Source organism: Nothobranchius furzeri, chromosome 18, assembly GCF_043380555.1.
Source record: "Nothobranchius furzeri strain GRZ-AD chromosome 18, NfurGRZ-RIMD1, whole genome shotgun sequence".
NCBI classification, from domain to species: Eukaryota; Metazoa; Chordata; class Actinopteri; order Cyprinodontiformes; family Nothobranchiidae; genus Nothobranchius; species Nothobranchius furzeri.
The window spans coordinates 24340509-24406083 of NC_091758.1; the positions used below are offsets into that span (position 1 = coordinate 24340509).

At 42.0% G+C, this 65575-nt stretch overlaps 2 protein-coding genes and 1 long non-coding RNA gene across 7 annotated transcripts in view; 2 read left to right on the plus strand and 1 right to left on the minus strand.

The window, feature by feature from the left end:
- Positions 1-9922: 9922 nt before the first annotated feature.
- On the minus strand, positions 9923-29071 carry keap1a (kelch-like ECH-associated protein 1a). 3 transcript variants are annotated; one of them, XM_070547196.1, is made up of 12 exons: positions 28879-29071; positions 24584-25269; positions 17991-18190; positions 17727-17883; positions 17298-17390; positions 17075-17221; positions 16890-16996; positions 14462-14591; positions 14157-14353; positions 12041-12246; positions 10822-10998; positions 9923-10720 (listed from the first exon to the last, which is right to left on the minus strand). In XM_070547196.1, the coding sequence occupies exons 2-12, from the start codon at positions 24794-24796 to the stop codon at positions 10539-10541; spliced, it is 1809 nt and encodes a 602-aa protein (XP_070403297.1). In that variant the 5' UTR covers positions 24797-25269; positions 28879-29071; the 3' UTR covers positions 9923-10538. The 3 variants fall into 3 exon arrangements, with proteins under 3 accessions (XP_070403297.1, XP_070403298.1, XP_070403299.1); XM_070547197.1 differs by lacking the exon at positions 28879-29071 and adding an exon at positions 25351-28847; XM_070547198.1 differs by lacking the exon at positions 28879-29071 and having other exon boundaries at positions 17727-17876; positions 24584-24720.
- A 166-nt stretch (positions 29072-29237) lies between these two features.
- Positions 29238-36823, plus strand: LOC139063945 (uncharacterized). The gene is made up of 3 exons (XR_011517270.1): positions 29238-29544; positions 30171-30237; positions 35287-36823. It is a non-coding gene; the product is annotated as an uncharacterized lncRNA (long non-coding RNA).
- A 4321-nt stretch (positions 36824-41144) lies between these two features.
- Positions 41145-65575, plus strand: part of crlf1a (cytokine receptor-like factor 1a) — a 28410-nt gene continuing 3979 nt past the window's right edge. For 2 of the 3 annotated variants that reach the window (XM_015969714.3, XM_015969713.3), the window contains exons 1-4: positions 42657-43417; positions 46289-46567; positions 51358-51487; positions 51559-51728. In XM_015969714.3, coding sequence (XP_015825200.1) covers positions 43177-43417; positions 46289-46567; positions 51358-51487; positions 51559-51728 — 820 coding nt within the window. In that variant the 5' untranslated portion in view covers positions 42657-43176. Of the gene's footprint in view, positions 41422-42656; positions 43418-46288; positions 46568-51357; positions 51488-51558; positions 51729-65575 lie in introns of those variants that run through there. The other variant, XM_015969715.3, reaches the window with a different exon arrangement.

Consider the following 65575-nt stretch of genomic DNA (forward strand, 5'->3'; position numbering starts at 1 on the left):
GACGTCCGTGATGAGGCATTGGAAAACGGTGGGGCTGTTGCACAAGCCAAAAGGCATCACAAGGTACTCCCAGTGGCCTGTCGGGGTGATAAAGGCGGTCTTCCACTCGTCACCTTGCTTTATCCTGACCAGATTGTACGCACGGCGTAGGTCCAACTTGGTGAAAATGGTGGACTGGGGCACTACATCCAGGGCGGTTGTCATTAGAGGCAAGGGGTGGCGATCGCGGACCGTGATCTTGTTTAAACCCCGGAAGTCGATGCATGGGCGAAGACCCCCCTCCTTCTTCTTTACAAAGAAGAAACCCGTGGCTCCTGGTGAGGTGGAAGGGCGGATGAACCCATGTTGAATGGCGTCAGTGATATAGGCATCCATGGCCTGAGTCTCTGCTGGGGACAGGGAGTACAAGCGGCCCCGAGGTGGAACAGAACCGGGCATTAGTTTTATCTCCAGGTCGTAAGGGCGGTGAGGAGGCAAGACTGTGGTGGGGTTCTTTGAGAAAACCTGAGCCAGGTCATGATAACAGGAGGGGAACTGTGACTTGTTGACATCCTCAGGGACTGGGTGGCCAGGCTCTGAATTGGGTTGAGGAGGCTGATGAGACTGGCAGGCAGCACCCCATGTAAGCACTTGGCCAGACGACCAGGAGATCTGGGGATTATGGCGCAGGAACCAGGAGTGACCCAGAATCAGGGGGGACAAAGGAGCCGTCACGATCAGGAACCGGAGGGTCTCGGAGTGGGAGTTAATGTCCATGCGGAGACCAACCGTCTCCTGACGGATTGGATAGGGTCTGATAGGGGTTCCATCCACGGAGGTAACAGGAATGGTCTGGCGGAGGGATGACAGGGGAACCCGAAGTCGAGAGGCGAGGTCTTTATCCATGAAGCAGTCTGCTGCTCCGGAATCCAGGAGCGCCTTCAGCTCGACGGGTCCCTGGGAAAGATGAAAGGTGACTGGGAGCAGGGTGCGGGTTGAGGGGGCGTCGGTGACTCCAAGTAGGACCCCTCTGCTACAGCCTACTTGGGGTCTGCGTTTCCCGGCCGGAGAGGACAGGTGGCACGTCGATGGCCCGGAGCACCACAATAGGCGCACAACCCCTCTCTGTAGCGTCTCTCTCTCTCTCTCTCCTCTGGGTTCAGGTGTCCCAGCTGCATGGGTTCGTCAGTGGACACACTGGTTGGGCGAGGACGAGCTGGCGTTAAAGCCATTGTCACTGGCGGTTCAGCAGATCAACGGGTAAAGAGACGCAGGTCCATCTGCAGAGCGAGGTCGGCCGCCTCGTCTAGGGTCTCCGGGGTCTCTCTTCCAATCATGCCATCTCGGATCCGCGGAGAGAGCCCCTCCAGGTAGACTGCCTTCAGCGCATCCTCCCCCATCTGAGTTTGGCAGCCGTAGTACGGAACCGAGACGTGTACTGGGCCACAGTCTGATTTCCCTGTCGAAGCTGAAGGAGTTGGGCCTCCACTGACAACTCGCCGCTGGGGGGAACAAAAGCCTTCCTTAGCTCGGCCACAAAAACATCATAATCGTTGCAGGCCTCTGACTTCTTATTATACAGGGCTGTGGCCCACTCCTGAGCTCGGCCGGTGAGGAGGGAGGTGAGCATCGCCACGCGGGAGCGGGCTGTGGCATAGCGGTGGGGCTGACACTCGAAGGTCATGGCGAGTGTGGCTAACATGCCTTCAGGGGAGCCGTGCGATCCGTCCCACTTCTCCAGGAGGCTAAGTATCGGTTCCTCCCGTTCTCTGGAGGTTCGCTGCTACGCAGCGGAAAGCTGGAGAGCCACTGTGGCGATGGACTCCACTGTATCAGCTAGGTGACCCAGAAAAGCTCCCATGTGGGCCACCTGTGATCGCAGGGCCTCAAACTCCGCTGGGTCGATGTTGGACACAGTCATTCTGTTAGGCCTGACTTGAGCTGAGCGGGACCGGAGCGAGAGTTTGGATTGCAGCGTGTATTTATGACCCAAGCGCGGAGTGACTGACGCCGGGCAGATAGACACGCGTTTGCTCTAGGAGCCAAACCGTAACAGGCTAGTGAGCACGGCGGCTCCAAAAGGAAACAAGCTGACTTACTATGAGTCGGCAGGGTGAGTAGCTTGGGCTGGTCTGGTCAGAACTGGTTAGAGTAATCCGGTAGGATTCGGTGAGGACTCGGAACATAGTCTAGTTAGGATCGATGACTGAGTGATCTGGTGTTGTGCGGCACTTCCTTATGTAGACGTGGCGGGTGACATGAGCCGGAAGGCTGGCGCTGGGAATGCTGGGTAGTGGAGTTGGACCAGGCTGAATGAGTGTGGGTTCCTCCGGGGGAGGATGTCGAGGGCTGAGAGGAAGGCAGCGCGACAGTTACAGACTAGGGTCATAGTACAAAAATGATGCTTCGCTGTATGTTTTGGTTCTAACTTTTGGGGATGAGTAAAAGGCCAGAACTAGAGGGCCTCAGGGATCATGGAGACTCATAATTTCAAAGAAAGTCAACTAAATAGGACGGTCCAAGACCATGGAGATATTTATAAACCAATAAAAGAACCTTAAAATCTATCCTAAAATGTACAGGAAGCCAAGGCAGCAATTTTAGAACTGGTGTAATATGTTCTCGCCCTTTGGTCCTGGTCAGCAGACGTGCTGCTGAGTTCTGGAGCAGTTGTTGGCTACAAATACTCTTTTAGGGTAGACCAGAGAGCAGGGCATTGCAATAATCTAAACTCTGTACTGGCGAGAGAGAGAAATGGGTAGACTCTGTCTGTTTTTAAGGTGATAAAATACTGTTCTGGTTGTATTTTTTGTATGTGGAATAAAATTCTGTGCAGATTTCTCACAACGTGAGAAGGTTTCAAATTTTGTAGTTCTGCAAAACTGACCTCGCTCTTGTCTTCAAGACTGGTTGAGCTGTAAACAGTTTTCTGCCATCCATGGCTTTATACCTAAAATACAGTTTAAAAGTAAATTTACTGGTTTGACATCATCATGTCATGTCCGGCAATACAAAACTGTGTGTCATCAGCATAGCTGTGAAGATCAATGCCATGTCTCCTGATGACGTCCCCAAGTGGCAGCATGTACAGATTAAAATGTGTTGGGCCTAAAATCAATCCTTGGGGAACCCCACACTTAATTTACCAGGTTCCTGAAGGATAGATATCCATACTTATGAAAAAAACATCTGATATCGTGTTATAGGCTCTGTTAACCAGCTTAGCGGCCTAGTGGTAGAGTGTGCACCTTGGGACTGGGATATCGGGTTTCAAATCCTGGTTGAGTCATACCAAAGACTTTAAAAATGGGACCCAACGCCTCCCTGCTTGAAGCTCTGCTTTAAGGGGTTGGATTGGGGGGTTAAACCACCAAATAGGTCCTGAGTGCGGCCATGTCTGCAGCTCCCTCCTCCCCACGAGGATGGGTAAAACGTAGAGGACAATTTTCACCGCATACCAGTGTGGGTGTGACAACTATGGGACTTTAACTTTAAGAACAAGAAAACACATGTAGAGAAAATAAAAAAGTTTTTGCTAAAATATTTTTTTTCACATTTTCAAACACTGTATCAATCCTCCTTTGACTTTTACTCTCTGGGCTTTTCTCACACTCCATACATTTTATGATCAGAAAATTTAGCAAGGTTCGATTGTAATTTTTTTATTTATTGCAAAAAAACAAACAAAGTTATGAATAAAAAGTATTCTTACCAAAAAACATTCTTATCTTAACATCTTCACCTCTCAGCGATTGCTAATTTATTGATTTGGAATAATTGTACATTTAACAAACATATCTGAATTAGTCTTGTTTAACATTTTATTTTTAAGGCATGTTTATGCCATAAAATGCACGGTTTGTTTCAAAATGTTAAATAAAACACAACTAATGAATTCAATGACTGAAACTTGAGATTTTTTGACATTTTGGGAAAAAAAATATTGTTTTTCTCACTACATCTCTATATTGTAAAAACAACATTAAACAAAAATAAACACCCAAAATAAGGTTATTTGGGGCTGCATCATGGTGCAATTGGTAGAACTGTTGCTTTGCAGTAGGAAGTTTTCTGGTTCAAATCCCGACTGCTGCTTGGTTGCATGGAGTTATCATGTTCTCCATGAGTGAGAACATGATGGAGATGGATTTGTCAGTGAGTGAGTGAGTGAGTGAGTGAGTGAGAAGATGCTTGTGAAAGTGACAAAAACAAGCACTGAATTAAAGATGCCAGAGATAAAAATAACTTTTTTTAGTTCACAAATTACATTCAGCATATTGGAGAACAAGCTCTCCAGGCTCGTCCAATTTTGTCATAAACCATGATATCCAAACAACATGATGATAGATTTAAGATTTAAACCTGCTTTCATTTTTGTAAAGGGGACATATAACTTAGTTATTAGTTCTATGGTTGATACAGAACATGTTTATAAAGCTTAGCATAAAATCTCTCACGCATAAAGCAATTTCAGCTTTTTTATTCTTGACATTTTCAGCACCTTCCAGAATGAGCCATTTCACAGCTCTGTCACTTTAAAGCTAATTACAAATTTGAAAATAAAAAACAGCTTAAATTTTTTTTCAAGCCTCTTAATAACCTTCTAAAATGGTATAGCTATAAATTTAGTGTGGAGATAAAACAAAAAAACAAACAAACAAACAAACAAAAAAGAATAAATAGTTTCTCTCGCGTTTGTCTAAAAACATCTGCCAATAAAACGATTCGGACCAAAAGTAACTATTGGACCATCTGGTTGTTGGTCTCGCCAAACCGCCGCATTTCCACACTTCTCTGGATCCTCCATTCATTATACACCTGCGTATTTCGCAACAGAACACCACTGGTGTGAGAGGTTCTCTGCTCAATAATATCAGAGAAGGAGAAAGAGCCGGCTGCTACCACTTCAACTTTAGGACAAACTACCAGAGTCCTAAAAAGAAAAACACCCTTTGTAGTCACAAACAACAAAAGATGTTTGGACCTAGAAAACAATGACTGGTGTTTAGCATTTTCTTGTTTCCTCTGGCAACATGAGTTTCCCATTCCAAATAGTGTCTGTTGAATGTCTGAAAACTTTCCAGATTCTGGAAAATGTCAAATGCCTAAATGTCAAAAATATATTTCACCTGTTAGAAATTAACAAAAGTGCTCATCTAAACAACAAAAAAGTTAAATATGATCTAAATCAGATATAGGCTGCTACTGTTCAGTCAAATGCATCAGCGTCAAAAATTGCAGGAGAAACTGGAGCACAGAAATGTTTACTTGGATAATTGGTCCTGACACATAGGAAGAAGCACGGGAGTGCCATGCAGGATCCTGACAAAAGCACAACATACTGTATCATACATTCCTGCAAACAGCAGACATAACATAAACAACGTAAATTCAGAGGAATATTTGTGCAGTAATTGCAAAATACGGATTAGAAAAATACAAATTTACAAACTATCTGCTTCTGTGCAGCATATATGCAACAGTAGCAGCAAAAAACAAAGACAGCATGAGAGATAATCAGTCTTAAGTCCTCATCTAAACTACACCCAGTCTGTCCAATGCCTGCTGGCTCCGGGGATTGTGCTGGAGTTTTAATCCACTTAAAAGCAGAGGACCTCTGCTGCTGTTTCCAAGGGGCTTGACCCGCCGCTGAATGCGCACGCATGCACAAAAACAATGCGTGCGTGCGGCTTTGTGAACAAATTCAGTCCCTCCTAAACCCAATATCTTTTTTTGGTGTAAATAAATGTCAGAAAGCCATTTAAGGTGGAAATTTAAAATGAAAGTGAAGGATTCTGGGATATGTTGAATATGAAATTGACCAAAACCATATGGAGCTGCTAATTTTTGTCAGATCTTGTCTGATTCTACAAAAAGACCAGAATGAAAATAATTCAAGTCTTTATTGTATGCTGATGAGTTAAAGTGGATTTATTAACGAAGGGGTCAACATTTATTTATTTATTCAGCCACACGTTCTGATGTTATAGAGTCCTTATTTTTGATTATAGTAAATCAACCTTTGACTGTGTGCTCATCCACACCAATACAAGAGAAAATACACAACAAACACAGAAGATTGTTCATTTTAATGAGGGAAAAAAATCTGCTGCTGTTTTTTTAATCTCTTTGGGAATAAAGAAAGTTTTTTTCCCTCAAGTTTAAATGTATTATTCTGTGCAGCGGATATATTGTCATACTTTTTTTTTCTCTTGCTCCGCCGTTTGTCGTTATCTAATTTGAAATGTACTAATTCCTTATTCTTGCGGAGGGAGGACAGCCCACTGACTTGAACAGCTGCTTCATGACCCAAAAAACTGTCAGTCTTTCCCTGGAATAAATTGTGGAATATACCAAGTAAGGGTACAGAGGGGGAGAGACAAGGACGTGTATTTGTTCAAAAGCGTATGCTGTTGACAAAAGCTGACACATTTCAAGGAAAATCTATAATGTAAATGAAAAACTGCCCTAAAATGCAATTAAATGTCCTGTTTAAGTTGAGTTAAAGGAGAAAATGAGAGATTAGCTTGAGGTTGAGCTCCCCTGCGCTTGGGCGCCATGTTTCTAGAGGGCCCATAGTAGAATCAATTCAGCGAGAGGGGAGCTTGAAACTGTCCACTCATGCTTTCCTCTGAGTCTGAGAGAGAAACACAGTTGAAGGGAAGGCACAGAGCAGTCGGCTGCACTACATGCTCACAACAGGCAGGCTCCCATCACCAGCCACACAACAACCACATAAAACCAAGATATGGCTTCAACAAACAAAGTGTAACCATGTCAGGACTATTCAATGTCACCTCAGGGGTCGTTTAGGAAATGTGTGCTTATATTAGATGCTGTTTGAAAGTTTTGTGAAAACCATAAACGCGGTTTCCACTCATCTTTGGCACAATTTCTCACAAAAAATTATATTTCCCTCCCTCTAATTGTTTGTCAGCCTTCAGTGATCAGCAATACCTGCACAAGTGTGTACCCACTTCATAAAAGGTCAAAAATACCTACAGCTCAGAGTTTTCAATGAATGTCTGTGCTCTGTGTCAAACTCATACTTCGCTCATGCAGTCTTGTCAATCTTATCCACTCTGCATCTGATAGCTGCGGCTGGAGGTACCTTGCTCAAGGGCATCTGTTTGCAAAAGAGTGGGTGAGGACATTCATGCCTGCAGCGTGAGAGCAGTAGTAATGTCACTGTTGAAGTTTCTTCTGGGCATCAGCATGAATCACACAAAACTAAATGCAAAACACGCCAATTTAAACTTGCACAAAAGCATGCAAAAAGTGAAGCAACATTTAGGGGCAGATCCTCTCACCACTGTGAAGACATATTTGTTCGCTTACAGATTATTTCTGTTTTTGCTTTATTGTCAAGCTAGACCAACAATGACATTTCATGCAAAAATGACCAAATTGTTGTTGTAATGTTGTGAAATTTGAAACAATACAACAAATGTAACTGCTCAATGAATGTGCTAAATAAAATAAATAAATAAATAAATATGCAGCTTTCACTTTCAATTTTTTATTTAGAAATGGCAAAAAAACTATTCAATCCAACCTGGCTCTAAGAGAAAAAGTAATTACTCCCCCCTCAAGTTAAATCTGCTGTGAATCACATTCATTGGAAAGCTGAGTTCAGTTTCACTAACCACACCCAGGTCTGAAAACTCAGACCTGAAAAACTAAAATCACTTGAACAGAACCTGTTGGACAGCATGAAGAATGCTAAAAGATCTTAAAAAGCAACATATCAGGCTTTGTGTTAAAAGAAATTCAAGAACTAAAAAACATCTATAGCACTGTAAGCTCAGTTAAGGTAAAGTCAGAGGTCATGATTCAACAATCACAAAGATGGGAGACAGGTGAACATGGTGGTGGTAGTATGTTGGTCAGGGGCTGCTTTTCTCAAACCAGTGGAACCATGATTGTTACTCTCTACCAGGGATTCCTGACCTGTGACCTTAATTTGGATTATTGATGCCGGAAATATGACTGAATTAATACAACGGTGTAAACTTGGGCCAAAATCTCTCCACGGTGAATTGAGAGACTCAGTACCAGTAATAACAAAGGCCTCCACAGCCTTAATAACCAGTTATTAAGTTTGGATTTCAATTACTTTTTCACATGTAGTCAGATTGGTTTCGGTCTCCGCTTCCTCAATGAATAAAATCACAATTTAAAAACTGCATTTTGTACTTGGTCAGATTATCTTTGTCTGATAATAAAACGTGTCTGACAAAAATGCAGAAACACAGCTCTGCATCAGGGTGAAGCACCTGCTGCAGCAGTCTCCATCTGTTTATACATCTAAATGTTGTTCTGTGTCTTCATACAGGCGTGCTCACATGCATCTGGAGCACTTTTAATCCGCGTTGTTGCATGCCTCGTTGGGGCGTGTTTCCACCGCCGCCAATGTCACCTTCATGAGTGGCTCCATTGCAAGAGCATCCTTCAGAATGAAACAGATTAGCTTTGCAGGCAGGGATGTTGATGAGGTCATCACTTCCCAAGGTCACACCTACATGTGTGTAGGGCCCAGTGGCTTTAAAGCCCCCCCTTCAGGCCCTGTGGATCCTCGATTTGACCTCCTGCCTGCGTGCGGCTCTAAATAAGGCCGAATAAGCCCCATCCTTCTGAGTGAGCCCTACTGTGGTTCTTAGCGCTGGAACAAGCTGCCTCTTCACGTTTTGTCTTTGAAAAACATACTCTACTCAGAGCAAGTGGAAGTTCCGGCTTACTTTTTGATCTCATGATCTTAGCATGCATATTTATGTGCAAGTAGTTGATTTCACGCAGTCAAAACCTCAGCTCAATATCCAGTTGATAATCTAGACTGATACAGGTCTTATTTGATACCAACAAAGCAGCTTGTTTTTTTTTTGCATTTCTTGTAAAACGTCAGCCTCTTTCTGGTCATTGTGTTTCTCAGAATGAGATTCCGACTCCGTCAGCTCCTCTTGGGGATGTGCAAACTGTTCGATGTCAGTGCAGCGAGCATGCAGAAGATGTACAACAGCTACATCTGCATGTGTGCTAATTTCCCTCCACTGATTCTCCTCAGAAGACAACTCTGCCCGCCGTACAATGCTACCAATCTCGTTTCTTCCCTCCCCTCGTGAGACAATGAACACATTGAGGCAAATCTGTTTCCACAGCCTGTGAATAAGAGACGGCCAGCTTTGTTTTGCACAAGGGCGCACACGCGCATATGCAAGTGTGTCTGTGCACGACGGGCTAAAGATAAAGCATGTTTGTTCACGGGCACATGTGTATTTGTGTAACCAAGTGCAAATTTGTATGAAATGCCTGCGTCATGCGTTCGCCATGTGAGTCACTTGCTCTTGGTGAGTAAGAGCCCTCTACTTTCTGGTTCCGCTCACACTCTCTAGGGCCCGAACACACAACCAAAGGGATGCTGCTTCCTCCTCCTCCTCCTCAGCTCCAACTTGCTGTCCAACAGGTTGCTCTGTCAATATTTGAGACAGGCTAAAAAAAAATATACAGACCGCGTAATCACACACCCTGTCCATTATCTCAGAAAAAGAGGTGAAATTTTCATTTGCTTCAGAACATTTCTCATCAGGAACAGCTCAGTCCTGGACTTTTTGTTTCAGAGGCCTACTGGGATAATTACAGGTGAGACACGGAGGAGATAGAGGCCAGCAGCGCAGAGAGGAAGAGGTAAACACACAAATGACATCTGTGGTTGATGACTTGTGTTGGTTCTTGAGGACCACAAGAACAGAGGTTGATTAGCTCCAACTATTAGGAGTCAAAAACTAAGACAATCATGGACGACTAGCTTAAATGGAACAAAAAAAAGGTCACATTTAAGTCACATTTTAGGGAGCCTTCCATTGTGTCACAGTGTGAACCTTGCTTAGTTGCAGTTTTTAGAATTATTTCGCCATCTAGTGGTAAAACAAAGGCAACAAAGCCAAACTAATCTTAAATAAAAATATTTAAAACTCATACACATTCATGTGATTACATTAGTTTAAGACATACATGTGTGTGCATAGATAAAAGACTATATATACAGGAAACAGGTCCAATTATTACAATAGCAGCTTGAAATTACATCCACAATGTGAAGATATGAGGAAAATCACTCAGATGAAGTAGAAATTAGCACATTCAATGATGCTCAATATATTTTTACACAAATCTGAGCACCAAATAGACAGGAAACATATGAAAATTACAAATATTACAAAATATAAGCAGCATTTAAGTCTTCCACCAGGGATGTCTTAATATGCAAGTTTCCTTTTGCCTAAATGAACTGAATAATTTAATACAGTCATGTAGTTTGTGCGTGGTTGTGCTGAATGAATTTATATATATATATATATATATATATATATATATATATATATATATTAAACAGACATGGGAATTATACTGTGCTCTTATTCCAAGAAGCGATATCCATGAAACATTTAAGGAAAAGGGAGCGTCCTCCTGTTAGGAAATGTCCGATTTAATGCAGAAAAAAGAAATTCATTGAGTTGCAACGAACGTCTTTTTCACACAAGACTTCAATCAATCTCTTCCTCTTATTTGGACATGTCCTCATCCTCTTCTTCTTGTTCTGGCAGGCAGCTGGGACACGGCTCCATGGTGACAGTGACACCCATACCGCTGAATCCAATGGGCATGTCGGTGATGTAAGTCCATTCATTTCTTTCAGGACAGTAGCACTCGACACTGGACAGAAAACCGTGCTGATTGTAACCTCCTAGAATAAAAACAGAGTAGGAACCATTAGGGAGCTGAACGACATCTACACGAGACCCTCTCATCATCCGTCAGAACTTTATTAACAGTGTCAGAACTGACCGAAGACATAGATGCGCCCCGTGTGGACTGTGACTCCATGTGCGCTGCGGCAGTGCTGCATGGAGGCTCTGGGCTCCCAAATGTTCTTCACAGTATTGTAACGCTCCACTGTGCACAGCTGGCTCCGCCCATCATAGCCTCCGATTGCGTACAGGTAAGAGTGCACGCTCACAAGTCCTGCAAAAACAAACAGATGAGTGTTCTAGAGCAGTGGTTCCTAACCTGGGGGTCCCAACCCCCACAAGGGGGCGCCAAAGCCTCCCGGTGGGTCGCCAGGACCTCTCCACTTTAAGGGGTTAAAACTTCATTTATTACTTGTTTATAGCCTACATTTTGCTCACTTTTTTTTCATGAGTGAAAAGTTTACTGATATTAAGACAGGAAATAATTAGTACAGAAAATGTAACACACTTTTAAGAACATTTTGCTCAGCTCACTGTTTTATTTTGAAGTGTCAAAAGTTCATTAAAGATAGGACTGGTTGATTAATCACAGCCTTTACAGTAAATAATCTAGTATAAACAGTAATATACACATTTAAGTACATTTTGCTCAGTGTATTTTTTATGTGTCAAACGTTTATTAAAAGGAATGATTGATTTATCAGTGTTTACAAGAAACAATGTGTTCAGAAAAGTAATACAAACTGTCAAGCACATTATGCTCTGTTTGGTTTTGTTAATGACTTTGTTCTGTACTGGAGCCTACTATTACTGTTATCTGTTAAATCAAAGCATATTAAAATGTGCTTGAACCATTTTATCATTTCTTAATAATGTTTGTACTGGAAGAGAGAATGGGAGGGGGTCGTCAAAAATTTTACTGGTAAAAAACGGGGTCCCTTGGGAAAAAGGTTGGGAACCACTGTTCTAGAGAAAGGATTCAGGGCTTTAAGTTACGTTTCTGCTGCAGTAAAACAATTTCTGAGGAGTTTTAATAAGATAACGGCTAGTTAGCAAGGCTGCAGCATTTTAGAGATCTCCAATCTTAAAAATATCATGTTTCGTGCAAATGGAAAAACATTTCCCCAGCACTATAGTTTTGTAAAAGGTAATATAAATTTAAAGGTTTGTAAATCAGAATTACTCTTTTTAGTTATTTAGGAAAGGGGAAAAGTTCATTTCTGTCCCTGCTTGGACATTTAGAAAGATTTAAATCTGCACAAAAGGCAGCTTTTGCATGAAAATAATTAGTTTTCTTTTCACATGAAGACGCTCACCCAGTCCGCTGCGTATGGTGCTCATGGGAGCTACTTGGTGCCACGTGTTGGTGTCATGCTGGTATTTCTCAGCGGTGTTCCAGCGGGTCTGTCCGTCATATCCCCCCACCACATACAGACACCCCCCGCTCACTGCCACACCAGCCCCCAGACGAGCCACCGACATGGGACAGACAAAAGACCAGCGATTGGACTCTGGATCCCACCTGCAGGACAAACACAAGTCACTCTCTGATGACTATTTCTAATATAATAACATCAATTAATGAAAGTTAATTAGCGTTTCTGTGCTGCAGACACTAAAGTGATGTGGAGAGGTGTGCCGGTGAGCAACAACCTTCTCAATCAACAAGAGCCAGTCACCTTTGAGTGGATTAGTCTAAGCCAACAACCACGCTGGGCAAATATTAACAAGCTTTATTTAAAGCCAGGGATGTTGTAACAGACAGACGAGCATGCTGTCCTGAACACCTCATCAGAGAACACTTCTGCACCATCTTCTCTAAAAAATACTTAAAGAAAAGAAAAATATCCTGAAGATTTGTCTGGATAGTGTTACACTAATCTCACCACAGGAGAAAGAAATACCAAGCTTTTATCTACCAGCCTAAAATATTAAATACATGCACTGTTTAACACATCAGATTCAGTTTTCTGTAAAGTGGTTTTCGCCCCACTCACAGTACAGAAACCTCTCTCTTCAAACAGCTCAAATCCTTCAGATCAGACCCCTCCCCAGTTGTCAAAGGTGTGCCACAAGGTTCTGTCTTGGGACCCCTTCTCTTCGTTACCTCCTTCAACTTGGTCATATCTTAACGCCCAGCTTTACTTTTGTTGTTGGTTTTATTGCTGTAAAGTGTCCTTGTGTTCCTTGAAAGGTGCTTTTAAATAAAAAGAATTACTATTATTGTCATCATCATTATTGTTATTACTATTATTATTAATAATAATATTATTATGGTTATTATCATTTTCACATTTGTTTTTAGTTTCACCTGCAAATTAAAACCTTATGATTCAATCTGTGGGGAAAAAGCTCTTTCGTTCTGTTTCAGGAAGTGGAAGCGAGCAGGAGGGGTGGACAGTAGAACATGACACAAATGGGAAATGGCCTGTATTTTAAATAGCACCTTCTAGAGTCCTGGAACCCCTAAGACACTTTACAACACAGTCAGTCAGTCAGTCAGTCTCCCATTCACACACACACACACACACACACACACACACACACACATTCACACTCTGGTGGTGATGAGTTGCATTGTAGCCACAGCTGTCCTGGGGCGCACTGACAGAGGCGAGTCTGCCGTACACGGGTGCCGCTGGTCCCTCTGACCACCACCAGCAGGCAAGATGGGTTGAGTGTCTTGCCCAAGGACACAACGACAGTGACAAACTGAGCAGGGCTCGAACCTGCAAACTTCCGATTACGGGGTGAGCACTTAACTCCTGTGCCACCGTTGCCCAAGTGCTATTTTCTGATATTTTGACATCTCATCTCTGATTGGCTAACAGCAAGGCAACTCTTTATTTTTTTTTCATATTTCAAAAATAACAAGGACCTCCTGCATGATGCTCGCAATTGTTTAAAGTTTTTTTTTCTGCCAACAAAAACTATTTTATTGTTTGAAACTTATCTGATGTTTCAGTTTGCACAGTAACTTTAGCTTTTACCATTTTCTAACTTTTAATTAGGAGACTATCAGCAGGTGATTCTGCTGTGATTTGCATGTTTTTGAACGGTGCAAAAAAATAAATAAAAAAAATAAAAAATCCTAATTTTATAGATAAAACCAAAATTAAGGTCACATTTAATGCAGGTTTTCGTTTAATTGTCATTTTTTGATAAACATTTTGTTAGTAAATGATCAAAATTAAACCATGTCAACAACGAAAAGTAGGATATAAAAGCATTCCCATCAAGATTCCTGGGATTCCTGTCCCAACATGTTTTGAAAGAGTGCATGCAGTTTGATGAGCCTGCTAATGCGGCTAACGCCTTTACTGGCGGGTATTTGTGTAATCCCTCTCAACCTCCCTCAGGCGTATTTAAGTTTTCAAACAGAAAAAAAGATGGCTGCATTAATCCAGGTAAATAAAACTTTAGCTGTCTCACCTCTCCACCGTGTTGTGATGCACGGAGTCCTGAGAGCCACCGACAGCGTAGATGCAGCCGTCCACCACGCCCACTCCCACCCGGTTCCTGGGGGTGTTGAGGGAAGCCCGCTGGCTCCACTGGTTGGTCATGGGGTTGTAGCAGCACAGAGAGCTGGAATCAGTGTTACTTTGTAACGACAGATTCCTGCCTCCCACCTGCAATTACGCACAAACACTAAAATCAGCTGACTCAGGACGAAGTGGACTAACAAAATAAAAGAATTTCTATTCCTTAGCTGGTATGAAATTTCTGAATCAACCTACAGTGTAGATGAGTCCGAACAGCGTACAGGCTCCGAGACCGCTGCATGGCGTTCCCATGCTGGCTAGTTTTAGCCAAACACTCCTTTTGGGATCAAATGCCTGCATTGTGGACAGGGAATGCTGCCTGTATCTGATCAGAAAAAAAAAGGCTCAAATGAATTTGAGGTACAGCCTGAAATTTTGTCTTGCAGGTGCGGAAATGTGACTTCAAACCTCACATATAATGTGGAAAATAAATAGCTTTAGGGAGAAAAAAAACACGTCGGCACCCAATGTAACTATTCTTTAAACAGCTTCAACCCAGACATATATTTTTTTCTGTGCTTTATTCCTTTTGCCTGATTTTTTCTTACATTTGAAGGTGAAAATTTTGACCCAAATATATCATAATTAGCACTGTCAAGAAATTTAAAAAGTAGAGATTAATTAATTATGGTCTGAAACTAATTAATCTAATTAATGTCTTTTTAAATCTCAGATACATTTCTGATAAAAACACTTATCTTGAGGTATTTTGACTTAAAGTCATGATGTCACTGTGGCAGACATTAGGCTTCATGAAGTCATTAACTGTGTTTAACAGACTAGAATAGAAGCAGTCCCAGACACTTACATTCTAATCCCAAATGCATCCGTTACTTTGACAAGCAAGTTGGATATTGCTGCTTCTTTTTTGTCAATCTCCAATAATTAGAAAATAAAAGTAAAACATCAGGAACCTCATTTATAAAGTTTGCTGACGCACAAAACAGGGTCTGAAAAATACGTACATCAGTGGTGAAATTAAGCTACATTTACAGACTTGTTGAGCCACACACACGCGCGCGCGCGCACACACACACACACATAGCCATCTACCCAGTCTCTGAATAGAGAATAAAAACGAGGACCTGGATGAAAACATGATTTCTAAACTCACCGCTCCTCTACTATCACGGAAGCCCACGTGCAGAAACATTAACTTTTAGATTATAGACTAAACACAATTAAAAACACATCAGACTGAATATGACTGCAATTACTGAATTACTTAACCAAATAATTTGACACCCCTAATGATGATATTAACTCCGTTTGCTTTTGACCTTTGAGAGAACATCTTGTCTGTTTAGGAAAGCTGTTTGGCTGCATGAATTCATTTACTTTTCATATTAAATTAAACAGTAAAACTTAAAACTTGTCATTTCATTTGTCATAAATCCTAATAAAGCATTATTAATTGCACTGATTAAAGCTGCTGATAAACTGTGTTTTAAAAAAATACATATTTTGATAAAGTTTCGTAATTATTGATTTTTCTAATTTTGAGGCTGCATCGCCCCTTTTGATTGACTGAATGTTCAAAATAAGAATCCGCACACCTCAATCTGCGATGTAGGAGTTTATTGGTTAAGCTTTCGGTCAGAGACCTGATGAAGGTCATCACAATTCCTGATGAAGGTCATCGCAGATTGAAGTGTGCGGATTCTTTTTTTGTTTATTCCACTTTTTGATCCAGCACCTTTCCCAGACAAGCGGTGACTCCTTCTAATGTGAGTGACTGAATGTTAAAATACTGATTCGATTTTGCATCATTATTAATTCTGTTCAATGCTGACCTGTTATAATTTAAACAAATCCTACCTAAAACATTGGTCTACCAACTGAGAAAGGGAACTATTTGAGTCAAGCTGTGTTTTCCAGCAGCTAGTGTGTTAGTGACACATTGCTTGGTGTGTGTGTGTGTGTGTGTGTGTGTGTGTGTGTGTGTGTGTGTGTGTGCGTGCGTGCATGCGTGTGTCTGTGTCTGCTCTGTCTTCTCGATCCCCAGTGAGTCGTGGAGGATGGCTGCTTATACTGAGCCAGGATTCTCTGGAGGTTTCTTCCTGTTAAAAGGGAGTTTTCCTCTCCACTGTCACTATATGCTTACTTAGTATAAGGATTGCTGTATAGTCACTGACACTAGTCAGTGACTCGATGCAATTTGCTGGGTTCCTTATATAGGAAACATTATTTCTGATTGGCTTAATGAACTGACCGGAATTGGAATGTTTATTATGTGAAGTGCCTTGAGACGACTCTTGTCGTGATTTGGCGCTATATAAATAAACTTGAATTGAATTGAATAGTGGTGTTAAACTTTAAACTGTGACATATTTACAGCAGCTGGGGTGCTTTTATATGACTTACAAGTAAAAAAAACAGGGGACAGTGCAGGAGAAAAATGCATAAGTAGAACGAAACCCAAATGTTAATAAAACATTTATTAAATAAATGTAAAATTTGCTCCTGAAAGCACCAGTGTAGTGTGTGACCAGCCACTGGGTGGCAGACTGGGTCACTTTCTTGTCCGTCTGACTAAACCCATCTGACTGACCTTAATAGTTTGCTGGGATCTACCTAACAACTCAAACGTTTATCCATTGCTAAGGCAACAGGAGTTTTGTACCCGCCAGCCACGTAGATGAGTTGGGCTCCTCGGATTGGTGGAGGAGGAAGTTTCATCAGAGTCATTTCCTGGAAGATTTTGGACAAGAAGTCCTTACAGGAATTGGCCTGGAGTTAAAGAAAAGGAGGAAGAGTTGTGAAGAGTTCTTCTGTCAACCATTCAAGCAGGAGTCAGACGGGGTTTACCTTGCTGAGGATGGGGCAGGACAGAAGCTGATTCTTTAGAAATTTCGGAGGCAGCGCGTAAATATGAACGGCATTCAGGAGGGCGTGTAGATACTGGGCTCGGCTCTCCATGTCGGAGTGGACCCAGTCCGTGCAGGCCTTATACACCTGATCACCAGGTCAGTTTTTATCACTCAGTCGGGGTTTACTGCAGGACAATGTTATTTATGATGATTGCTCATACCTCAGACTCACAGAGCACCTTGATGCTGTCCTGACTGATGAGCTCCAGCAGCTGGCAGTGAGACAAGCTAAAGAACTCGTCCACTTTGGTCACCTGAAGAGATGAAAGATACAGAAAGGTTGCAGCATGCAGATTCTTATGCATGAAATCTAGCTAGATTGAAATGTAATTTCATGTTTTATCATTTGAATGAATAAAAACATATCATCTATCCAAATCTGTTAAAAATATGCAATGCTCTGCGGGATCTTCGTAAACTAACTTTTTTAGCTGTGTGGTCTTTTTAAGGTTGTAATTTGGTGGGAAAATATTTTCAGTTGTTTGTGTTTGTAATGTGAGATGCTGCAGCAAACACAGAATGACTTGACTCAGAACCTAAAGAGAGCCAAGTGTTGCACATTGAAATTGTGGCATCCTTGTGCACCTCACCTCACTGAAGTGTGAGTTGATGTATGTTCGGCACGTCTTGTGCAGTTCTGAGCATCCGATTTCCTCCGCGAAGCGGGCGATGCCGATGACGTTAGCTGGCTCCAGGTGCTTGGTGAGAAAATCACAACAAGCTTTGGCCACATCCTCCATCTGAAATCTTGCACGGTGGGAAAAGAAACAGCGTCGTGACAAATGAAGACTCTGAACTTCCACCTGTTTTCAATGACTCCTGATTTTCCTCCCCTGCTGTTTAAACACGCTCACCTCATGGCAGCCAAAAGAAGATGCAACACACACTTCTCTCCCACGGTGATGCGGGCGGTGTAGGCGAAGTCGATCAGTCTTCCCACCACCTCGGGGCATACGTCACGCAGAGTGACCTCAGAGGCGCTGCACTCTTTGAAGCCCCTGGTGAACATGGCTCTGAAATAGGCGCTACATGAGGCCAGCACCACTTTGTGAACCTGAAAACACACACACACACACACACACACACACACACACACACACACACACACACACACACACACACACACACACACACACACACACACACACACACACACACACACACACACACACACACACACACACACACACACACACACACACACACACACACGACAGTCAAAAAGATCTTGGCTTTGGCAACGTGGGGCATATAGCAAGTTTTAAATGATCAATCGATACATCAAAACAATATTTTAATGATGAAATATTAAATAAAACTTTGCATTTAATAGTAATCTTGTACAACCTCATCTTATTTTTTACATCTTTTAATTTTATGTGGCAAAAACTAAACCAAATTATTTAAATAATAGTTTATCAGAAACAAAACTACCCAATTTTATATTCATTAGATCATTTCATCGAGTTAACAGCATAAAACATAACCCTAAACCTACAAGAAACCAATTTATTTTACATTTAGGTACTCTCTGGACCACATCATCTGCAAAAAGCAGAGACCCGATCTTCAGGCCACCAAAATGGATGCCCTCAACACCCTGGAAGCACCTAGAAATCCTGTCCATAAAAGTCATGAACAGAATCGCTGACAAAGGGCTGCCTTGGCGGAGTCCAACTCTCACTGGGAACGAGCCCGGCAATGCCGACCAAGCTCTGACATCGGTCATATAGGGATCTAACAGCCCATATCAGAGGGCCCCCTCCATGGTCGAATGCCTTCTCCAAATCCACAAAACACATGTAGATTGGTTGGGCAAACTCCCACGCACCCTCCAGGACAGGACCTTCCTAAGGGTATAGAGCTGGTCCAGTGTTCCACGACCAGGACGAAAACCACATTGCTCCTGAATCTGAGGCTTGACAATCCAACGGTCCCTCCTCTCTAGAACCTCTGAATAGACCTTACCAGGGAGGCTCAGAAGTGTGATCCCCCCGTAGTTGGAACACACCCTAAAGTCCCCCTTTTTAAATGGGGCACCACCACTCAAGTCTTCCAATCCAGTGGAACTGCCCCCGATGTCCAGGAAATATTGCAGAATCGCATCAGCTAACACAACCCTACGGCATCCAGAGCCTTAAGGAACTCCAAACGGATCTCATCCATCTCTGGAGCCTTGCCACTGAGGAGCTTTTTGACAACCTCAGTGACCTCAGTCCCAGAGATTGGAGAGTCCAACCCAAAGTCCCCGGACTCTGCATCCTCACTGGAAGATGTGCCAATAGGATTGAGGAAGTACTACTCCACCCACCGATCCACAATGTCTCGAGTCGAGGTCAGCAGTATAACGTCCTCACTGTAAACAGTGTTGGTGGACCAGAATCTCCTGGAAGCCATGCGGAAGTCTTGCTCCATGGTCTCACTAAACTCCTATGCCAGGGTTTTTGTCTCAGCAACCACCCAAGCCGCTGTTCGCTTGGACTGCAGATACCTATCAGCTGCCTCTAGAGTCCCACAGGCCAAAAAGACCTGATAGGACTCTTTCTTCAGCTTGACAGCATTTCTAACTCAGGGGTTGCCACTACGCTGTTGGCTACCACCCATCACACACTGCACCCGACCCCTTTGGCCCCACCCTCAAGTGGTGAGCCAATGGGAAGGGGGACCCACATTTCCTCTTCAGGCTGTGCCCAGCCGGGCTCCATGTGTGAAAGCCCGGCCACCAGGGGTTCGCCAACATGCCCCACCTCCAGGCCCGGCTCCAGGGGAGCCCCCGTGACCCACGTCTAGGTGAGGGAACACGGTTTCCATGTATATTTTTCTTCATAAAGGGTCTTTGGGCTGCTCTTTGACTGATCCCTCGCCTAGGACCTATTTGCCATGGGTGACCCTACCAGAGGCATAAAGCCTCAGGCAACTTAGCTCCTAGGATCATTGGGACAAAAAAGCAAAATAATGAAGATTGCATTTGAAATAAAAAAAAAATCCAGCTCATGCATTACTGCAATAATGGTGTGCAACCTTTGTTTAGAAAGCATTAAAAGGCTAAAATTAAGGCTGTTACTACTTCTGAAGCTGACAACCAACAACAAGAGGACAGAAATTGGTATTTTATACTATTTTGGTGCAAAAAATATATTTTACTGAGAAAACGAGGAGCTGCGGCCGTATGTCTTGGACACTCGGGTGAAGAGAGGGGCGGAGCTGTCAACTGACCACTACCTGGTGGTGAGTTGGCTCAGAGGGTGGGGGAGGATGCCGGTCAGACCAGGCAGGCCAAAACGTATTGTGAGGGTCTACTGGGAACGTCTGGCAGAGTCTTGTGTCAGAAGGAGCTTCAATTCCCACCTCCGACAGAACTTCCAAAATGTTCCGGGGGAGGCGGGGGACATTGAGTCTGAATGGACCTTGTTCCGTGCCTCCATTGTTGAGGCGGCTGACCGGAGCTGTGGTCACAGGATCGTCGGTGCCTATCGTGGTGGCATCCCCAAAACCTGCTGGTGGACACTGGCGGTTAGGGATGCTGTCAAGCTGAAGAAAGAGTCCCATCAGGTCTTTTTGGCCTGTGGGACTCCAGAGGCAGCTGACGGGTACCGACAGTCCAAGCGGAATGTGGCCCGGGTGGTCACCGAGGCAAAAACCAGGGCATGGGAGGAGTTTGGTGAGATCATGGAGCAAGACTTCCATATGGCTTCAAGGAGATTCTGGTCCACCATCCGGCGCCTCAGGGGGAGAACGCAGTGTGCTACCAACACTATTTATAGTGGGGACTGTGTGCTGCTGACCTCCACTTGGGACGTTGTTGATCGGTGGGCAGAATACTTCGAAGACCTCCTCCAACCCACCGACACGTCTTCCAGTGAGGAAGCAGAGTCTGGGGACTTTGGGTTGGGCTCTCAAATCTCTGGTGCTGAGGTCACTGAGGTGGTTAAAAAGCTCCTCTGTGGCAAGGCTCCAGGGGTGGATGAGATCCGCCCGGAGTTCCTTAAGGCTCTGGATGTTGTGGGGCTGTGTTGGCTGATGCAGCTCTGCAATATCACGTGGACATCGGGGACAGTCCCACTGGACTGGCAGACCGGGGTGGTGGTCCCCTTATTTAAAAAGGGGGACCGCAGGGTGTGTTCCAACTACAGGGGGGATCACACTCCTGAGCCTTCCTGGTAAAGTCTATTCAGGGGTTCTGGAGAGGAGAGTCCGTTGGATTGTTGAACCTCAGATTCAGGAGGAGCAATGTGGTTTTTGTCCTTGCCATGAAACACTGGACCAGCTCTATACCCTTAGGGGAATCCTGGAGGGTGCGTGGGAATTTGCCCAACCAATCTACACATGCTTTGTGGATTTGGAGAAGGCATTTGACCGCGTCCCTCGGGGGGCCCTGTGGGGGGGTACTCTGGGAGTATGGGGTACCAGGTCTAGGGATGGGTACCTTTGACATTTGAATCGATCCGGTACTAATTCCCGGTACCTACGAATCGATACCGGTACTTAACGGTACCAATTTTCGATACTTTTTAGTGTTTATTATTTTAATTCTCTTTTATAATTAAATATATATTTTTCTCAATATATAACAATATTTGATAAATATCATGATAAATAACATTCAACTGTTTGTATTTTAACATCGTCCTTGTAGTTTTATAAGCTGATAATCAAACTGAAGCTTTACTGTGAACTAAATTTACTGTGTATCTTCATTCCTTTTGCCGTCTTTTTTCATTTGATTTTTCCTACTGGGAAGTTAGAATTTCCGAGGAGAAAGCAAACTCACCATTAGCTGATAACAACGGTGGCAATGGAAGCTAACATCAAGCTAACGTTATCTTAAACAGTTTATTTAACTGCTGGAGCAGATTAAAACGATGATGCCTCACACTTTGATCGTTGTCGCTGGTTTAATCTTCACCCAATCACCCGTCGCATTTAGTAAAGTGAAGCCAAACTTTAGAGCGCGTTCATGTTCTTCTAGCCGGAAATTCGAAGTTCCGAGGAGAAAGCGAACGCACCATTAGCGAAACGGAAGCTAACATATCAAGGTAATGCTATCTTAAACATTTTATTTACCTACCGGAGCAGATTAAGATGAGGATGTCTCACTTAGATCGTTGTCTGTCGCTGGTTTCATCACCCAGTTAACCATCACATTTAGTGAAGTGGACCCAAGCGTTAGCGTGCGTTCTTTCTACCATGCTGCTCTGTTTACAACTTGCTCGCAGGGACCGACGACATAACGCTCTTGCGCATGCGCAGCTGTCTTGGCAAGTTCTCGTTATGAAGGACGGGTACCGAAACGAGGCACCGTTTCAAATGACGTGAATCGGTGCTCGGTCGGTACTATGGAATTCGGTCGGTACCTTAAAAAGTACCGAATTCGGTACCCATCCCTAACCAGGTCCTCTGATACGGGCTGTTAGGTTCCTGTGTGACCGGTGTCAAGAGGTTGGTCTGCATTGCCAGCAGGAAATCCGGCTTGTTCCCAGTGAGAGTTGGACTCCGCCAAGCCTGCCCTTTGTCACCGATTCTGTTTATAACCTTTATGGGCAGGATTTCTAGGTGCAGCCAAGGTGTGGAGGGCATCCGTTTTGGTGGCCTGAGGATCAGGTCTCTGCTTTTTACAGATGATGTGGTCCTGTTGGCTTCATCAGAACGTGATCTTCAGCTTTCGCTGAAGTGGTTTACAGCCGAGTGTGAAGCAGCTGGGATGAGAATCAGCTCCTCTAAATCTGAGACCATGGTCAGGGATGAGGTCCTGTCTCAAGTGGAGGAGTTTAAGTATCTCGGGGTACACGAGTGAAGGAAAGTTGGAGTGTGAGATCGATAGGCGGATTGGTGCTGCATCTGTAGTGATGCAGGCGTTGTGCCGTTCTGTCATGGTGAAGAGAGAGCTGAGTCAGAAGGCAAAGCTCTCGATTTACCAGTCGATCTATGTTCCTACCCTCACCTATGGTCATGAGCTTTGGGTAGTGACCGAAAGAACGAGATTGCGGATACAAGCGGCAGAAATTAGTTTTCTCCGCAGAGTGGTTGGGCTCTCCCTTAAGCTGGGTGTACACTGTGCGACTTTTTCACTCGTAGCACTCAGCTTCAGCTCAAACTGTATGACTTCCTCGCAGAGCAGATCTCACGAGTCATGTGCTCACACTGCACAACCCAGTTCTCGGATGCGACCTGACTGCTCACACTGTACGTCTGGTAGCAACACGTCGGCCCTAAAAATATGCTAAAAATAGCAGTTTGTACTCAACACGTCAGACTTTTTTGTCTTGTCTTGCCTGTTGTCCTTCGGGAGTGCTGCAGGACACACAGGGATTTATGGGGGTTGGATGAGGAAAACGAAATAAAGAAAGTAAATCTGTGTTTTGTGATCAGTTTAATTTGACATGAACACGACAAACACGCTTTCTTGACAATCTTTGTGACTAAAAAACGTGTAGAAACAAAAACGAACAGCATGTGTTATTAGGGAAATAGCGAGCAGTGTTGATGCAGGATTGCGCATGCGCCGTGAGCGGTTCTGATACTTTTTGGGTCGCAGCTGCTCGCAGCGCCGCTTCAACAGTGCGATACCCTCACGAGGGGCAAGCGAAATTTTAAACACGCCAGAAGTCTGTGCGAGCTCACGACTGCTGATCGGCAGCTGGTCACGTGGTGTTAATCGCCTCTCGTAACCCCCTGTACACTACACGACTGCTCGGCGCAAAACTCGCCCCGATGTTGTGGATTCTGGCACGACTGGAAAATCGGCTCAAAAAAGTGAAAAAGTCGCACAGTGTACGCCCGGCTTTAGAGATAGGGTGAGAAGCTCGGTCTTCTGGGAGGGACTCGGAGTAGATTCGCTGCTGCTCCACATTGAGAGGAGCCAGTTGAGGTGGCTCGGGCATCTGGCCAGGATGCCTCCTGGTGAGGTTTTCCCAGCACGTCCAACCGGGGGGAGGCCTACAGGTAGACCCAGGACACGGTGGAGGGACTGTGTCTCTCATCTGGGCAGGGAACGCCTTGGGATTTCCCCGGAGGAGTTGGCCCAAGTGGCTGGGAAGAGGGAAGTCTGGGCCTCTCGACTTAGGCTACTGCCCCCGCGACCTGACTCCAGATAAGCGGATGAAAATGGATGGATGGATGGATGAATGGATGGATGGACAAGGATATTAAATATAGATATGCAATTCAACTTAGAAGAAAAATAAGTTTGATGAAATAAATGGGCCAATCAAATGCAGCTGTGGCATTGAAGCCGAGTTAAGTGTATATGACGTCACAAGTTAATGTACACCTCATTTTGACCTCCTTCATTTCCGTTCCCAACCATTCTGAAAAGCGTAAACCCATCACTTGTTTTATGGGTTATTATTCATAGATAAGAGGACTAACACTACATTAACACCTACACTGAATTATATTCTAACAAAAAAGCTCAAAAAAGCTTCAGCTCAATTTTAATAGTCGTTACCTTGAAGTTCATGGCCCTGTCCTTGAATGTGACGTGCAACACCAGGTCACACAACAAGTCGAGCCGTCGAAACTCGTCCATGACCAACAGGGACCTGGAAGCGTGGTTCTCCACAGTGTAGTCGAGGTACCCGGACCCACGCATGGAGGGAACGACGATAGCAGAGAAGTCAGAGTCACTCGTGGGGCGCATCTTCCTCTGTCTGCAATGCATGTTTTGTTTTGTTTTTTTTTTTGGGGGGGGGGGGGGGGGGGGGCAAAAGATCCTTTAACAAATCAAGGTGCTTGCTCTTATCTCCCTGTGAGCAGATAATCTGTCACAGAATTGTAAAGCGAGGACTTATCTTTTTCTCTTCATGTTTCAAAAATGAGAGATCTATTCAGTCAGTTGATGAGGGGCATCAACAAAGCATCCCATTAGGGACCACTAAAGGCCGAGCGAGCAGCTCAAAGGAAGAAAAAATACTCAAGTTGAGGTTAAAATGTTGAAAAAAGGTCCCGCATCTTTGTCCAGACAATAAAGCTCCAACATCAGATGGATCTCACAACAAACCATCCGGTTCTGGTTCCAGATCTGAATCCACCACGGTGCCTCACGGGTTTGCAGGCTGAGATTATTCTCCAAGAGACAAAAGGAAAGTGCTTTACAGGTGTGTGTTCGAGCAGGGGTTTACTCTTGTTACGATTCTGTAAAGAGAAAAGAGAGATAGACTTAAGAGATATAAAATATAAGCTACAGTAAATAAATCAGATTTGATTCTTTTTTACATGTTAGTCGCAGGTTCTAGTTTCACTTCCTTGCAGCAAAAATAGAACCGCTGCACTCAGTGCATCACCACAGGAAGCACCCAGAGCCTTCACAGTTATCTCCCTAAATCTCTACAAACAACTGTTGAGATGGTTAGTGTTAAATAACAATGACACATTAGAGGACTTTTTTTAACCAAAAACTTGGTTTATTTTATTCAAAGCCTCAGGAGACAAATTTTAAAGTTATAATTGCTATTTTAAACCGGGTGTAATGAATTTTGTTTTTAGTACAGAATTTTTTTTTTGTTTGAAACAATAATCTGTGAATTCCTTTGAACAAATGACTCCACTTCGTCTCTTTCTCTATAGAAAAGTGACCGCTGTCATTTCACATCCTGAAATTAAACCTTAAATTCAACTTTAAATGAGTCAAATGATGCTAAAACACCACTTTAAAGCTCTTTTGTGCATTTTATTTATTTTTATTTCAGATTGAAGGGCTTCACTAGTTTGCCACCATTTACCATCATAAAATCTGCATTATTTATTTGATTCTTTGTAAATTTGGTGTTCTCTTCATTTTTTGCAACAAAAAAAAACCTACTGAATTATTTGCAATTGTGCAACTGCAAAAGAAATGGCATTCTGCAGGCTTGCAGACACAGTTGCATGGAAGTGCTTCAGCATTCCAGGGTTTTCCCCTTTCAGGAATTATTTATGCTTAATCAGTTACATTGATTGTCTTCCACTGTACTTTGATATATTACAGGCAAGATGTAAAGTTTTAAAGTTTTAGCTAATGTATTTTGATTCAAGCACCACTCAGCATTAGCGTCTAGCATTAAACATTAGACTAAGCATTGGGTCAGCAGTAGCTCAACAGGTTGAGTGGGCTGTCCAGTAATCGGAAGGTTGCAGGTTTGATCCCGGCTACAGACAGAGAATTCTGCTGTTGTGTCCTTGGGCAAGACACTTTACCCACCTTGCCTGCTGGTGGTGGTCAGAGGGACCGGTGGCGCCGGTGCTCGGCAGCCTCGCCTCTGTCAGTGCGCCCCAGGGCAGCTGTGTGTGTGAATGGATGAATGATACACTGTAGTGTAAAGCGCTTTGGAGTCCTTACTCTGAGAGGCGCTATACAAGTGCGGGTCATCATCTGCTTACATACAGATGTGAATCACAGACTGATGCAGAGTTGGTGACATTTTAGCATAAAATGAGAATAATAATTGTAAAACCATGTGTTTAGCTCTGTTGGTCGGCTAGAGGTGGGCGATCATGAACGAACATAATCGTAATCGCAGAAGCTGAGAAGGGCTAAAGGTGCAATATGTCTTCTACCTTTAGATGGTGTCCCCTGACAAGAAACTAGATTCATGCTTTAATTTAGCTTCTAATTTGACTGAGTTCACATTTTTGATTATGAGAAGCAAAGGATCATCGTTGAGCACAAGATATATTTAAAATACCATGAATGCACTCTCAGTTGAATTAACCGTAGGCTGCTCACAGACTTCATCAGGAGACAGAGCAAAGTTTGGGACGAAGTTGTGAAGGCTAATCCAAACTAGATTAATCGGGACAAACTCGAACCTCTTTTAGAAATAAGTGTCTGATATTATTATTCAATTTCCCCTGACTTGAAGATTATTGAATGTTTAGGAAAACATTGAGTTTAAAATTTATAAAAATGCAAAGTTTTTGGATAAGTTTGGTTTTTCTTTAGAAAAGAAGGTTTTAAATCCGTTTCAGAACATCTATGATTTCTGCCGGAAGATAAAGAAAGACACTTTTACGTAAAATCTTGGAATAAACATGGAAGAAAACCACTCAAAACGTAAGATTTTTTTTGCATGTTTCAATGCAGACATCTAAAGGTGGCTCAAAGAGAAAAAAATGCAGCTTTGGAGAATTGCACACCCGAGTCTGCTGTGCTTCTGGCTTTTTCCCATCTCACCCTGAGGCTAGTCAGCCAGATCATATGACCAAAAGCTGTCAGGAGAACAGAAATGGAGGAAAACAACTCAGCAGAGGCGAGCAGAACAAATGCAGGAAGAAAATGAGATCAAATAAGAGAAAGACAGTGATTAATTCAGCAAAAATACAGAGTTTGATGATGATACACAGACATCAGTTAAGATCAGTTTAACAAATTTTGCATAAAAGCAAACAAAGAAGACTGCTTGTTCCTAAAAATAGATGCACACTCTTACATTTGAGTTTTCAGAACAGCAGCAAATCTAAATCAAAGTGTTTCAACTGAAAACAGAGACTCCTTGTAACTTTTTAACTTTGTTGTTGTTTATTTTTCGCCCTGATCTGCTTTGTCGAATTTACATAATAAAATGTATCCGACAGGCAGAAGGAGAGTTAACCATTTACAGATCCGTTCTGCATAAAGGACTAAATCTGCTGACCGCTATGCTCACAACGCGGCACACACACCAGCTTTGTTAGCATAAATCCCGCTGAACGACCATGACTAAACGTCTTTTGGACTGTTTCAAGCCGAGACGTTATCTGACAAATCATTTCTGATTCCGTCTGTCATACGGACAAAAGAACAACAGAAAAGTCAAATAACACCACAGACTGAAGAAGTGTTGCAGCCCTGGAGCTTTTTTTTTTTTTTTAACTTTTTCTGAAATAAAAAATGCAAATGTTGCCAGTTGTGCTGGCCACGCCTGACTGAACACTGCAGTGCTACTAGAATCAGTTCTGACTTAAATACATCAATGATGTTTTATAGGTGTGTGTGTGTGCCGGGGGTGGGGGGGGCGGGGGGTGTGTGTGTGTGACTGCAATAGGTAGATTAAACAACGAGAAACAAAATTACATGTATTTGTTAATTTAAGGCTTAATTCATCATTGATTTTAAATATTTCATTCGACTTAGTTTATTCATGGATGAATTTAACAATAATAATAATAAAAAAAGAATCCTGCAACACTTTGGGGAAAAGACAAGTTCTATAGAGGATTCATGGTAGAAATAACATTTTATCGGTGGTTTTAATCGATTCAAAACAACCATATTGGCCAAACATAAGAGGGGCATCAGCTGCGTTACAAACAACGTGCACAGGTTGAACAGGAGATGATCATCAGAACAATAACACAGAGCTGCATTGTGTTTGTTTTATACTGAAACCTGAAATATTAAAAGTCCAAACTATGCACCTCCCCCCTTAATTAAACTATTAATGAATCCCAAACACATTAGATATTTTATCATACAAATGTGTGGATCGATTCCTTCCATCGGCTATTGTTTCAATGCTATATTTTAAATAAACATTTATTTCTTAATGTTTTAATTGTTTCATTATAACTGGCAGAATTAACGAGGATGTTTCCAGTATGGCTTTTGAATTACCGTAAACAAACAATAACAATCAAATCATTTTTAATAATAATACATCCAGAAGAAAGCATGTTTTTTTTTTAATTTAACAGCAGTATAAATGTTTACGATTATAAAAAGCGCAGCTTAAACACTCTGCAAAACTGTAAGTGCAGAAGAGGAACCGCTGTAGCTGGTTCACTCACCTGCTAGAACCTGCTGTCAGGACTTCCTTCACAACAACAGGACCCAGCGGGACCCGGTTCGATTTCCGGACGGCAGAACGTGAGCTCCTCGAGTCGCAAGTGGAAGCTTTTTGTGGAAAAACCGAGTAACCGAGCTCCTCTCTGTTCGTGGAAAACGTGTCGAGTAGAGATCAACGAGTAGCTGGTTGTGTTTCTGGGCGGAGAGGAGGAGGAGGAGGAGGAGGAGAAAGAAGGGGATTTCTACACCAACATGACTCAGCAACCTTGAGTTGAAAACACTCAGCTGAGTAGCGCGCATGTGCCTTCGAGACAGATTTCAGGGCAAAATTCACATCGCCGTGAATTACGTACATGCGCTTTCTGTTTGCGGAAGCTCACTAGTGCCTCTCTGATGAAAAAAGTGCATTTCATAATTATTGGCCCTTTTCCATCGGAGCTGAGCGACCTATCGTTTTCTGATCGACATTTAAATTTCAAGCAAAGTCAAAGCTGACCTGAGTTTTTTGCAGTGCTCTTGTCTTGACTGACCCAGGATCTGTTCTGTTAATATAATTTAACATTTCCAGGCTTTCACCAGGTTTCAAAGCTTTTTTAACCATTTAAGTGGTAAAAATGGTAAATGGCGTATTTGATATTGCGCCTTCTACAGTCACGACACTGACAGAGGTGAGTTTGCCGCACCAGCAGGCAAGGTGGGTTAAGCATCTTGCCTAAGACACAACAACAGCGATAGACTGAACGGGAACCTGCAACCTTCTGATTAGAGGGTGACAGGGGCGGTTCTAGACCAAATTTTCCAGGGGGGCCACAGTGGGGCCAGTATTTTTTCATGGGGGCGCAAGACAAAAAGGGGAAAAATTAGGGCAATATCAAAATTATTTTTTGTCTCCGCCATATGACTAATTTTGTGCTTGTGCACAATTGGCAAATCAAAAATTTTCCTTTACTTTTTTTCATCTATGATCTTTTAGAGCTGTATTTTACTAAAATAAGATTCAAATAAATTCATAATAAAAGACAATGAACAAGTCAATTATTACAGTGAATGCAGTAATGGTTTACTTGTGAAAGTAAAACTGGCATGTTTTATGGTACTCAGATAACAATTCTGAATGCTTCACCACAACATGAGACTTGAGTAAAAAAAAAATTCTAGTTGATTATTATAGTTTGTGACTTCATTTGAAGATTACATGTACTGTACATATGAAAAATAAACATTCAAACAAATTAAATATGTGCACAATACAATTTCAGACAATTTTCAGACATTTTCAATTTTTGCCTTTCAGACTTTGCAAGTACCAAAAAAAAAACCTCCTCTCTCAGTTGCTTTTTTCCAGTTCCTAAATCCACATGGTGAGTCAAACATACTTCCTGCGGTACTTGGTGGGCTAAAATGTCTGCATGCATTACAATAGTCCATAGTAACAGAATATTCAACCCAAGGATGACTTTCAAACCAGCTTGGCTGAAAGCTGCATCTTCTGTCTCCTATTAATGTCACTGGAAATGTCCTCAAATGATGCTGAGTAGGTGGGTCATCCTTGCACTTGCTGATATCTGAAAGAAAATAAATGTTAGCATGAGGACAAAAGTCATAATTAGTTAATTCAGAGTCTTATTTTATCTATTTATTAAATATAAACAAGAGAAATTTTGGTCCAGAGTCAGCATGCCTCAAATGCATTTTATACACAATATGAGCTGCAATCACAGAGGGGTTTGTTCAACACCCACAAACCTGAGGGTAGTGCACACGGTGCACATGGCAGAAGATGTCCCTCTTCCTCCTCCTCACTCTCAGGGTGGACAGCCTCTGACCTCTCTGGTTCCTCTCCAACCAACTCCTCCTTCTCTCTTTCATCCTGCTTCTCAGCTCCCTCGTGACTTTCATCCTCTCTCTGTCTACGCTGTTCTTTATTAACAGCGGTAAAAAATGACAAAATGCCCCTTTTTCTTTTCATGGTCGCTGATGCTTCCAGTCAGTGCTGCGAGAAATACTGTGATCTAATCTCAACGTGTCTAAGGCTTAAAATGCAGCAACTTCATTTTTATTTTACAGTTAATGTTACAAAGGAAAAACAAATCAGTATTAACTGTGGACAGACTCAGTTAGGAACTTAAAAGTAAATGACAGAAACGCGCGACTATGATCAAAACACTGATGTCAGGAAAATAAACTGTATTGCTTACCTTCGTCTCTTAGCGTCTTTTCCGTTAGTAGTGCTCAAGAATTTCTTCGGGTCCCATTTAAACTATTTTTAATCTTTTATTCAAAAATTCACCGGGTAAACAGTTCTGTCCACAGAGTGTGCAGCACTCTAAAGGCTCCGTGTGAAACGCTGCAGCGCATTAGTTCCCGCCTCCGAGGTAGCGCGGGGGAAAAAAAATCAGATCTCTTCAGCACAGGGGCCGTAACAGGGGCCAGGGCCGGTTCTACAGGGGCCCAGGCGCCTGTGGGCCCCTGTTTAAAACCGCCAATGGAGGGCGAGCACTTAACTCTTTGCCACCATCACAGTATTTATCCTTGTAATACATTGGGCAATAATGGGCTGTCCAGTAATCAGAGGGTTGTAGGGTCGATCCCAGCCATCGGCAGAGAATTGTGTCCTTGGGCGAGACACTTAACCCATTTTGACTGCTGGTGGAGGTCGGAGGCACCAGTGGTGTCTTTGCTCAACAGCCTCACCTCTGTCCGTTGGTGTAAACTGAGGCTACACTGTAGCACATTGTGTGTGAATGGGTGAATGACTGATTGTGTTGTAAAGCGCCTTGGGGGTTCTAGGACTCCAGAAGGTGCTATATCAAATACAGGCCATTTGTAATAATAAACAAAAGAATAAAAGTAAACTAACTGAGCAGAAAAAATATTTTTTCCAAGGAAAATCGATTTATCCTCGTGCGGTATTGGTAAAGAACTAGTGACAAATTAAAGGGGAAGCTTTGGAGAGGTTCAGAAAAGGATTTTATTTACCTCACATTTGACATTTCTTTAATTATTTAATTTCGTTTACCATTTTGACATTTCCTTTTATTTTTTTCATATTTACATCTAATCGTTTTGTTACATTTAATCCTTCTCTGATTTACTTGCATGCTCGAGATTTTAGCTTCAATTTTGACTTGTCAGAAATGTTCTCCGGTCTTTCTTACACCATTCAGGCTGCCGTTAGTTTCACAGTTTGCTATATTAATCACATGCTGGTTTTATGATCATGCATTTATGAACTAATGAGTCACGTTATGGAATGAGAACACACACCCACCAGGATTCAGAACAAGATGAAGTATAGAAAACCTGTTGAGACCGTTTTCCCTAGAGCTTCAGCTGACTAAAGATTCTTCACACAGAACAACAAAGGAACTAACATAAAGCGTTCCCACCTGCCACTGCTTTATTGGCTCTTAATGAAGAATTTGATGCTTCAAACATCAATGTTAATGTGATTGCCAATGTGCTAACATGACAGCATTGCATTTGCTGTGTAATCGTGAATTCAGCTGTTTCTAAAAAAAAGCATTTTAAAGCCATCTATGAAATCTATTTCCTGGCAACATCAGCTCTTCCTGTCAGGAGGGAGTTTAGGCGTTGACATGGATCAGCTTCAAAACGATCCAGAGTCGCTCACTCTGCTGTGCGGTCCTTCAAAGCTTAATGGATCCCTGGTTTAGAATGTCACATTTTGACCACTGAAGCTCAGATGTTGGTAAAGTTTGCCTCTGTCATGCCGGCCTTGTAGAAACATCCTTAAAAGTACATCATCAAACACTAATTGATTCAGTTTGCATGGGAAGGTTACATTTTCTGTGACCTTTATTTCCCTTTAATCATGAGGAAAGAAACTGACGTACATAGTAGTGATGATTGAAAAAATAAGTTCCAATAAAATAAAAAATCCTTGTCAGCTGTTAGAATGAGACAAACTCAAACTCAGTATTTACTAACGAACTTATGAGAACAAGAGCAGTTCCTGAAAAGACCCGTAAAGTTAAAACTGAAAGCAGTTTCCTTATGTTTGACACCAACCGTACACTTAGAAAGCTAGGTACCCAGTTCCTTTATGTTGTATAAAGTTGTTTCCCTGGGTTGTACCGTCAGTTGTGGGGACTGTTAGTGCTCTTGTATTTTTTACACATTGCTCTGGTAGTTTTGTACAAAACAACTTCTATTATAATACCAGTATTATACACTGGTTATTCTAGTTACCTATTTTTGGTCACAGTCTTCCACCAGTAACCAACCTAACCTGCTTTTTGGCACTAGCTGGGAACATAAATTGATCTTTCAGGCTCTCAAAAAAGTACAACGAGGTCCAATCAATCCTAGAAAATACAAAAGTCCATATTATACCATCAAAACCAGAAGCAGTCTCCGTTTATGCCCTTATTTTTGACTTTGACAGAGAAAACAAACTTGACCTGATATGCTTTTGGCTCTAAACTGAAAACGTTTTCTATAAACTTACTGTCGTAGTTTAGAAAATTTTAGTTCTTACAACAAAACCCTGAGGCACTCCAGATGAGTTTTTGCCTTTTGACACAAGATAACCCCGTGGTCTAAATAGTAGTTAAACCAGTTTAAGCCACGTCCTAAGCCCCGCCCAGTTTTTAGTCTTTTGATTAATATGTCATCGTGAACTGTATCAATTACAGGTTTGCAGTCCAGTGAAACTGAGACAGAAACGCTGCTGCTGTCTGAGATTAAACGGATGCTTTTTATAAATACTTCTACAGACTTTACAATCTCAAATCGCTGCTATACTTTAGATTTAATAGTCTGGTGTCCAAATTATTCTTGTCTTGGAGTGGAAAAACACCCAAGAGAGAAAAAAACTGGTATCTGAAATTCACAAATACTTGGAAAAAATGTCAAAGAAGATTTCTCAGAATTTGTTCCACAGTTTCATTTGAACATGCCCAAGATGTTCTGACGGAGTCATCATGATCCACCTCAGGTGTGTCACACCTAACGACATGGGGCACATGGAAACAAAAATGACTCCCAGATAAAACACCATTTTTAAAGTTATTTATAAGGCTTTTCTGTTCTTATCGCTTCATTGTAGGTTGTTAAATCTGTTAAACATCACCGATTACATTAGATACGTGCCTATTCCTGTAATGAAGCTGAAATGTATCTTTTTATTGCAGTTCTTTAAAGAAAATGCTGCTCTCAGTTATGAGCTGCAGATTTTTTCCTTTAAATGCTTAAATACATTAGAACTAAAAAACATGCAGGAAATTTCACGAGGTCTAACAGTAAAAAGAACCCTTTTCAGATATTACAAGCTGTTTTAAGCACAATTCTCTTGTGCAAAGATGAACAATAATTAACAAAATGCTGTAAATAAAGCAAGCGTAAACGTTTAAACTCTTGTTTGATTTTCATGAACCCTCAAACCTTTTTGCAGCTATTTTAAGAGCCAGAATAATATATTTTTGCTCATCCCTTTGTTTTGCATGAGCAGATCAGCATACATTAACCTGCAGGCAGGTTCAGAAAACATGTAAACATTGGAAGAAATTGGATTCATCTGTGCAAATGGAAACACACACCAGCATGTGCTTGAGTGTAAACAATGACAGGTAGCTGAGGATTGCACACAAGTCCATTGTAGCGCTACAAGGAAGAAGAAGCAAAGTGCAACAGCACGGTGACACAGCACTATTGAGTTATGTCAGAGAGACGGGTTCTGGTGATTTCCTGCTTCGCCTCAGCCTCCTCAACCTTTCCTGTCACACTCTGTAAATGTGCTGCCCTCTGCTGCTTCATCACTGCGACACACGACAACAGGACAGCAGCAGATGAGTGAAATGCAATTAATTCATGCAGTCCTGAAGGGTTTTCGTTAACCCTAATGAAGCTAGGGAAATCCTTGTAAATGAAACATCTAAAGGACAAAGTACTTGGAAAATTAACTTTTCAGCAACCTGGAATATGTTTGTTTTATTTAGAATAACAGAGTTAAAAGGCGAGTTATTCTATGTAATTCATCCTGTTTTAAATATATATGTAGCAGGAGAACATGCAAACTCCAGAAAGACTCCAGGCCGTTAAACCAGAAATGGTGCAGCAGCGTTTCCTGTTGCACCATCATGCAGCCTGGATCCTAAAATAACAGCCTTTATCGGACATATTGCCATATTGTAACTTTATATTATTGGGTTATAAATTTTAAAGTAAAACATCATCATTTACAGTCTTCATTCATTAATAATGAATGCTTATTAAAACTATTTGTCAATTATTTTGACGTTATTACAGTCGTACATTATAATGCTTTGAATAAATATTATTTAATTGTTTCATGTTCTGATTTTTAATTGATTTTTATGCACTATGCAAGCTGCCATAAGTCCAGTGTTTTTTTTTTTTTTTTTTTTTTTTTTGCCTTTTGTCTTTAGAAAAACGATGAACACACACAAATGTGCCCCTGCCCCTGCTCTCTCTGCTCAAGCATCTCTCCGTCTCGGTGGCTTCTGGCTCTCGTCTCTAAACCAGTCTGGATGAACACACACAAGATGAACAAATGCAGGAAGAAAAGAAGGTCTGTACAGACTGCAACAGTTTTCCAACCAGAAGGAAATTCTGCCGATCAAAGAAGCTGCATCAGTCAGTGATGTTCCCGTGAGTCCGTAAGCTTCTTTACTCTTCTCTGAGTAAAGGTGGATTTTCTCCTCGGAGAGAGTGAAAAGCTGCCAGATCTGATGAAGATTTACAGTTTATCACATTAGTGTTTAATCTTCAAAAGTAGAGGAGCCATCAAACCAGATCCTGTCATTCTGAGTTTAACCACCACTTTTCTTCATTCCTTGATGCTCATTAGCAACAACACGCTGGGTCAAGATGGGAGGAGGCAGAAGAAGAAGGAAAATAAGGGCCAAGAGAGATAGAGTGAGAGCACAGTTGATGTACATCTGTCATGCATTATTGCGGCGAATGCCAGTGCTGTTATCCTGGCTTTAGAAACTATGTGGGGAGGGGGTCGATGGGTCCTTCGCAGAGCCCAGTCTAATGCCTCCTCCTGTCTGCTGCTCCTTTTAATGGCTGTAAACACACACACACACACACACACACACACACACACACACACACACACACACACACACACACACACACACACACACACACACACACACACACACACATGAATTCCTCAGGAAGGAGTCAGCCCTCTTCATTCCTCTGGACACGACTTTTCCTTAACAAGGTACTGATGGTCTTGACCTCCTCTTCAAACAAACCCTTCCCTTCAATCAGCGAGGATTGTGGAGCTGGGGCTCAGCCGAGGCCTGTGGGTATTACAGAGGAAACATCTTGATTCTTCTTGATTACTCCCTCCTTCCCTCAGCCTGTCTGTCCATCTGTCTGTCTGTCTCCAGTCCCCCTCTTCCTGCCCCTGCTCTCTCTGCTCAAGCATCTCTCCGTCTCGGTGGCTTCTGGCTCTCGTCTCTAAACCAGTCTGGAGGTTTTTTTGTCTCTCTGCTCTTCTCTCTCTCTGATCCTTCACTCTGTTGCTATTTTTAGCTGATCAGCTTCCTTTCTTGCCAGAACGCAATGACTAATAAATCCTTCAATTAGGAAAGAAGTTAGGCACAAACTTTTAAACGGCCAATCCTTACAGTAACTGGTTCCGTTACTGGGTAAATGCAGCCTCATCGAAGACACTTTTTTAGTCAAATGAAATGCATTTGGATAAATATTCTGTTATCAATCAGTTAGTTATAGCTCTGGGGCCTTTTTGGTGTTTAAGGTCCCACAGCGTAGTCTCAACCCATAGTTTGGGAACCATTTGAAGAAGACTAAAGATGGTCTTCAGTAGCGTGTGAAACTCAAGCTGATTTGAAAGACAAACAAGGGAATTAAACCATCCTGAACTTTGTTAAAACCAATATATTTTTCTTGTTTTTTATGTCTTTCTAAATTGTTGAATCAGAATCTGCAGAGGATCTCTTCACAGGTCAACATTTAACTGCTGTTTTTTAAATAATTGCTTGAAGTTTTTGTTATTTTAAAATCATTTGAAAGTTTATGGACAACTATCATCTTACCTGTCTTAGATAGCTCTTTGAACAACCTCAGTTTGGAGAATCAGAGAAGCATTCTGACTGGATCGACTAACCAGTTATTCCCAGTATGGGTGTAAGAAAATATTGAGAGACTGAAACATAGCAATATTTCTTGTTATGACACTGATTCGATTTTGAAACAGTTCGTCAATTTTTTTTTGAAAATGTACACGTAAACATTTACTGTATTCATTTTGTGTGGGGTGCAATTTAAACGCCGACTGGCAGGTGGCAGCAGTTTTTACCGTCATCATTCTGATGGAACAACAAGATCTCACTCTAACAGTGGACGTGTCATGGAAATGTCAGACCTGAGTTTTCCATTTTAAGTCTTAAAAAGTGTAAATACAGTACAGGCCAAAAGTCTGGACACACCCTATCATTTATTGTGTTTTCTTTATTTTCATGACCATGACCCTTTACAAAGGGGCCAACATGTGCTAAACTACAGTGGCGCCCCCAAGGGGTGGTCAGTGGTGGCCAGGGCCACCCCTAGAAAATGCTGGCCACCCCACTGGCCACACCAGAGAAGACCAATGTTCTTTAATAAATCATATTAATGTTGACGCAATATTATTTTATCAGACATAAATTTAAAATCCAATAAAATATGCAATTAAAGAAAAAATAAATAATAAGATTTTTAAAAAGTAAACATGTTTCTCCCGCTCAACATTTTCTAAACGAAAGTTTAAATTGTGTTTAGAATAGAATTTTTTTTTGTGAAAAGCTGTGTTCTTTAAGTTTGAGGTGTGTTGGATGAATATCCATCCATCCATCCATCCATCCATCCATCCATCCATCCATTTTCACCCGCTCATCCGTGTTGGATGAATATTGTGCTTTTAATTAAAAAGAATAAAGGAGCACAGGAGGAAATCTGAAAGAGTTACCATACAGAATAATCTGGTGTGTCACCTCCAAAACGTTCTCTAGCCCCATCTGGCCTCCCCTACGAATTTTTTCTGGGGGTGCCACTGGGTGACTACCTCCTGAAGTTCTTCAAGAGAATGCCAAGAGTGTGCAAAGCAGTAATCAGAGCAAAGGGTGGCCATTTTGAAGAAAATTGAATATAAAACATGTTTTCAGTCATTTCACCTCTTTTGGTTAACTCCACATGTGTTCATTCATAGTTTTGATGCCTGGTATACATACATACATACATATGGGCCAGTATCACTATATTCCTGCCAATACAATACTGATTCAACTCAAAGATAAATGACAGGATTCATTTTCCACCTGCTCTGAACAGATAAATAAATAAAGAACAAAAGTTTTTTTGGTGCTTTTAATCGCTTAACGGTGAGTTCACAGACTGGAAAAAATGTTGGAATATTCTGTTATTTGGTGCATTCACAAGTCCCCCCTTCCAAAAAAAAAATCTGATTTTTTAGTCTCTGATTGGCCAGTTCCAGTCCCCTGCTGGGTTACATTATATTCACACACTTGTCAAAGACTTCACTTTTTTTTGTCAAGATCATAAAAGATTTAGATTTTTTTTTAGATATGGGTTAAGATGATAAATATCGTTTACTGGTTTGAATAAGTTTAAAAATGGTTAAAAAGTTGAAATGTAATTGAACAATAATATTGCCAGCTTTTATTCCAAGAGATGATAACTGGTTACATTACAGCCTTCCTTTTATGTAAGTTGGATGTAAGTTAATAAAACTCCTTTTGTCCCACAACAGCTGTCCTCTTGTAGCAGATTCTGCCCCAAACACCAAAAAAGGTCAACAGGGAGGGTAAGGAAACTGTCATACTGAGACATCTGAGCAGGCCTGATTACCAGTGAACCATTATGACACCAGTCATAATGAAATGTGCCAGTTACATCTTACCAAGCAATAAACATTAACAGGAATGATAACGAGAGCCGTGCGGTGAAAACGCTGAGACGGTGACACAGCTTTGCCCGAAAGCAGGACAGGATGGTGACAAACGCTCCATCATCAATCGCGGCTTCTCACTGAGACACTGAGGGAACGACTGAAGCAGAACCGTGAAGTTCTGTTCCTGTAAAGGAACCGGGGGCACAAGCGGGAACCGGGCCCCAGAACAAGAGCTCCTCTCTGAGTCAGGAGAAAGGAGGACATTGTGGAGCAGGACCCAAAGGTCATCCCGGCTGTTATCCCGACACTCTGCCTGGTCTCCTGCTGACTCACCGCTGAGAGGACTAATGTGTGTGTGTGTGTGTGTGTGTGTTATTTCCACCCGTGCATTAGTCAAATATTAGTCACAGCCCTCCCCCAGAGTTTCTGGAGGATTTCTCAATCACAATGTGACCTGACATGATTGGGTCTCCCCAGCTTTTACCACCATCATGCCGACGCCCACGGAGGTCCTGACTGGTTTCCACTTATTGGGAAACTTCTTCCTCTGTGGGAGTCCAAGCTGCTCCTCTTGTCTGGCTGTGAAAATCTTTATCTCAGAAGCTCACTGGCTTTTTTTTAATCACAGAGGAAAGTTTCATGGAGCCACATGAAAACATCTAATGTGTGTCAGAAGATTTTAGTGATACTAAACGTTTTCATTCAGGTTTTTGTTATTTATTATTTGTTTTTGGCTGCAGTCTGATTTTTATTTAGGTCCTGAAAACTGAAAAGGTCTCGACCAATCCAGAATATAAACACGAGTTGTTAAGGATGACATCTTTTTATTTGTGCTTGTGTGGTGTTGGTTTCCTTTTCTTCTTGACTTCTTTTGTATTTTGTTCTCAGTCTGCGGGGCGGCAGGGTTACGTTTCACTGCAGGTTGTATTTGTACAACTGAGCATGAGACAAATAAACCTTTTGGAATCGCTGAGTCCTTGTTCTTAACCATGAGGCACATTTCCGTTGTGGTTGGTTTTATTATGTGTTTAATACTTGGGCTTTCTCATTTGATGCGTGGTGTTTTCAGAAGTGTTGTAGTATTTCACTGCAGTTTAAGTTTGTATTATCTTTGCTGTTTTGTCACATTTTCAAAGTGTTTTATATTATTTATAGCAACTTTATAGCACTTTTACTGTCATATTTTCATTTTTTGCACTTGATAAAGTATTTTTAAAATGGGAGTTACATACCCAGCATTTATTTATTTATTTATTTGTTTGTTTATTTTTAAATAAATGAATTAGTTGTAATTCTCTCTATTAACTTATTCATGTTTTTAATTGTGCTATAATTTGTTTATTAGAATTTTCATTTGTACACTACACTACTTTATTATTTACCTATAGCATTTTAAAAAGGTATTATTTATTTATTTAGTTAGTTAATTAGTTTATGTTTATGTATTTAGCAGATGCTTTTGTCCAAAGTGAATGAGTGAGTGAGTTAGTTAGTAGTTAGTTAGTTAGTTAGTTAGTTAGTTTTAGTTAGTTAGTTATGTGCACCACAGAAAATGAACTAATTAAATGTAATTTGAGTGTTTCACTCTAAAAGGGACAAATTGACTTTTCAAAATAAACGTACAAACTAATTTTAGGGCTGAATTTTGGTAAACCAGTTCTCCTGAAACATGAACCACATAAACAACCATAAATAGCAACGAATGTTATTGTGTTCCACCTGCTGAGACATATTAATATATCTTCTGAGAAAAGGATCTGAGACTTTCTTTCTTAATAATTCATTACTAACAACAACAACAACAACAACAGCAGTAGGGTCAAACATGATTTCATAAAAGATCTTAGAGAAATGCTGAGGACCAGACAACAGTTGGAGGAATAAAAGAGAACCTGAAGAACGTGACCATGGAAATTGTGAACGTTCTGTAACTCTCCACAGCCACCTGGTGAGTAAATGTGAGCAGCAGTGATTGAGTGAAAGTGAACGGCTCCATCTCTGGAGGGGGGAGAGGCATAGGGAGGGTAAAGGGAGCAGGGAAAAGAGGGGAGGAAGGGGGGGGGGGATGTGTGGGAAGAGAGAGAGAGAGAGAGAGAGAGAGAGAGAGAGAGAGAGAGAGAGAGAGAGAGAGAGAGAGAGAGAGAGAGAGAGAGAGAGAGAGAGAGAGAGGAGGGGCTTAAAAAGTATGAACTTGTGTATGATTTAGCTGCAGGAAGCATTAAGAAGGAAAAACACTGGAAACGGGACGTGGTGCTTTCAATCTACCGGACTTATCCAAGGACCACTTCCCCTGTGGGTGACTTTTTCCACCCCCCCACCGGGTCGCACTTTTTGCGGAGCGCTCCTCTCACCCCTGGAGACTTGTCTTGTTAATAAAATCCGGATTCTGGTTCGCGGGTTGTGTTTTCTCCCCCCCTCTTTCTCTGCCTCCCTTGTTTGCTGCTGTGCGTAAGAGGGACCGAAGACAAGTCGACAACACAACACCACCAGGACGAGGACCAGCTCGGGGATAACACAAACACTTTTAGGGGTTTGGGGTGGGAGGGGGGCGAAAGGAAAAGAATGAGACGTGTCCTGGATCTGTGCGTGTGTCTGCTCACGCTGCTGTCTCCCGGCGCGCTGTCCCTGTCCACACGTAAGTTGGATGCGCACGAAAGTGGAAAGGGTTCAAGTTTGGGTTTAGATCGGCTCTGGTGCGGGTTTATGCTCTGGAGGTGTGTGTGTGTGTGTGTGTGTGTGTGCTGCATCACCTTTAAAAGTAGGCAATCAGGCAAATAAAACGACTGGAAGCCGACTTGAATAAAGTTACTGATAGGTGAAAAAATATACAAGTATTAAAGGTTGTACTGAACAAAAACTATGAGCATGTTGTTTAAAATACCATCAAAAGTTTGGCACTACTTGGATTTTAATTGTTTTCCATAGAAACAGATTAACGGATGCACCAATGCTGCGTTTCACAGCAGATTTCTACCTTCAAAAAGGCCAAGTAATAGAAAAATCCATAATAAACAAATAAATAAATAAAGTTAGATTAATCTGTGATTAATTTGAAAATTTTGATTCTGTAAGTAATAAAACACCCTTGAAGGATCTTGTAGAGTTCACAGATAAGGACAACTCAATTCTTAATTAATTCTTATTTGTCAGACATAGGCACGTGGACGGTTAAAAAATTCATATATATATATATATATACAATTTCAGTTTGTCCAATCAGCCAATCATGCTGAGTAGACCGATTCTGGTCACCAGATGTTTTGGTTTTTCTTTAATAGGAACTAAAGCAAATTAATGTACAGCCAATGTCAAAGTTGGAAATTATTAGATTTAATCAACATGATTTAAAATTTGCTTCCATGAAATGGAAAACCTAAACATTTTGAAACATTTACATTCTGACTGCAGGTATTCTAGCCAATGTTTGCTGGTAATCTGATTACATTTCCCTGCATGCTGTTTGTTCACTGGCTCAGAATAACTGCTCAGTCTGATGTTGGGCTTAGAAAAGAAGACTATTCAATGTTAGAACTTGTACCAATAAGGGGGATTTAGACCCAAAACACACATGAATGATTTCATTAAAAGCTAAAAAACAGCAGAAAGGTTTGACTCTAACGGAGATGCCAGTGCAGTCTGGTCCAAAGATGCTCCAGGATTTAGCAAAAATTGTCTGATGATCCAAATCAGTCAAATGTAACCAATCAGCAACTATCCAGTTTGACACTCAAAATTCAGATTTTTCTTTAGTATGTGAATGCACCATTACAATTCCGACATTTTTCTCCATCCAGGAACTCACCATCTGCTAATGCTAATAATGTAATTTCACCAAAAAAAAAAAAAAAAAAAAAAAAGGAAATATGTTTAAGATGGTTCTCTGAGATCAATCTGGAGGTGGTCTCAGCAGGTCAGAGCTGTACTAGAACTGAAAATTGGTATTGGCCCACAAAACCAGAATCGGTGCCTTAGCTGTGAAATCTAAGATCTAGATTAATTAGTAGTACAAAGGTGCCGTTTTTTATCTGCTCTTATTGACTGCTGTATCTGTATTTCATGTGCCTGTTTTATGTTGCTCTTTGGAGGCTCTTCAATCAGCTCCCACGCTGTTTTTACATGCACCGTAGAAATAAACTGGCATATATATAACACCTGTTATTTGCATAGTTTTTTTTAAACTTTCTCGATGAAAGCAAACTTTGATGAGTACATAAAGTCCTAATTACTATCCTTCTCTGGTTTATTAGTTCAAATAAACAGAATTTCCATCTCAAACTTTTGAGTGGTGGTGTATATTCTAGACAGGAATAAATCTAAGATCAAAACTTTAAACCGTTTTAAATGATATGAGTCTAATTTGAGAAAATGACAGGGTCACTGTGATCTTCCAATGAGTTTTAACGGTGATAATGACCCAACAAACTATAGCAGCTCATTTAATGCACACCACATCCTTCATCCTTTCTGCTTGATTTGTGGACAAAAGTACAAATGCTACTTTGTCTGTCTGACAGCTCGCGTTATTGATGTGCTCCTGCTGCAGTTGTATTGCTTGTGTCCCTGCAGAGAGGAGCTCATCATCCCAGGATGCTGGATTTCAACAAGTGAGGCCATAATTCCTTTAACACATGGTGAGCACGGCGGCTTCACGGGTCGCAACAAAACACTGACATCATTTCCTCGGGTTCTGGAGAATGTGGCCCGCCAGCTTGATGTACACCAACCCCAAATAAATCAAGAGTTATGTGTGTTTCAGCCGCTAAGTGGCCGGATTAGTTTTTATGCTGGGCGCGAATCCTGAAGGGGTTTAAAGCGAGCTCGATCATCACGGATTCTTCTTTTTACTAGTCTAAAATAGTTTTTTATTTGTGTGATGATGGACACTGCTTCCTCTACACGTCTTCGGCTGTAATTTACAGAAACCACTGAAGATAAACTGCTGCTTTTCCTGACGTTCAAACCCTTTTTTCTTACAGTTCTTAGCTGTTTTAACAGCTAATCAGACAAGTTTTGTTTCATAGCAGATTTCCCTGCTTTCACTTTTTACTTATTTGGCGTTTTCTTATTTTCTCATAAAAGCCTCAGTCAGACGTCCCCCAAAAAAGAGATGAAGAATAAAAAAAAGCTGAAGTTTCTGTCTCCTTGCAGACAGACAACGCTGCACGGCTCATTGTCCCTAAACGTTGCGTGACTTCTTGCACTCAGCTCATCCCCCCTTCTCTGAAGAAAGTGCAGGCTTCCCTTCAGCTGTTGCATGGACAAGCGAGGAATAAATACATGTGGAGTTGAAAGAGTAGACAAGGTGTAGCATCAAAGTTGAAGATAAGCTGTTAGAGGCCTTTTATGTCATCTCCTGACATCAAATTTCTCAGCTTGCACTCCGTCCTCCTCTAGCTCATCTTCAGCCCTGATGAGAGCTGAAGTCTCTCCAAACAAATAATATTTTACAAGCCATTTCCTCGAGTGAGCGTGTTGGGCAGAGACAATAAACAGCAGTAATTGTGTCGTGGTTGAGCGTTAGAGCTGTAAAAGAAGGGGATGTTGGAGGGCTTCATGGCCCACACCGGATCCTCAGCGCCTGGAACACATAAACACTGATTGTTATTCAGCCAGAGCAGCGGATTATTGGCTAATCACGATGGCCGCTTCGTCTACCGTATCCAGTGACAAAGATAAACAGCCGCTGTGCACGAGTTTGTTTGGGTTCGTGCGCGTGAATCTGTGGAAGTCTTGTCAGTTTCTGAGAGGAGGTTGTGATATTAATCCCAGAATGGAGTTACAGATGAACTGCTGCCTTCAAAGGCGGCTCCACCATTAAACAAAAGACCACATAATGTCTGTCAGTGAAAGGTGGCTAAGCTGAAAATACGTGGCCTCGGGTGAAAATTTGTAGTGGTCTGACAAAGTGTTGACGCTCCCACTCGCTAGTCGCTCACTCGTTTCCTCATAAAAGTCACTTAAGATGTTTTTACATCGCCGTCAACTCAGATGGGGAACTTTTACTTCCCTTTAAATCCCGTACTCTTTAGAAAATAAATTCCTTTCTTCTCATCTTTTCTCCTAAATCCCCTTTTCTCTCAGTTCTTCTCTTCCTCTGTGCAGCAGTCAGATCAAAGAGCCTTTATTTGGCATTTAGCTGTCAGAAATGATAAAATGATGAATGGTCTACCTATTTCTCTGTTCAGAAGCTACCTAACCTCTGAGCTGGGAGATGAATAGAAGATGATGGCAACTTTTTCAGTAATGAGAAATAAACCAGCAAAAAAAAAAAAAAAAAAAAAAACATCAGTAGATAATCCATTTCCTCCCTGGACATTAAAAGCTCTTATTTTGAAATCAACGCCCCAAAAAATGCACACAATAAATGTTAAAAGGAATCTTTCATTTCCTTCTAGAATTTCTTCCAAGGAGGAAACAAGGGGGAAAAAAAAGTTATATTTCAACAAATCAAAGGGTTTAGATTTTTATAATCCACTGACCCTGATCATTTATTACCAGATTGAACTGAACTTACATTAGACCTGACAAAAAACTTGCAGACTCCTGTGAGTTATCAAAGCATGCCCTGGAAAATAATCTGGGGTCTGTCCTCCCAGTTGGACGTTCCCCCAGCAAAAATACCACCAGGAGAAGTTAGCATCCTGTCAGGGTCAGGCGTGGCAAAAAGGGACAGAACTTAACTTGGCTATTCTTGATTTAGATTGACTTGGTTTGAATGAAATGATTTGATTCAACACGGCAAACTTGACTGAACTTGACCTGGCGTGAATGACTTGAATAAACTAGACAAGATATGGCTTCAACCTGACTTGACCTGCCTGACTTGACTTGATGTGTGACTGGAACAGGCTCTCTGAGGCCCCAAGGTGCTTGGTGGATAAGTCGGGGTATGAGATGGCAGAGAGCTTAAATCACGGGGAACTCTGGTTGACATGGTTGTGTGATTCGATAGCCGAGAAATTTAGACCAATCGTAGCAGGTCGGTCTAGCTAGCCATGCTCTGTTGTAGCCTCAGCAGATCGACCATTGGCCTGATCAGTTTTGTGTCTTGCCAGTCACACTGCTGTACTTGAGGGGTGAGCTGAACGCTAAAGCTGCGATGGAGAAAAACTGCAAAGATGGCTCAGTAATGGCGCTCATTTGAAACAGCTTTGGAATAACTTTGAACGGTTTAGACCTGGGCCTTTCTTTGAGACATGAGCAGATAGGGGTACTTAAGTCATTTATATCAAAAAAGGATGTATTTGCCTCTTTGACGGTGTATGGCAGATTGTTTCGATGATCTGTAGTGATGAGTCAGTCACATTGCCCATTGCTCTGATTGGTCGTAGCGCTGTCCAACTACGTGTGCCAGACTACATATTTATGCACATAGGGTGGCTTCCTGGGCTAGCGATTCAGTGCAAAGCAGAGAGAACACCAAAAACTGATCAAGGACTTGAATCATGACATCCTAATCTCAATCATTCACTTATTAGTCATCTTCCCGTTCTTTCTTCCAGATGTAGCGATAATTTACCCCCAAGACCCCGTGCTCCGGATGGGGTCCAACCTGACGGCCAGCTGCTGGGTCCACCCCGACCTCGGTGTCCACGCCAGCTCGCTGTTCTGGACGCTGAATGGCCAGCAGCTGCCAAGCTCTCTCTACAGAGTGTTGAGCCCGACCAACCTGAGCGTGACGCTGGCCGGCCTTAACGCTTCCAGGCAAACATCTGGGGACAACCTCGTCTGTCACAACCACAAGGGGCACATACTGGCTGGCTCCTGCCTCTATGTTGGATGTGAGTATGCCTGCATGTGGAATCAGAACTCTGCCTTGTTAGTATGGAATCTGATGGCAGTAAAGCGGCGGAAGACCGAGCAAATCACTAAAGAGATTCAAGGAATGTAGAGGAAATGGGAATAAAAGGCAAGAGTGAGGAAGTAGTGGGCTGATTTTTAAGTGTCCCTGCACAGTTGAAGCTGTATTTCATGTTTAGTATTGCTGTCATCATAGCCGGTGAGAGACCACCTGTGTGGTCCTCTCACAGAGAATGGGCTGGGCACTTCACACACACACACACACACACACACACACACACACACACACACACACACACACACACACACACACACACACACACACACACACACACACACACACACACACACACACACACACACACACACACACACACCCATTTCTACTTTCATACGAGCTAACATCTTTTTATTTCACTAACCGGTTTAACGTGCGGTCTCATAGCTTATATGCTTCATGAGGGATTAGGACAACAACCTAGAGGAAATAAATATCAGTCCAACATCTGTTTATCCTGTAACATCAGTTTATGATACCTCTCATCTTTAGTTCAGGATTTCTGCTAATTTTAGCTTATAGTAACTTTTTAGTCGGACAAAGACATACCAATTAAAGCTGTTATGACAAATATGCAAAACAAGCTAGTTTAAAACATTTTTATGCCTCTTAACGCTCTCACGTTGTATAGGTATAAATATATTGTGGACATTAAGAAAATGGTGAAGATTTTCTCTTGCATTTGTCTAAAATAACATGGTTCAGTACAAAACCAACGATCGTCTCATCAAACCACCACACTTACACATTTAGCTGGTTCCTTCACTTATTGTGCTCGTGTGCATTTTGCAACAGAACACCACTGGTGTGAGAGGCTCTCCGCTCAATTATATCAGAGAAGGAGAAACTGCCACCACTTCAACTTTAGAATGCAAAGAACAGAAGATGTTTGGAGCTGCAGTATATGGTGACTGGTGTTCAGCTCTCTCTTGTTTACTCTGGCAATGTGGGTTCCGCTATCAGGGGGCGTGGTCTAGATATGATATCCGATGGGAAGGGTGGGAGTTCTGTGACCGTGATTGCTTTAAAACCCTAACTTGTTTAGCAGATTCAGTAGAGCAGCTTTAAATAGCATTCTGGAAGAGGCAAAATAAAAATATTTTTTTCTCCAAAAATGCAAACTTCTGCTTTAACGGTCACATGGGCAAGGATCTGGAACAGAGCAGCGTTTTGTTATTGGACTTCTGTGCTCATCATGGATTGCTCATAAAAGTGTCCATATGTGCTCTTGGCACCAGGATACCTTAGGCTGCAGCTCGGTGATCAACTTTGTTGTTGTCTCATCTGATCTGCGGCCGCATGTCTCAGACACTCGGGTGAAGAGAGGGGCGGAGCTGCCAACTGACCCCTATCTGGTGCTGAGTTGGATCCAATGATGGGGCAGGATGCTGGTCAGACCTACCGGGCCTAAACGTATTGTGAGGGTCTGCTGGGAACATCTAGCAGAGTCTCCTGTTCGAAGGAGTTTTAATTCCCACCTCTGACAGAATTTCTAGAATGTTCTGGGGGAGGCGGGGGACATTGAGTCCAAGTGGGCCATGTTTAGTGCTTCCATTGTTGATGTGGTCGAGTGAAGCTGCGGCCACAGGGTCGTCAGTTCCTGTAGTGGCGGCAACCCGCGAACCTGCTGGTGGACACCTACGGTTAGGGATGCTGTCAAGCTGGAGAAAAAGTCCTATCAGGTCTTTTTGACCGGTGGGACTCCAGAGGCAGCTGATGGGTACCGGCGGTCCAAGTGGAATCCGGCTCGAGTGGTTGCAGGGGCAAAATTCCGGTTGTGGGAGGAGTTTAGTGAGACCACGGAGCAAGACATCCAAATGAGATACAAGCGGCTAAAATGAGTTTTCTTCGCAGGGTGTCTGGTCTCTCCTCTCCCTTAGGGATAGGGTGAGAAGCTCGGTCATCCGAGAGGGGCTCAGAGTAGATTCGTCGCTTCTCCACATCGAGGGGAGCCAGTTGAAGTGGGTCAGCATCTGATTAGGATGCCTCCTGGACGCCTTGCTGGTAAGGTTTTCCTGGCACGTCCTACTGGGAGGAGACCTAAAGGAAGACCCGGGACACACTGGAGGTACTATGTTTCTCCAGCAGCCAGGGAACGTCTTAGGATTCCCCCGGAGGAGCTGGCCCAAGTTGCTGTGGAGAGGGAAGTCTGGGCCTCTCTGCCTATTTGCCAAATGGGGAAAATTTGAATACAAAGTAAAACTTTATAGTTAATTCAGTATTAATACTTATGCATATCTTAATTCCAACAGTAAAAGTATTTCCGAGGTTTGAAAGTTCTTAATTTAAATAAACTACTTGAAACCAGAAATACAATCGGATCTGGAACCTTCAGTAGCTCTAAAACTTCATCCTGAAATGGTAAAAACTAACTTATGTTTTTAAACATAGTTATAATAAAGGTTTAAGCAACTTTTAAGTATTTCTTAGAATAATAATCTCATAATAATAAAATCATAATGAACATAATAATGAATCTATACAACATAATAACAGTAGTGGTATTATTTTTAGATCTATTTGTGATTTTTTTTCCATTATTTTCCACAAATATCAGTGTCTGATAAAAAGAAACATTCTTTTTCTTCCGGCTCTTGGAGGGTGCAGACGCTTTTCTTCTCCTCTCCTCCATATCTTGTCCTCAAGGCCTTTGTCTGTCTGTGTGTGCTGGGTGCACGGCTGCTTCTGTATTTTTTTCTGGAAACTGAAATTCACTAAAATGGATCTCGTCAGTTGGTCACTCAACACGGTTGATAACATTTTTTCAACGATGAGAACGGGAGAAAAGGCTCTCAGATGCACCCTCCGCGACAGACCAGCTGTCTGTGGAGGACTCTGAAGATGTGTGGATATTCGTGGTGTTGGTGTCGGGTTTCCTGCTGATCGGCATTGGAGGCTACCTGGCTTACCAGAAAATTAACGACCTGTCGAGGAATATTGGCCTAATCCCAGAGCTCAGAGATGGATTGCACCATGCTGTGAATTCACAGACTCATATAATTGTCGAGATGAATCGTAAGCTTGGAACTTTGGCCTAGATTCATTCATTGGCACAGAAGATGGATGCCATCAAGGAGAGAGTGGACGAATCAGCACGGATTGAGATAGTTTAATGTCCATTATTGGGATTTTGAGAGGTTGAGGACAAACAAACTGTAAGACAGAGAGGAAATTATCTCTGTCTGGCCCCAAAACAATTTCTAATCGGAATCTGGTGCCCTTGAGCCTGTAAGGCTCCACTGAAAACCCCCCCGTCAGAAGATATGTGGAATGTGCCGTCACTATGGCAACTCAACTCTGTCTCCTATCCCAGCCTGGGCGGGACTGCGGGAAGGCCGCTGAAATGTTCCAGGGTCACTGCAACCCTCCAAACCTCAATGCTGCTCCCCTATCCACAATGAGGTGACATGCGCTGCCTCATCGTGGCTGCAGGAACTGAAGTAGGGATAGTCCCAACCCACCACCCCACCTAGTGGACACTTGTGTTGTATTGTCTGAAGTCTGTTGCATATCTGTCTGAGGTGTTTTTTTGCAGAGCAAAGCTGCCCTCCCGGTGGAGGGTAACTCTGAAGTGACTTTTTTTCCTCCACCTGAACCAATCCTTATGTAACCCTCTTATCTCTATTAAGGTAGCGCGACTCAGGGCTGCGAATGACCACAGTCACCAATTCTTGTCATGCGTCTTGCCCATGTATGTCTGATTTCTGAATTGTGTGTACTGAAACTCTAATTTCCCTCTGGGATTAATAAAGTATCTTTGATTTGATTGATTTTCTACTAAAGTTCCATTTTCTTCTTACTTTTTGAAACCTAATAATAAAAGAAAATGGTGTTTTTCAAAAATGACAAACACGTTTCTTCTAGTTAAAAGAGAAATCTGAGAGAAAAGCTGAACAAATCTTTTAGTGGCTCTAATCTACTTATGTAGATATTTATCAAAAATTAAAAATGGTCTCTTTTAGAAAAGTGCTGTAACGGGGCTCTAAACAAGTTTAATTTTAATGAACTCAGGGGAAAATAGCTGCAAGGATTGGTTTCAGACTGCTGGTTTAATGAGACAAGAAAGAAAAATAATAATTTTGTGCACATATGTACTATTTATGTATGTTTAAAACAACATTGTAAGGGGCGTGACTCTCACCTAAAACATACTTAAATTCAACAGTTTTTTCTCTCACTACCATATTTTTCCATTTTTCAATAAAAACATCAGTTTCTGAAAGAATTTAGTCACAACCTAATCATTATCATTTACATGAGACTTTTGACTTGTTTCAGATAGTGTAATAACTATGCAGCTACAAAATCAGATCACGTTTTAACATGCCGTCGCTTCATAAAGAAAACATAGATTTCTGTGGGAGGTAAGGAAATGTGTGCAGGCATTTTCTTATCCTCACACCGACATGAGAACAGGGTGTTATTCTCTGTGTGACACTGCTGATGAGGACCCAGTGTTCTGACAGATGAAGAATGTTGGCAGGGATCCCCGGTCTGACCAGATCTGACCCCCCCACCCCACACACACGGACCAATTAAGAAATAACACCAGCAATTTCAGGGGAACAGTACTAATGGGTGGATTACTCTCTGGAGGATGTGGCTGCAGCTCTGTGCTCTCAGACGACAATTTCCTACCTCTGCGGCCTCCTCCCACCTTCTACCCATCTGTTTTCTGCTCCTAACTCTTCCTCTACATCCTTCTGTCCCCAGTGCCTCCAGAGAAACCAGTTAATTTGAGCTGCTGGTCCCGGAACACCAAGGACCTGACATGCAGCTGGGCTCCTGGAGGAAGAGGAGAGACGAACATCAGCACACAGTACAAGCTGAAGTACAAACTCAGGTACACACGCACGCAGGCACACATTTTCTGTGTTTTTCAGAGGTTTTAAACTTATTTTGTTATCCTCCCAGATGGTATGGTACAGAGAAGGAGTGTAAGGATTACAGTCACACACAGCCCTACTCCTGCAGCATCACCCAGGACCTGCACCTCTTCACGCCGTATGAGATCTGGGTGGAGGCCTCCAACCAGCTGGGCCGGGCCGCCTCTGACGTCATCATCCTAGACATCTTAGATGTGGGTGAGTGTAAGCCTGAGCACACTTTGACCTTTGACCTTTATCTGTTGTTAGATCTGTGTGTGTCCTCGGGCTAAGTTCTTGGTCAGCTTTTAGACCCATTAGTCTTTAATACGAACCAGTTTCTATCTGTGAGCCCTTGTTCCAGGTTTACTGTCCTGCAGGCAGTTAAACCACTTCTTCATTAGCTTAATGCTAAAGCAAAGCTATAATTCTAATTCCTTCCTTCCATACTGAACTTTTTCATTAAGGCCGTTTGCCTAAAGTCACATTTCTTTCCTGAAATACTTAAAGTTAGTATTCCTCTTCTCCTGGAGCTAACCTGAAAATCCTTCACATGTTTTGCTCCATATTGAAAACTGATGGTGTTTTGCCGCCAGCAGATTCATAAAGCATTTTTCAAATTCCATGATATCCAAAAGTTCCTTAGACTGATTGACATCTGGTGTTTATGGAGGTTGTTCAGGTTCAGCACACTTGTTCTCAAAATGAACAAACAAACAAACAAACAAACAAACAAACAAACAAACAAATAAATAAATAAATAAATAAATAAATAAATAAATAAATAAATAAATAGATAAATAAATATTTGGGAGAAATCTGTATCCTAAAAATCTGAAGAGTTGTTTTCAAATAGCTTCAATTTCTACCATCTGAACATTTTCCTAGAGAGGATCATGTCTCACAGGATTTTGTTTGGAACATTTTGCCTGTTTCATACTGTTTTGTGGTTAAGTGAATAGTTCAGTAGATCATTTAAATCTGTCAACAAATGTAATGTTTTATAAGCTCCTGATCAAGTCTAAATACAGTGTATCAGCAAAACTTTAAAAGTCTTAAAAAGCCTTAAATTAGATTTTCCATCATTAAGGTCTTAAAAACCCCTAACAAACAACACATTTGGACCGATAGTAGACGATTATCATGTTTAGCCTGCATGTTAAACCCAGAGTGACAGATAGTTATTGAAAAACAATTAACAAAAATCTGTTCTCAATGAACATCCTGCACCTTAAAATCGAGGTCCTAAAAATAACACTGACTAAACCAGATTGCTTAATTTAATTTCTTTTGGAAATCGCTAAAGAATTTTCTGAATTTTGAATCGGTGTTTTTGCGTATGAGGCTAGCATGTAAGGAACTACCAACATTCATTCATGTGTAATTGTGGGAGCGGGCTATTTCCAGATAAGCACATCAGCCTCTTCAGCTGGTGGACGTGTGAATCACGGTACGTGCAGATTTAGTCAATCATCTTGATGTTTTTGTTGTTTTTCAGCTCTTTCACTAAAGGTTTGAACAGAACTATGGTGTAAGGTGTTCACCCCTCTTCTTCATTCCAATGTAAGGTCTTAAAGGGATACTTTTCAAATGTTTCATATTTTGAAATCATTTTATTGAGCCAATATGTGCTAAAATGAGCCTTTACACAGTTAATAAAAGGCCACTCAGGCCATATCGCCCCCCTGTGGCCAGAATATTTCTCCTACAACCGGACTGGCAGGCCTTTCTATTGGGACTTTTTGGGATTTTTTAGCTGACATACCTGGCGCTGCAGTTTCCTGCATGTTTTAGATCATGAACACAGCTGATTTATTTAATTTAGTGATGAACTGCTCCAGTAGGCACTAATGAAGGCTGGAGAAACATTTCAGCTGCTAGATTAAGGTGTTAAAATGACAAATGCACAGCGGGAAGATACGTTTTGCTTTCGGTTCTACAAATAGACACTAGGGGGTGTTAGAAGCAAGCCAAAACTGTCTAGTTCCCCTTTGAATTTTATCGATTTGGCCGAGACATCAGTCCGCAATGAGCTCACAACCTCGTCATTTTCTCTTGTTTATTCCAAATTAGCATGTATAATTCTAATGTCTTCAGCTGCTAACGATGATGTCGTAAACACAAACGACTTCCTCGCCGATTCTCTACAGCCTTATATTTCAGGCAGTCATTCCCGAGTACCGGTCTGCTGTTACACTGATGGGAACTAAGTGGCATTCCCTTTTAAAGCCATGCTCTGCTGCTTAGCTTGAATGATGGAATTCTCTCTCTAAACCTCACACATATTCATGCCCACACCTGGACAGGCAAGCTTTTGTTCTGACTGCACGTACAGCACCCTAAGATGACGTCTGCTGTGAGTCGACGCCACATAAATAACTTTGAGCTGACCTGGAAAACTGCGTCTCTTCTGACAAGCTCGTCTTCTTTTTACTCATGCTCGATGGACACACACACACACACACACACACACACACACACACACACACACACACACACACACACACACACACACACACACACACACACACACACACACACACACACACACACACACACACACACGAGATTGCTGGAATGTTTTCTTGAATCTAATCCCATCTCCAAGGCGGCTGCAGACCCTGAGGCCTGAGCAGTTTGAGCTTGGAGGCTTGATAAGACCTGGACTTGAAATAATAAAACTTGATTAGCTCAGGATGCTTCACCTGGAATACTCCTAGAGCCCCCCGAGGTATTCTGGGAATTTCTTTTTAGAGAATACTGAGTTTCTGAGGTGGACACGCCAGCGGGGAGGAAGCAAACGTCCATCAAGCTGTAATCCCTTTCTTCTTGCTAATGTATGCAGGCACACACCTGTTTACACACCTCCAGGGCAGGGCAGGGCCTGGAAACAGAGGGGGCATCCAGAGTGTGGGTGTTTTATTTGGATCTGAGTGTGCTTGGTTTTTGTCTCTGTCCACGGCAACCCAGCCTTCCTATTTATTCAAGCCTTTTCCACTACAGAAGCGGGCCATAAAGAAAACCACACCTGTGTCGAGCTGCTGTGAGTCACTCACATCTGCAGTCATGTGCAATCAGCGCTGGAGGTGAGGTGGAAACTCCTGCAGTTTTTCTGCATTCCTCGTTCGCAGGGAGACGTAAGATCTGGGGGGACTAGAGAAAACTTGCATGGCTGTCTTACTCCGACGCAGTGACGTGTTGAGGAGTGACGCAACGTTCGAATAGAAAAGACGTGAACTTTGCAATCCTTTGCTGTTATTTGGTGATGTAACCCTTTCCCATGAGAAAAGTGGTACAGTTCTTACAAGGATAAAAAATGCGTCTAGTCTATGAGCATCGTAGCACAAAATCAAGCAGTTAACACAGTTATATCCATGATGGGAATCTCCTGTTCCTTCATCAGGAGATGTCTGAATGTGGTGGGTTTCTGCTGTGTGGTTGACTGATTAGGCATCTGTGTTATGGTTGATGACCGTGTACAAGTAATCTGCAGAAATGTCTGCTCTTTTGTTTTTGGTGGTTTCTGTTTCACACCTCTCCAGGTTTAGATGACCCTCTTTCCTGCAGTCTGCAGACACACCCTCTTACGTCTCCTCACTTCCAGTCATCAAGAGGAGAGTTTCGACTCTGTGTTTGGAAATGGTGACCAAAAATATCCGTTCAGTCTGTCTGTAGCGTTTGTAGGAATCTAAGGTAGCTTGTTAGGTGACTGTTGCTTGGAAACGGATGATTAGAGAGATTTAGAAGAAACCACATCCTTTCTCTGTGTGGATTCGGATCACTTTAATTCCAATTCAAACATCTGAATCAGATCGTGTAGCAGTGGCAGACGTGACTGTTGCATCACCTGGAAGTGGAAGAAAAATTGACCTAAATTCACCCCATGTCCTTATGGTTTTATGAGCTCGGTGAAGGTTTTCTCTCCCCTTTTGCTTTTTAAGATGCCAACATCATGTTTACTTTAAAAACCCAGTTGAACAGAAACAAAACCTCTTAATTCTACTTTTTTGTTGCATGTTTCCCCCTCATCCTCCTCCGGGGTTTTCTGAGTTTGTTTACTCTTATGGGATGGCATCGTGAATGGAAAACTCAAGTTTGTATTAAAGCGATCTCTCAGAACCAGAACAAGAGCAACATTGAGACAATGGTCTGTCACAGCGTGTTTGTTTGTCAAAGAGATGATTATTGTCAGATGGAAACCCGAGTCGATCCATCAGAACTCATCTGAACCTCGAGGGCCAGCGGAGAACCACAGACGTCTACCAGAACTGAATGAGTCGTTTACACATTAACGTCGAACTTTAGAAAGCTTGTTGCAGCGCGGAACAGCTAAAATAATCATAATTTATTAAACAATCCAGATTTTTTGGTTTTTATTAATTACAATGTCATTTTTGTGTAGCAATTCATCATTTTGATTTGCCTGGATTCTGCAGCTTCTACAAACGACATTGTTGCTTTGATTTTCAGGTGCAGGATGTTTTAAAGACCAAGTTCACTGTAAAAGTGTTTTTTTACATGTTTTTGTAATATGATCGGCCACTGTGAGTTTAGCATGCAGGCTGAACATGAAAATAGCCTTCCACTCCTATTTCCTGCATTAGTTGTCGATACAAAATAAGCAGGTAAATGTTCGCATTAGAATATCCTGACAGATCTACGTCACAATGAAAATTAGCATTCGTGGACTCCCCCATCTTGGCTCACGATGGGGAAGGCTGTTGTTGGTTTAGCACCCAGGAGAGAGCAGAGTACGTCTCGGCTAGTAGAAGCTAACCATTAGCATTAGCAACTCCTCAACATGGCAAAACTCCTTCAGGCTTGTGTTATTTGCAGAGCAAACAGAGTCGGTGAGATATCTTAAAATCAGGAAACGAGACTCCAAATCCAGCCATTTTCCACCCCCCCACCCCATCCTTTGACGAACTTCTACCTCCTGAAACAGGAGCACCAGAGCTTTCTTTCCCCACAGAAAACAACTCACAAGGTGTTCATTCATAATAGAGACTACAGCGGAATTGTTTAAAAAAACGATCTCTGATTTTGTACAAAGTGTGAAGTCACAGAAAGCCAGTTTTAATTTGCTTAAGTGTCTCGGAGCATCATATTCCCATGCGGGATGGTTTTAGCATAAAAACGATATTTAAAGGATGTTTGCGATGAGAATGTTTATGATCATATTGCAAACTTAAATAAGCAATACATATTTTCTATGAGTGCATTTATTAGTAAAATAACAATGTTTTGTGTATTATTTCCTATGGTGATTTTATTATTATCATCAAGACTTTTGCTCTGCAGCCCTTTGGTGCAGATTTGTTGTTTTTTTAACCCTCTGGAGGCCGGCGCTGCATATTTGCAACGTTAAAACCTACCTACCTGGTTACTCCACATACATATTTCTTTTTTTTAAAAACTTTTTATTTTGAGTTTGACATTGTACAACATGTTTTAACAACCTTGACATTGAGCAGGACAATCACAAAAGCAAAAAGAAACAGATAAATAAATAAAATAAAATAAAAACCAATCAAAATTCTATAAAGAATAAAAGTACAATCATTTAATTTCATTGCTAAGATTATGTTTTTTCCCTCTTTTCTTCCCCTTTCTTCCCTTTTCCTTCCCTTCCCTTCTCTTTCCCTCCCCTTCCCTATCTTTCTTCTTTTCCCTTCTCTTCCCCCTTCTTTTCCTTCCTTTCTATATTGTTTGTTTTTCCTTTTTTCCCCTTTCCCCCTTCCCCTCCCTCTCTCTTCTCTTCTTCCCTTCGCCTTTACAACCCCCATTTTCATAATAGTAAAAATTCATATTGACATCAGAGTAGACAACAGGCAAAACAACAACCTAATACATCACATTACTAAGCATTGCTTGACACACTCCCATCCATCCCGGAACAGATCCACCTTCATTTGCAGTATAGACGCCATCTGTTCCATTACATATATTTGTTTAATTCTCTCTTTCCATTCCTTTATAGTTGGGGAGTTTACCTCCTTCCATCTTACCGTTATAATTTTCTTTGCAGCCAAAAATAAAATACAGGCAATATATCTTTGGTCTAAGTTTAATATTTTGCTTGATGTAGCCCCCAACAGAAAGAACAAAGGGTGTGAAGGTAACTCCTTTCCCAGAATTTTTTCCAACTCTTCCTTTATGTCTCTCCAATATTTAAGAATAATTGGGCAATTCCAGAATATATGGGAGTGGTCCCCCACCTCCCCACAGTTCCTCCAGCAAAGTGGATACAGGGCATCTTTTGCAAACCCCGATACAACTAGGGGGGTAAAAAAATACCTAGTTTTTATCTGCCAATCAAATTCCTTCCACATTTGGCTGTTGATCCCCCTATGAATTTGGCTACATATATCTTCCCACTGTTCATCTTCAATTAGTATGTTTAATTCTAATTCCCATTTCTCCTTTATATATTTCGTATTAAGTGTAAAGCCAAGAAAGAAGCTTCTATATAGATTAGTAACATAGCCTTTTGCTTGGGATTTTTTAACCTATGCGTGAAATAAAATATTGTTCTATTGCATTCGGCTGTTTATAAAGTCCTTCTTTCTCTTTATGATTCATGATATAATGCCTTATCTGAAAATATTTACACATATCGTTCATGGGGAGGTCGAATTGTTCCCTAATCTGCGAGAATGTTTTAAGGTCTGTTTCTCCAAACAATTGGTCAAGAATAATAAGACCATTATTTGCCCATTTTTTAAACCCTGAGTCTAATTTAGATGGGGGAACCCGATGCTATTCAGTATTGGCATGGCCCAGGAAATAGAACCTTTGTCATTCAGCATTTTCTTTATTTCCCTCCAGACCTTTAGAGTATGTTTTATAATTATATTGTCTATTTTTAATTTCTGGATATCTTTTGGGTTAAGAAATGGTAATACTGACAGTTCTGTACCTTTAATTTTGCCTAGTTCTATCTGGTTCCATATTAGGTCCCTATCTCCCTCCAGCCAGTGAACTATCACTGTTAATTGGGCTGCCCAATAATAATATTTCAGATTAGGCACTGCTAATCCCCCTTTCTCTTTCGGCAGCTGAAGTGTCTTAAGCCTTACCCTGGTAGAACATTCATCTTAATTGTTTCAATTCTGCCAAATAGAGATAGAGGGAGAATCAGTCATGTTCTGAGGTATGTGCTTAACCCAAGACATGCAGAATCAGAGACCAAAGGCAAGTATGAAGGTAAAAAGAAAAATGTTTTATTTTGACAGGAGAAACTAAGGGCGCACTGAAGTCCACCGGTTTCAAATCAGGAAGCGGCGTCTACAGGAAAAACAGAGGTAAGTATGGGAGTTGTAGTTCTTGGGAATTTGTTGGTAGTCGGGACTTATTATACAGAAGAGCAGCCGGAAAATGGAGGGGGAGTGAGCCGGGGTAACATCCAAAGTGCGGTTGCGGTCCAAGAGGATGAATGTATGGAGGATGGTTGAGGAGGCTGATTAGGAAAGGGAGCGTGAACGTGAGCGTGGTGGAGAGCGGGTCGGCTGGCAGAGAGGTGAAGCAGGAAACGAACCGGAGATCTTCTTCCAGAGAGTGCGAGTAATCCAAGGATCCAGAAACCTGAGGTAAGTATCAAAATTCACATGAGCGGGTAATCAAAAATCCAAACATGAAAAATCTTAAGCAAAGTCTTAGCGAATCTCGAAGGGCAAGTGACTACCAGTTAGTAGCAATCATCCGGCGTTGTAGCATGGTCACCTTCCTCCTTATAAAGCCAGCCCGCTGATGAGGAACAGCTGTTGCTCCCTCTCCTGCAATCAGAGCTCAGAGGTTGTGAATGAAGTGAAAAGTACTCACCCCGGCTCATGACAGTAACCCCCCCCCCCCCCTCAACGGACGCCCCCTGGCGTCCTAGCAGAGGCAGCCTCGAACTACCTGATCAGGTAAGGATCCTCGATGTAGGAACCAGGGATCCATGAGCGCTCCTCAGGACCATACCTCTCCCAGTCTATGAGGTACTGGACACCACGACCCCGACGACGGGAGTCCAAAATCCTGTTCAATGAGTAAACCAGGCCACCCTTATTGAGAAGACCAGGAGGAGGAGGAGGAGGAGGAGGAGGAGGAGGGGGAGTAGGACAGAGAGAACTGGAGACAACAGGCTTAACAAGTGAAACATGAAATACTGGGTGCACACGAAGGGAGGAAGGGAGGTCCAAACGAACAGTGGTTGGAGAGGGAATGTCGAGGATCTTAAACGGGCCAATGAAACGAGGGGACAATTTGCGAGAGGATGCTTTAAGTGGAATGTCCTTAGAGGATAACCAGACTGACTGACCTGGGGTGTAGACGGGTGTGGGATGGTGGCGGCGATCCACTATTTGCTTGTTGCGCCGTGCGGCCGAGGGCAGCTTTGGCAGAGGTCCAAGCCCGTCTAGCACCACAGAGGAACTGGGGAATGGAGGATGACACTGGGGACTGTTGGGGAAAAAGTGAAGGCTGATAGCCGAGGGAGGCTTCAAATGGAGACTGACCGGTAGCTGGTGAGATATGACTGTTGTGGGCGTATTCTACCCAGGGAAGGTGTGAACTCCAGGTGGCAGGGTGTGAGGAACAGACACAACGCAGCATTGAACCCAGCTCCTGGTTCATGCATTCACACTGCCCGTTAGACTGTGGGTGATATCCAGAGGTGAGTGCTACTGGGCTCCAAGGGACTCAGCGAACTCTCTCCATAACCTGGAAATGAACTGCAGGCCGCGATCGGAGAGGATTTCTTCGAGGATGCCATGAAGACGAAAATCATGCTTCACCAGAAGTTGTGCTGTGGAAGATGGAAGAGATTTCAGGGGAACCAGGTGATAGGCCTTGGAAAAACGATCTACAATGGTTAGAATTGTGTTAAATCCATGTGAACTAGGAAGACCACAAACAAAATCTAAAGCTATGTGGGACCAAGGACGAGAAGGGACTGGAAGCGGTTGTAACAACCCAGTAGGTGGGCGATGGTCTCCTTTCTGCTGAGAACACACATGGCATCCAGAAATATAGTCTTTTGTGTCTCTATAAAGGGAAGGTCACCAGAATGTCTGTCGGAGCAGAGCCACAGTTCTACCCACTCCAGGATGTAAAGAGAACTTGCCTGTGTGGGCCCAGTGGATGACTTTACCTCTCATGTGTTGAGGAACAAACAGTCGGTTGGGGGGTCCGTTACTGGGTCCAGGATCAGTCTTCAAGGCCTCCAAGACTTGATCTCTAATCTCCCACAAGATTCCACCAATGATGCAGTTGAGAGGAAGGATGGTAGCAGGTTTGGAGTCAGTGTCGGGAGCATACTGTCTGGAGAGAGCATCTGGTTTAACGTTCTTTGGACCTGGACGGTAAGGGATTTGGAAATGAAACCTGGAGAAAAATAGCGACCATCGGTATTGGCGTGGGTTGAGTTGTTTTGCCTCCTTTAGGTAAACCAGATTTTTATGATCAGTCCAGATAATAAACGATGTCTCAGCCCCCTCCAACCAATGCCTCCACTCCTCGATTGCGAGTTTAACTGCCAGAAGCTCACAATCTCCCACATCATACCTGCTTTCAGCTGGGGACAGGTGACGGGAAAAGAATGCGCAGGGATGGAGTCTATTATCCTCTTCAGCTACCTGGGATAACACAGCTCCTACTCCGGTATCCGACACATCAACCTCCAGTACAAATTGTCGTTCTGGGTCGGGACGATGAAGTACAGGAGCGTTAGTGAACTTGCTCTTTAACGAGCAAAATGCTCTTTCGGCCTCTGTGGACCAAACGAAGGATTTGTTTATGGATGTGAGACTTGTTAATGGAGCTGCCGTTTGACTGTAGTTGCGAATGAATCTGCGGTAAAAGTTGGCAAACCCGAGAAATCTCTGGAGTTGTTTTCTGGTAGAAGGAATGGGCCAATCAGTAACTGCCTTGACCTTCTCCGGATCAGCTCTCAACCGCCCACTCTCAATGACGAAACCAAGAAATTTTACAGTTTACACGTGAAACTCACATTTCTCGGCTTTTACTTACAGACGGTTCTCCAGTAGGCGTTATAAAACTGCTCTGACATGTTGAATGTGTTGAGATGGGTCTTTGGAGAAAATGTGCTGGTACTGATATTTTTGGATTTTTTATAAAAAGTAGGATATCATCTCCAAATAAAGCAATTTTATGAACCGTCCCTTCTCCGTCTCTTATTCCCTGAATCAACTTGTTCTGGCGAATTATTTCTGCTAGTGGCTCAATACTCAAGGCAAAAAGTACAGGTGATAATGAATCTCCCTGCCTCACCCCTCTTTCTACCTTAAAAAATTTTGAACAATAACTATTTATTCCTACTGTCGATTTTGGGTTTTTATATAAAACATTGAACCAATCTACAAACTTTTTCCCAAAGCCCATTTCCAAAAGAGTATATTTTAAAAAGGTCCAGTCTACTTGGTTGATGGTTTCTCTGCATTTAAGCTCAAGAGCTTGGATGTCTGCTTATCTTTCATCATTATTGACTGTTGGTTCAAAGCTCTCCTCACATTATTTATGCCTTGACAACCTAAAATAAAACCAGTCTGGTCTGGTTTAATTACTTTCTTTATATGTATCTGTATTCTAGATGCTAGTATTGATGTCAGTATTTTATAGTCCACACAAAGCAGGCTTATAGGACGATAGCTGGGGCATTGGAGAGGATCTTTCCCTTCCTTGTGCAGAACTGTAATAATCACTTTTTTCCGTGGTTCAGGAGGATTCCCTGAGTCTAATACGTAAATATATAGTTTACATAATATAGGGGTAAGCTCAGTAATAAAGGTTTTATAGTATTCCCCCGCAAAACCATATGCGCCTGGCGAGCTATTATTTTTAAGTTTATTAGTACTATTTCTAACTTCAGTCTCTTTTATTGGTTCTGTTAAACTAGTCCCTTCTTCTTCTGACAATCTATCCAACTTCAGAGTTTTATGGAAATTTTTTATGCCATCTAATTTTAAGTCCAAAGCTTGGTTTGTATATAATTTATGATAATATTCTGCAAAAACATCTGAAATCCCTTTTGGGTTAATTTCTACCTTATTCATATTTAGTGAGTTAGTTTTAGGTATTATACGACTGGCTTGGGCCTTTCTCAGCTGAAAAGCTAAAAGTTTATTCGCTTTATTCCCCATTTCATAATATTTTCTTTATATAAATCTTAGGGCTCCTTCTGCCTTATACGTTAGTAGACTGTCCAGCTGGGCTCTTATGTCTTTCAAATTATCCAATGTGTCCTGTCGTCCATTTTGTTTATGTTCCTTTTCCAACTTTTTTATTTTTGTCTCTAATTCTATCTGTTTTCTCTCCCTTTCTCTCTTTATTCCAGAACCTATTGAAATGAGTTTACCTCTTATTGTAGCCTTTCCTGCATCCCACAGCACTGTTGGTGAAACCTCCACATTGTCATTCATGTCAAAATATTCTATTAGGGCTGATCTCACTTCCTCTCTTACATGCTTATCTGTTAGTAGGGATACATTGATTCTCCAGTATCTACTCTGAGTTTCTGATCCTATGTTCAGCCTCATAGTAACTGAGCTATGGTTTGAGATTGTAATTGGTTCAATTGTGCATTCTTTAATTCTAAATGTATCTTTCTTAACCGTAAAAAAGTAATCTAGTCTTGAGTAGCTTCTATGTACCTGTGAGTTGAAAGTAAAATCTTTTTTGTTTGGGTGGAGATGGCGCCAGCAATCTATTAGCCCCAGCTCTTCAATCATGTGTAGAAGAAACTGGCTTGGCTCACCATTAATGTAGCGTTGTAGTTTTATGCTCTTTTATGAAAGAGGATCCATGCTACGTATTAATTTGGAATATTAATTTTTAATAAATCAATAACCAAATTTTACATTGTTAAGAAGACTCAAAGGTTGTTTTCATCGATAAACTGACGATAATATCTGTGTGTCTGTGTTTCAGTTCAATGAGGAAACCAGTTTGACAATTAAAAGTTATAATTCTTCAAATTAAACTAATGAGTTTGAAAATTGACAAACAGGAAATAACAATCAACACTGGCAACTTTGTGGGACAATCTTTAACAGTTGATATGCTGTTCTTGCTCAAATAGACCTTGTGGTGAATTTATGAAGATTGAGAATGTCGTGACATGAATGCGTGTGTGAGTCTGATTTTGCTTCAGGAAGAAACAGGTGTCTGAGTGAAGTGATGGTTTGGATAAACTTAGGTCTTATCAGAGAACTGCATCAAACGCTAAGAACCGTGCTCTGTCTCACCGAACTCTTGTGGACCCTCTTTCGGATCCGGGCCGTGGAGGATGTTGTGGTTCATCCAGATGACACCGGCGGCTGACAGGAGACGTAGGCGTCGAACGGAACCGGTCCAGAGTTGCCCTCAGTACACGTGGATGGTAGAGCGTTTTGTTGATGCTCTTTCTTAAGTTAATTCACTCAGAAATCAAAAGACTCGGTAATGTGTCTGCGTTAGAAGTCGCGATTCAGCTATTCTGCCTGGATTGGCAGAAACAGCGTGAGAGGGGGGGGGGGGGGGGGGGGATTGAGCCAATGGGCTCCGTGCCCCCGTTAGCGGTTGTTCACACGTCCTCTCTCTTTCGTTGTCAAGCACGAACTGCAATCATAAGACTGAAACTTACCAAAAACCTTTCTCCTCTCAAAGCAAACGTGTGCGTCAGCAAATGTGTTTTGGAGTTTACTGTGAGCAGATGTGTGTGGGTGTGTGTGAACGTTTGTGTGCTTGAGTGTGTGTGAAGGTCAGCAACAAACATCCTCAACATTATTTAAGAATGGCTTCATTAATCCATTATAATTACCCAAAGCCTAATAGTCATTCATTTGATTAAAACACTTTTATAATGAGCAAAATGATAATGGTTACTTTAACATTAAAATCAAGAAACAAAGTTTTAAGACTTGTTATGTTATGACTACTTTTATGGGAACAACATCTTCTGTGGGAACAACATCTTCTGGCACGAAGCTGCAGGTGGCAGATGTTATGGTTTCCTCCCAGACTCGCTGGCGTTCAGGTGTTAATCTGTGGGTGAAAGTTCTCAACGACCCAGCTTTGACACAGCTTAGTCCAACACCACCTTTGTGACAGAAAAACTCATATTTCCTCACGTTACACATGTTTGTTAGACTTTTAGATTTTCTGTTTTGTGGTTTCGAGGAGGTAGGTAGTTTATCTAACTTATAGTTAATTACGCAGTTGAGGTCACCCCCAATAACAATCAGACCTCTCCATCTCTCAGCAATTAATTGAGCCATTCTTTCAAAAAATTTGGGACAATCTTCATTTGTTGTATAAATATTTAGTACCATTAACTTTACCCCTGCAACTGAGCCAACCACCATAACATATCTACCTTTTTTGTCCTCGATTGTCTCTTCAATAGTATAATAAACATTTTTTATTAAATAACATAGCTACTCCTCTTTTTTTCCGTTGCCATATAAGGTACTATATACTTGGGCTACCCACTCTCTTTTTAGTTTTTGATGGTCTGTCTCTGATAAATGCATTTCCTGGAGCAGAGCTATAGAGCATAGCATTTTTTTATTGGCCCAGGATCTTCTTCCTTTTAATGGGATTATTGATTCCTTCTATATTATATGTAACTATTGTTAAATAGTTCATTGCTATTTTGTTTAGATAATTTATTACCTTTTGATTGCATGTAAACACAAACAACAACAAATAAACAAAAATCTAACTGCACATACACATACATAATTTAAAAAAAATTAAACCTACTTGTCAGTACAACATCTTTCTTTATATAAATCTGAGCTTCCAAACTACTAGCCTGTCACAGTGTTGTATCTAGAACTGCGTCTGGCTCCCATTGGTAAGGGACCAGGGAGTGGTGACTTAATCTCCCTGTAGAAAACTGCACATAGTGTGCAGTGACGACCAGTAGTAGATATTTATGTAAAGAAAACTTATTTTGAGCCTGACAGGGTTAAAGTGTTTCATAAATAAGTAGGTATTGGTCTGCAGTGGGGATCTATGGATACCTAATAAATAGTGATGCTCACTAGAGAATGTCATCATAGCATAGTCAAGCATGGTGGTGG

Excerpts from the sequence above, each read along its gene's own strand:
- keap1a (XM_070547196.1), bottom strand. The coding sequence starts at position 24,796 with ATGCATTGCAGACAGAGGAAGATGCGCCCCACGAGTGACTCTGACTTC. Across the intron at positions 17,884-17,990 it reads CTTCTTTTGGCTGCCATGAG|ATTTCAGATGGAGGATGTGG; the intron begins GTGAGCGTGTTT and ends CCACCGTGCAAG. Across the intron at positions 10,999-12,040 it reads CACCATACGCAGCGGACTGG|GACTTGTGAGCGTGCACTCT; the intron begins GTGAGCGTCTTC and ends TTGTTTTTGCAG.